We start from the raw sequence: 68,872 nt of genomic DNA, 5'->3' as shown, positions 1-68,872 counted from the left end.
CGTCAAGTCCTCCGCTCTCGCTCCGGACATGATAATTGTGATATTTTTATGTGTTTTTAATCGTTTAATCTTTTAGTTTTATTGTGAATAAAAGTGAAAAAAAAAATTTAGAGTGAGAGGCCTGATAGTTGTAAACGTAATTCTGGTCACCACTCTGATCATTCAACGTCTTTGAACTGTATGTTTCCTACTTTTGCAAATTTCCCGCACCTCTCACTGGGATAGGTCGTATTCGGTAAGGTGGCCTAGCGATGTCTCCAGTTGCCGGATACAAAGTAAAACACTTGATTGCATCAACAATTTGTCATAATCTTTTTATTAAAGAATTCTTTTTTCCTATTTTTGTTTTTTTCTTTTGTTTAATAGCGCGATTTGTTTTCTGTGTTTTTTCATCATCACTGTAATCAAACCTTAACTAATAAAATTCTGTTTTTCCTTTCCATTTAAATTATTTTTATTTAATTTTTTATTTGTTTAATCAATAACTTTTTAATCTCTATTTACATCGTCATCATGATCAACTGGTTGCTTTTTTTTAAATATTTTTTTTAGTAAAATGCCGCCTTTACAATTGATTTATACTAAATTTTTGCGTTTCATTTTTTTTTTGTTTTTGTTAAAATTTAAAATTTCGAAAAAGGAATCTGTTGTCGATTGCTACTATATAATGTGTGGATGAGATCAATTTAGATTATCCGTTTTTATGTTTTTGTTTTTGTTTTTTTTTTTTTTTTAATTATGTTGCAACAACGCAGCGCTTAATTTTATATAAATTTGTTTGTTTTTCGTTACTGCTTTTAGTAACCGGTTTACGTCTATGTCCACGAGATGATTTTTTTTAACGGATTTTCAGATTATCAAAATTGGTTGAACGGTGTAGCATTTTAAATAGTTTAGTTTTGATAAATTAAATGTTTTATTTTGTCTCTTTCCTATTCAAATGATGTCTGCTGAGATGAAACCAGCTTCGTCAGTGTTCCATCACTCTAACACTGAAAAAAAAGAAAAAAAATTAAATTCTCTTTCGATTGTAAACGCTTTTTTAATTAAAAGCAATGATTCTTTGAGCTATGGAAAATTTGGCATAAAAAGGTTGCCTGGCTGAATCGACCTAAACTAGGTGAAATGCAAAATCCACAAAACGCACACACGGAACCCAAGTGCATGTTCTACGCGTGTGCAAATAATGTTTTTTATCGATTTCCAAATCCGATTTCCCGGTATCCATATCCACTAAAATTCGACCAAATTTCACGGTAAAAATGCTGGGATTTCCCGGTAAAGAATTCTCAATCTTACTGAAGCAACATACCTATGCATGTTCACTTCAATATAGCAGTGTTGACATACTTTTCTAGCATTCATCATGTGCACCATATTCCATCAATTCTATGTAGCGCTGCACCCAATGAAATATTGGCTCAGAAATACGCTGCACCCGAAAGTAGGAAACACCTTCAGAGTGACTAGAAAGTAGAAATGAATATACCGGACGTATACATCACTTCATTGCACAAAGGTCAGCCCGAAGTACACATTTTTCTTGCCCATGATATTTGATGGCCACTGTTTTTCTAAATGTCTGACCAACCGAAAAAGTCCAATGCTAGAAAAGCGCGAAACTGTTGCGTGAAAACTTACTACATTCGTCTGTGAGTGAGTGTAAAAATTTCACATTTTAATCCAAACGAGACGTTTTCACTGATCGGAAAATATTTGGTGTTATCAGGGGGGAATGTTATAGATGTGAAGCAGTCGGGAAAAAAATCAGATGCTTTCATTATCTCTGAAAATGGCCAGACACAAAAATTTTTGTGAAAAGTTGCTGCTGGGACTGAAGAAAGTGCAACTTTACCTTTCCATACCGAGTCAAATGGAACAATTTGAACAACAAAGTGCATTTTTTGCTGATTTGAGCATTGAAGTGTAATAGAAAACAGGGTAGAACACTACAGTGCTCCCTTCGGAACACGGGCTTTTTTAAGCGTGTATTTTACACATTGTGTGTAAAAACTTTTTGAAAGTGTGTATTTTACACACTTTTTTGTTCGTAGTAAAAGTGTGTAAAATTACACACTATGCCTAATAAAAAATGTAAACAATCGACTTATTGCCAAAAAAACTGAGGCTTCATTCCAAACGAAGCTTTATGAGCTTAATCCATTTAACTGATAATTAATATTTTTTAATTTCAAATGAGACACTCGAACCTTACTTCGCTCTTTTAATATTTTCTGTACATTACTGCAAGTCTTTTCGAAAGAATGAAGAGAAAATTGAACAATTGGGTAGAGCTAAGAGTAAAAAAGTATCCAGACGCTCAATACATCGAAGAAATCATCATCGTCCGAAGACGAAAAAATGGAACAAGCCGTTCCAATTCGCAAACAGATTCTTAGCGCATTGTGTGAGTGCTCCTTTTGTGAAAAGCAACGAAAGATAAAAGCGAAGCCACGTTCGACGCTGAATTTGTGATTTCAAGTACATAGTAAGGAGTAAATTTGGAGCTGCGTTAAATGTGTAATAATTATACACTCTTCAGTCTACGAGTGTGTAATCATTACACATTTTGCTCTAAAAAATGAAAAAGTGTGTAATTGCAAAAAGGTATTATACACACTTTTTCGGAAAGTAAGAGTCTAGGAATTGATAGAAAAAAAGTGTGTAAAAACTCAAAAAGCTTAAAAACGCCCGTGCTTCGGAATCTGGCAGTGATGGACACTATTTTGCAACATCTACACATTTTGAAGTAATTTTCGCACAATGCAAATGAAAACTCCGCATAGCGGGGAGAATAGGCCACATAGAACCACTCTAAATTCAAAAAAGGTAATTAAACATATTTGATTTCAAACGTGTTCGTATGAAGGCTGTAGTAGACATTTAGTAATAGATAATGTTGTGTGTATGTATATCTCCGCAAAGTTTACAGCCCTGGTTCGTAATCCCTTGTGAACTTAGACCGAAAGCACACGTGCCGTTTTGCGTTGATAATTGACAATTATGCTGCGTTTGACTAAATGGAAAATTTAGCCCAATTGCTCCTGTATCTGCGACGAAAACAAAGCAGCATAATTGTTGACGCATGTATTGTCGGTCGCAACAGTGAAAGAAAGATGAAGTCGATGCAAAATAGACCTACGTCAACGGTATTAGATTTTTTATGGAAAACGTTACGGTTTTGACCTTAAAGAAACGGCTAGCCGTCTGGCTATCGATAACGGCACAGAAGTGTCTCTACAATAGTGAAATGAACTCGGTTCAAACAAGTGAAGTAACAGATTTTGTATCAAACACTACGAGATTCGTGCAACAAATGAAAACAGATTTCATGATTTGTTGTGATACACTTGCCGTTTCTGAAAGGTTAAACCAAAAAAAAAGGAGCGAAGAACATTCAAACCTCGAAGTCAGCAAAGGTATGTGTGTGTGTCTGACTAAGAGCAATGATTTTGTTGACATTTTTCCAATGAATCATATTCCAGAGATTGGTGGTCACGTGGATGATACATACAAAAATTCACCTCTTGCTATCATGCGATGAAGTGAGGAAATACATTTTCCGGTGGACTTTTTTTTGAAGCGAAGGTACCACTTTCACAAAATTCCTCGATGCTTGTGGCTTGTGTGAGGTGATCAAAAACCGATAACATCCATTTTTCTTATGAAAATTGCTCCAGGACCTGGAGTCCAGGTACACGAAGCACACGAGGTCGTGTGGGGTTTCATTGGAAATTGAATTGCATGTTACTTTCGGGACATGTAAGAACTACTTACGTTTAAGATTCATCCACACTGAAATAGGAGCAGTAACTGCTCAGCAGTTGAAAAAATTCTATTTTATTTTTGTAAATATTTTGGGGAACTTCTAGTGGTTCCTCTGCATCCGAAAACGCAAGAGAAACGAAAATATCAAGAAAATGTTTTTCCTGATCCTGATGTCTGTCCTACAGGTCTCAGTTTTCCAATGACATTAAAAATACATGGGTAGGGCCGCCACCATGAGTGTACCCTTGAAGTGTAAGTTTGTGGCTGACTTTTCTTTGATTACGGTTTCAAAAGAATCCCTCAGTCAAAGGGATAAACATTTTATGTTCTGGCCACTGACCCAATAAGAGGTAATGTTCATGCTACGCGCTTGACTTGAATTTCTTTGTCGACTCGACTTTGACCATTGACTCGACTGGTACCATCGACTCGACTGGTACCATCGACTCGACTTTGACCATCGACTCGACTTTGACCATCGACTCGACTGGCACCATCGACTCGACTGGCACCATCGACTCGACTGGCACCATCGACTCGACTGGCACCATCGACTCGACTGGCACCATCGGCTTGAATCAGTGTAACAAATCCGACGGATTCTTTCCGGACATAGAAATTGGGATTATTAGTCCGAGGCTCCAAATCGGCTTCTAATCATTGCTCTTGATCGAAAGAACTTTTAAGCAAAAACAAAAACAAATAAGTCAGCGGAACGGCAAAGCATTTTCGAAATGTCGATTCTGAGCGTATCGGGCGGACATTATTTTAAGCACAAAAAATCGTTGCGGTACAAAAATCATGGCCACTTACGTGATGGACTTCGTCTGCTGGTATCTTCTTTCGGCGCACTGTTCAGAAAGTCCCATATCAGAATTGTGTCGTCGTGTGAACTGCTCACAATTTGGAATTCGTCAAATTGAAGTCGAAATACACGTCCGGTATGTTCCTAAAAACATAAAAATTATTAAACTTTTTGAGCAACTAAGCGATGCAACGCACCACTAAAGTCTTTATGCACAGAGCACTAGCTTGTGCTCGTGGATCTAGGGCCGCCACTAAATCCCAAACTTTGATTTTGCCGTCATAAGCACCGCTCACAATACGTTTTGAATCAAAACGAATGCAACGTACAAGCTCCTCGTGTCCTTCCAGTATACGTAAACAGGCACCGCATTCAATGTCCCATAATCTGCGGAACGAAACCGGAAAAATTCCGTTTTAACATTTCCCAAACGCGTGTTTCCGACACATTACCTAATTGTATTATCCGAACTGCCACTAACCACTAATCTATCACGATATTGTAAGCATGCGATGCCTCGCTTGTGACCGTTCAATGTGCGCAAGAATTCACAGGACGAAGTGTTCCACACCTTTATCGTTCGATCGCCGGACGCTGACACAATATACTTTTCGTCAAAGTCTACCACATTCACAGCAGCCCTGTGGCCGACCAGTACACGCCGTAACGTAATTTCGGTTGGCGATGTCATATCCCACACAGCTATTGAACGATCCTGTGCGGATGAATAACGAAATTGGTGTTAGTTCAGGGACGGGCGAGATGAGTCAGTGCAGCAAATAATGAGAGGGACTCGAATGAAAGCGAACTCCTAACAGCGAGCTAAATCAGTGAATCGATAGTTAGGAGTGACCACCGAAAAGTCGTGGCACTGTGGCATTTATCGAAGATGGGAACCTTCAAACGATTTAAAGGGTACGGTCTGGCAACAAGCCTGACAGAAATAGCTGCACTGCACTGCGAATGCAATATTCACCTTTGAACACGTCACCATCATTCCGTTGTTGAATCGTAAATGTAACACAGCCTCGCTATGATGAATAATTGTGTGAACCATTTCGGCCGTCGAAACATCCCAAACACGTACCGTTGAATCGCTAGAGCCACTAATTATGACTTTGTCATCGTACTGTAAGCACAGCACCGAGCCGGTATGGCCCATTAACGTTTTCACACACTTTAGATCACTGCGTTCCCATATTTTAATTGTATTATCTCTCAGACCGGACACGATTTTGTGGTCGTCGTACTGCAGGCAGTAGACACCCTTTGAATTTTCAGACCTACAATTTATTCGCTTCAGCATGTGTGAACCGGAACGCCAGTTATTTTCGATGCGATCGATGTCCTGTAAAAATTGGAGAACGGTTTGGTCATACAGTGTCGCAAAATGTACAGTGAACTGTGTGTGGTGAAAAGGCTACATTTTTCCCCATACATCCAGTTCTTGTCGCGATCGCGGACTTACGTCAATAATTTTAGGAAACAATTTCCGATAGAACGAATGTGATGGATGATTGGAGCCCGGTCGCGGTTTAAATAAATACTGAATCCATTCTCGACGCTCGGCCAGGCCACGCCACAGTGTGTCCGTTCGCACTTTTCGTTCAATTAGTTTCTTCCACAGCATGCCCTCGAAAATGACACGCAACCATTCTTTACAAACTAATTCGGCCGATTTCAGTGATTCGGCATCTAAGTACGACAGAATATTTTCGGCAATGTGGTCCAGACCTTTTTCTGTGAAAAGAGAGAGTGTAATAATCGGATCAGTCAAATGCTAGCCAATGCTGACCGTCGATTCTATCTGTCGATTTGATTGGATCTGAATTGGTCCGACATTTATAAACAGGTCAGGTTGCAGATAACACTGTCAATTCTTTACCTGAACTGTATACGATTTCGATTCAGGTCGAATCAAATCAGGTGCATTCACTGCCAGATTAATTTAACTTTCGGATTCACATCAAGTGATCCTGTTCAGAACCTCGACAAATTGAGCATGTAAGCCCACTCCACTTCACGAAATTTAATACCGTCGTCCTTTGCACCTTCCCCACATTTTAATTGAACTCTCAACCGACTGTATACTTACTGGGTAGCAGAGATATGAAATCTCTTTGTAGCATTGGTCTCAGATAGGAATTGATGTGGCCGTGCTGATAGTGACACATTCGCGACAGCAGTTGCTCGACGAAATCCACTTGATCGGATTCGTTCCATGTGGAAAAGTATTCGAGACACGAATCACGTTCCTTTTGAAATGTCAATGACGGTTCCTTTTTGCGGGCTGGATCGTACAATATGGTGGTGAATGGTTCCTGGAACAAATTTGAAAACGATTTTTTTTGTTAAAAAGAAAATTCTTAAGTCGAACGAACACGAAGACGCCGACGGGACATCAAATAAAAATGGTCAATTCGGGTCGGCTGTTTTAGTTCTATAACGATCTCGACACACGGTACGGTTGCAAGGAATTTAATTGATATTGGAATGCACCTTTGAATATTATTAGTCAGAACCACAAAGTTTTTGGATTTTCAACCGCACCATTTGGTGCAGTGGAATCCACGACATTTACGGCTACGAAGTGTTGGTGACCTGATTTTTGGGTTGCAATCGGTATATGGTTGCAATTCTGATCGCAATGCCACACAAAACTGGTTTCATGGATGTAAGTGGAGCTGAGGTACAGAAATTGCGATTTTCGGAAGGTCGGCTGCTAATCACAAAGGTGACGGCAATTCAACACTAATTTGTATGAAAATATTCATTTGCAAACATCTTGTAACCGCTGCGAACTTCAATGAGTCTCCGCTTGGCTCCCTTGCACCCATAGGACCACTCCTATCAGAATTCGACAATTGCAACGTCATTTAAAGTTCCTACCATGCACTCTGCAGTCTTGGGTGCCATGGATTCCGCTGCACCAAATGGCCGAAAATCGAAAAGTTTGTGGAATCTTGTCAGGAGCTTCGAACTCTGATTAATAATATCTAAAAGTGGAATCCATTCAACTGTATCTTGAGACCACATCAAACATCAATCGAAAGGAAACAAAAAACGATTTTGTAAATACCACGCGGTGACGATTTGAGCAAAATGCTCCTCTGGTTTTTCTACTAAAAGTGTGTCCGTTTCAATATACCAACGATTTTCTACAAGAGTCGCATCGAGCATAGGCGAACCGAAGATACAATTTGCATGCTGGCTGATAGCGATGCACAATCGATTTTATTATAATGCAATCGTATGCACACGGAACATTTACCTATCGACCCAGTTAATTTTGCTCATGTCTACACCTTTCATATTTTCATCCACAATGGAGACAAAGCCTATCAACAATTTGTTGAACTTTTTGTTTTTTTTTTGTGTGCAAATAGAGACACTGACTGTATGAGAGAGACACATAGTGTTCTATTTTGCGTGGTGCCTGTGGCTATCAAGACACTAAAAGCGACACGAAAAAACTGTGTCAAAGTTAAACCAACAATTGCATCGTCGACTGTCACTTTATCGAAAAATGATAAAAAATAATCCAATGGCAGCTTCAAACGTAAATTAGCATTGTGAATCAACATCACTGGCGAGGGGTGAACCACTCTGTGATTATTTGGTGATTATTTGTTTGAAATAATCCAAATGATCACAGATTATTTGTACATCCAAAACACATTTGGCCACATTTGGTACATCCAAAACAATAGTGTCAACTTATGCAAAAAAAAGGGCCCGAAATGACGAGTCATTGAAAAATTTATGACTTTTCGTCATCTCTTTGTTTTCCCTCAAAGGTCATCTTGCTTTTCGCAGTCAAGACGATGGATGTAATTAATATTTTCTACACAACATTCATCTGACCGATGAATCGAAAGGTGGCGTATTCTGCGTCATTGTCTGTTTTTGTTTACTGTGACAAAATAAATGCCTAATCAAAATGCAAACACAGACAAATTTACATCAAATCTAATTCTTGAGAATTCGTCAGATAACATTTTCGGAAATGTTGGATGGTTTATTGGTTCGACAAACCAAATAAATTCAGAAGAACCCAAGATACACATTACACACCAACCAATACTCTCTCTAGCAAACAAACTAGAGAGGGTATTGCACCAACTCATTGAACAATATAAACGCGAATCATCGAAACAGAGAAAGTAATAATATTCAAAATTGCAACACCAACATCGCAGAAGCCCCCCAAACATAAGCAATGCACAACTTTGATGAACACATAAAAAACAAAGAGAAAAAAAAAATCATCGAAACAAAGTGAAAGCGCTATTACGCACACGTATACATCGGTAATATAATAGACCGAGCCATATAGTGATGATACGTTCAATTCCGATTCATCAAAACTCTGTTGATAACCGTAATGTACAATTCGAACTTCAGTATTTGGACTTATAATGATCGAAAAATGAATCAAATAGAAAATATAATCGAACATGAGAGAGTTACACAGGTTACGTACATCGTACAGGTTGTATACATAGAATATGTGTGATGGTGCATTACCTGAGTGCTTTTTTTCACATGGCACCATTACGAAGGTGTACACTTTACAGGTATTGGGTGCACACAATTTTACGATTCAATTTTATTGCCTAGCACTTGAATCAAACAATGAACAAAAAAAAAAAAATCAACAAACGACTTTGAATCAACAACTTGTTAATTATGCTTCCTGTTCAGTACAGCTCTAACCGTTTCGATTTTATTTTATTCGAACCGTTCTAATGACGAGGTATAACAATTGATTGGAACAATAAACTGATCTTCTTCTATTCATGATGCAACGTTTTTTATAAGAACGGTCCCGAAAACAGCGTACAGAGAAAAATTGGTTCGATCTTCGAATGTCAATTAGACCCGTGGACCGATTTTGGATTTATTATTGTGGATAATGTTTTATGTTTCAATTTTTACATTATTCGTTACATATATGAACACAAAAAATGCAGCCATTTGCAGAAACTTTACAACATAATTTCCAAGTTGCCAGTTTTTTGAACAGTTATTTTGTAACAAAAACATGTTTTTTCCCTTGTAATTGGTACAGAGCGTACAGATATACATTTTTTGGGATGTACAGATTGGTCTTTGTCCGGAATTTATTGAGATATCCAAAATATACATGGAATGCGAGAAAAAATTGGCTCACCTGTGTTAGCGAATTCGTATCATCCAATATTTTATCAGTCTCCATATCATTTATCATTTTGTGCACAAAATGTGTTTTTCTTTCTGCCTGCTAGACTTTGGGACACTCGACCTCGATAGATATTATTTCTTGGTTGTTTTTCTTTTTTTTATGCAGTATCACCGCAACACACAGCGACCACTAGTATAAATTTCACACCACACCTTCGACGATATTTTCTTTGAATACCTTTTTCTTGGATGAAATTTTTGTTATTGTTTTAGCTTCATCGTTTTGATTGGTTTCTTTTTTCGTTCAAGTTGATAATGATGCGATGCAAAACGTTCCGAATTTGTTAGTTTGAAAGCGATAATTTTTTTTATCGAATTTCTTCAAACTGTGTCTCCGCATACGTACTAATTCATCACTTTGCACTTCATCTTTTTTTGTCGCATCGCATCGCATCGCATAATTTCTTGGTATACCGACTAACAGATTTTTTCGTTTTTGTTAGGTTGAAATTCCATATACAAACTGTGCAATACCGGTAACACCTTTCACCTCATTACCGACATTACCAAAAATGTAGCGAAATGGGTTCGAACCGGTGGCGGTTGGTACGGTAAAGTGCTAAAATTAAAATATGCCACCAGTTTTCCAATTAATTGAATTAAAATCTGATTTTAATTTCAAAAAAAAAATCTTTGACACAAGCAAAACAGTCCGTATGATCTGGAATTTTGATCTCGTTCCGCAAACCCAGCCAAATAAATCGACAAACATTTTAAATGCAAATTTAACCGATTTCTGGAATACAACTGGAAATTTCAGATCATACGGACTGTTCTGCTCGTTTCAAAGAATTTTCTAAAAATAATTTCAGAAATTAATTTAATTAAAGCAGTTCAGGCGTTTAACGAGTATACCAGCTGGTAATCGGTCAAATGGGTTGGTAATTTACGTGGTTACATCCAGTGCGTACACGGAAATTTAATTTGACAGAACAAAAACAGAAAAACAAAATCTTCGTTTCATTGGTCTTTCTTATTGGTAGTTCGTACAAAGTGTCACACGACTGGTAATATGGAAAAACTAGCAGTGTGTCCCGGCCTTCGGCCGGGTCGTACTGGCCCCAGAAGTGTTTGACGTAGGCAATAGTCGACTATATAAAATTGTTCAATTAATCGGTACAATACAATGTTTTATCGATAAATAATCGATACATATCGACAGATAGTCGACATTATTAACATTCATTTTTTTACCGAATGTCAATCGATTTTTATCAATTCACGATAGATGTTCGATTGCTTGACTTTTTGAAAATATCGATAATCGATTCTAAGGCAATAATCGATATGTTATCAATCGAAAGAACTGATGAACTGAACACGCCTTGTTTAGCATTACAAAGAAAGTTTTAGCGGTGAAAAAAAAAACAAAATTCTTGAATTACACAAGTAGGAACGGTTCGGGAGAAAAACTTTTTCCGCCATTCTTTCTTATATGACCTATTGAATGCAGTTCCAAAGAGAAATCCCTGAAATACCAACATTTTTAGACCCGTGTGTAACACGTCGAATTGGACTCCCGGAGTAAGGGGAAACATATTGTGGTTGTATAGAGATGCCAAATCGGCGAAAAGAAAATGTCCGTCCGTCTGTCTGTCTGTGGGTTCTCTAACTTGAATAAAACACATCCGATTTTGAAAATTCTTTTTGTCCTCGTTTGGTAATGTCAAAAGACAGGCTAAGTTCGAAGATGGGTGATTTCGGATCGACCTCTCCGGAGCTGGGGCCCAATAAGTGTCTTAGTGTTTTTCGACGATATCTCCAGACATTTAAGCACTACACTTGTGATACGTCAAATAAAAGGTATTTACAATACCGATCGACAAAAAAAAAGTTTATGGAAATCGGAAGACCGACTCGTGAGTTAGAGTCCTTGGTGTGAAACAGGCACAGGGCGGCAAGCTTGTAGGTCGGCCAAATTTGAACATATTTCGTCTGTTTTCGCTTTATTAGATAGGTATTGACCGAAAATTATGAAATTATGTTCACCGGAGCGTGATCTGGGTCTCTTGGAGTGAGCTCTTATCTGGCTACTCGGCCGTACAGTGAACGTGGAGTATTTTGTCAATATCTCGAGTAAATTTTGACCGAATTTCATGATTTTTTTTGTTTGAAAGGTATTAACGAATGTAAAGCGTCGGTACTATTTCCGATCTCCTAACAAAATGGCTGCCGGCGACCATATTGGATTTAAGTAAAAGTGATATAAAGTGGGAAAAATGGTACTTAGAGAGGTTCTTTTAACAGAGAAGTGATTAGTTATGTGTGGTGGGTATTGAGCTATATACAGGCCTATATATACCTATATAGCCTATATAGCGGTATATAGCTGTTTAAATAGGAATTTATGAAAGTTGACTTCGTACGGGGCTGTCTATATTGCCTCCGGCAATTTATTTGTATATGATAACAAGGCAAAGAGTGGATAATGCAAGTGATTTTAAAGCGCGAATAGCTTTTCAGTAGAGAATGAAGTAAAAGAAATGAAGAGTTTCACAGTAAAGTCTTTTGATACAAATAGGTGTTTCGTACGGGTCGGCGTTAGCTATGTTTTGTTTCCAATCCTATTCCCAACTATAGTTGCGATTTTTAGTATGAAATTTGCAACGCGCATCTGCATCTACGTGATCTCTTCAAAGTTTGAAGCCTTGTTGTTGGTTTTTCGTCTGCTGACTCAAAATCGCTAGAAAAATGCTAAACAAATTTTTGGATTTTTTTTTCTTTTCTTTATTCCATAAATAGGTCGATAAATACAAAGCACACACAAAAAATATTTCGTTTTGTTTATATAAAAAAGAATTATAAATCTAAAATCGAAGAACGATGCGAAAGCTAAGACAATTTTTCGTCGTAAAAATGTATCGAAGACTAGTAACACGTTAAGTTTTATTGAGCATAAAGCTAAAAGCACAATTTCATCGAAAAAATGTTAACTTATTGGGTGTAATTCAGAGAAATGAAAAACGGCGCTTCTTGGCTGGGAGCCGAGTAAGAGACAACACGTCTCTCATTTCTCTGGTGTAATTACAAAAAAAAGAAATTCATTCTCATATTCAAAAAATATTATTCTAATTTTGAACAAGTTTTTATTATTATCATAAGGCTTCTTCGTTTCATATAACTCTAAGTTAATAAGGGCACTCTTTGAATAGTATGTCGATATTATATTAATAATGTAAATCGATAATTTGATAACACTTCCAATATAAAATGACGGAAATTTATCGCTTTTGTGATTAGATTTTGTTAATAAAATGAAAATAAGAAGAAAATGCAAATGTATGTGCGCAGATGAGATAAGGTTACGTTAGTGACATAATCTATAAAGTGGCTTGTTCATAAACAAGGCGGTAATATGAATACATAAATGCAAAAAGGTGACATGTACAATTGGCGAATTATAAGAAAAATGAAATTTCATTGATATAACATCGTTTCGAATAGTCTGACGATGTTAACAACAATCGCTAACATTATTTCACACGCCCCAACAGACAGTGGTCTCTAGCCTTGGCTTCGTGCATGTGAAGCGAATCATGAGAAAAATGTAATTCGCACGAAGCTAACACTAGCACCTGGTTCTGAAAGAACAGGTTAAGACACTTACGACGGCGGGTGAAACACTAATCTTGACAATTTAGCCACGTTTTGTTAAACTCATTAAAGATTGTGCGAAAAGAAAAGTTGAAGATTTTTTTTTTATCAAGTTGACATTTTACACAATCTGTAATATGTCTAAATTGTCAAACTTTGTGTTTCACCGCCTGCATGATCAACTCACCACACTTATAGATCAGGTCGAAGGTTATTCGGAATGTCAAAAATCATCGACAGAATACCTAACCAACCTGATAATATATGCGGCGAAAATGAGCAGGCATCGGAAATCTGAATTTTAACGTTTTTAGATCCGGACAAAACACAAAATTAAGTGAAAGCTCAAAAATTCCATTTTTTTTTTCAAAGAGTTGAGGTTAGGGTTTTCGATGGTGTCAGCGTTCGGGCTTACAGTTACTCACACTTGATCTATTTTGAGAGCTTTTTTGTCGGGGCCTCTTGATATGTGGCAAATGTTAGCTATATTTTTGTTGTCGGTAAACAGTGACTTATGTGGGGTGAGGTTCGTTGTTGTAGGATTTCGACGAAACTACCACACATAATTAGCCGATAAAACATAAAACACTTCGGTGTGAATATATGATAGCTGCACCTGTCACCACTTTAGAGTGCAGTCAGAGAAATGTTAAATTGGTATACATGTGGCGAGATAGCAGGAATGGAAGGAACATGTAAATGACAGCTATATCGTCGCATGTGTTGTACCAACCTAACATTTCTCTGAGTGCAGTAAATCTTTCTCGAACTTCTAAGTACTTTATTGGGTGCACGATATGTATTACGTTTTTAACAACCGTTGTTGTCACATTTACCGTGTCAAAAAATTGCAGTTAAAGTGAGATTTATCATCGCGTATACAATAAAGTACTTTACTTTGCAGCTCGATGTCAGAAGTAAGTATTAACTCCTGGTATAGAACATTTTATCGCACTGCTTCTGATATCAATTAGTTGAGCCTTTAGTGCACTTGTTTACAGTCAAATTAAGTATCCGTGTCCATAACGCATTCGTCTAATGAAGTCATAGAGATGATAATAGATGGCGTTGCTTCTGACCGCCATCTGTTCTCTGGATATGAAGTTAAAAATCCACTTATAACACTACAATAGGACTTTTTAGGGAAAAAAAACAATTTAAAGTGGACGTGTTAATTTGATCGATTAGGCACACACTGGATAGAAATTCAGTCATTAGTTTAGAAAATAGATCGTTTTGTCTGTTCAAAATTTAAATGCTCAAAAAAGCCGAAATTTTTTTTAGTTTGTCAATTAATTTGTATAAGTTTTTTTGTCTATTAATTTAAGGCAATAAATCTTTGGTCTACTTCGGTCGGTGTGTGAAATGATGTTTTTTTGCATAGTTCCAGTAGTAGTTCTTACATCAAGAAGAAATCGAATCGATTTCAAAATCAAGGTTCTCAAAGAACAGGTTAAGAAAACTCTGAACACGAAGGCGGTGACACATAATTTGTGTCAACGGCTGCGAAATTTTTATGAAAAGGGCAACTTAACAAAAACGAAAATTCGAATTTTCTTAAAAAACATTTTCTTCAAGTGCTCAAGTTTTCACACCCAATCTCTACTAAGTGCGTTTATTAATTTCGGTGTATACCGTCTTCGTGGCTGTCTTTACTTGTTCTTTCAGAACCTTGGTCAAAATGGTATCGGAAATCTGGCACACAGTGCCAAAAGAACGCACTTTTAAACTACGTAAACGGTGAACTCGCATACGCAAGTTGGTTGCTGCAAATGCTTTTTAGCCATGTCATCGACTTAATGACTCCTTTTACAAAATTTTAGTATTGAAAAATCGTGTGCGACTTCATCTTTTACATAGTTGAAAAATGCGTTGTTTTAGCACCGTGTGCCAAATTACCCCACGCCTTTAGTCGTTTGTCGCATTCGTTTCGCTACTGGAATCATGCAAGAAAAAACGTTGTATACGTGAACCACGGGCACTCAGCATCTACAATATTTTGCCTCGGAAAAATAGAACAAAAATGAAATTTTCCTCTTCATGCTCTGACACTCGTTACAATTGCGTAATTAGGTCATGATTCACGTACTTGAAAACCATTTCACTTAAGTATAAACGGTGGGACGGCAGGATTGAAACATAAAAATGATTCCGTATAACAGTTCGCTGATCTGTAGGGCTAACATTAAGCCACAGAGAATCGCTTCCAATTTCAGTGGCATAAACTGTATAAATAAAAGGTAATACGTTCCCATCCCGCAAGGTATTGTCAGTATAACGGACACTATAACGTGCCATCCTGTAAGAAAAAATTGAAAATAAAATTTAAAAAAAGGCGCCAATAACGCAACTAATACTAAGTCCTCCCAAAGTACTGGTACAACACGTCTGAGTACATTGTTTGAAATTACAACTGCCTCCATGTACGTAGGCAAAACGGATGACTGTAAGGCCGCCTTCAACAGACTGTCTCAAGAATGCAAACGTGACAGAATTAACGGAGATTCTTTTACAACAGTATTTACCCACTATACAATGCAGAGAGGGAAACTATGCGAACTTAGCGAAAATATTTGAGAGAAAGACAGTTACTAATATAACGACTGGGTCGTTTCGACGTATTAGAGGGAATATGTCGAATGATTTTGAAATTGGTTGAGAGAAAACGTATTGAATTCTCTCTCAAAAACCCACCTGTCATTCGAAATATTCCCTCTATCCGTCGAAACGACCCAGTCGTCATATTAGCATCTTTATAGTCCCCAACTGTCGAAGCGAGCACATGGATTTGTGAGTAACAGGTCTGTAGGAACCAATTTAATGGAATTATCTCATTTCGTCCACTCAGCATATGAAATCGGAGCTCAGGTGGACACGTTTTACTCAGACGTATCAAAGGCCTTTGATACTGTAGATTGTCAATACGCAAGTTAGCAAATTTTCCACTTGGTAACCGATCACTTCGATGGTTCAATTCATACTCCCCGAAGAGTAAGCACCGCGAGTAGGAACAGAAATTTCAGATGAATTTAGTGCACATTCAGCGATCGGCCAAGGAACGACTTTAGATCCGATCCTCTTTCTGACATTCTTCGATGACTCTGAAGCAATCCACGACACAGCAAGATCGTATAATTTTGCCGATGACAAGAAAAAAGCAAAAATAGTAACTTGTTCGGCAGATACAAGGAAATTGCAAGAAGAAATGGACGAATTCGGGCAGTGGTGTGATGACAATGGGCTGGAACTGAACATTGGAAAATGCAAGGTGATGACTTTTACACGCAAAAGGAATCCCATCGAAGCAAATTACACCATCAAAGGAACAGAGACAGAAAGAGTCAAGCAAATGCCGGACCTGGGCGTCATGATGGATTCAAAAATGACTTTTGCGCTGCACAGAGAGCTGGTTAAGAAGAAAGCCGACAACAACCTCGGATTCGTGAAACGGGAGTGCTACAAGGCACTGAACATGGACAATGCCAAACTGTTGTATGGAACGCTGGGTGAGGTCACACTTAGAATACGCAAATGTTATTTGGTCGCTGTATACAAAGGCTCACAGAGAACAAATAGAGAGTACACAAAAGCAGGCCGTCGTATTCTTCAACAAAGACAACCTCAACAGACAAGAAAATGGATTCGTGCTACGACCATACCAAGAACGATGCGAAGAATTAGAACTAGTCTCACTAAACAGAAGGAGGGTAATTTCGGCTGCATTGAGGATGCACCAAATTGTATCTGGACGTCTGGACTCTCCATACTTGCGTAATCAACTGAACTTAAATACTGGAGATAGCCAACTGAGAAATTCAGAGGAGTATATGAAGAATATGGTTGGAATTCTCCGCTCAACAATGCGTGCAAAGCATTCAATTGTGCAGCGGCAGTTGTCGATCCGGCGTTACCGTTTACACGCTTTAAACAAGAAGTTTTGAAACTGCCAGATTGTTAGATGGCAAAGGACTGTGATATAGTGGAAGTGAATTGCTTTTAAGGGAACAGGTAAATTGAATTTGAAAGGTTGATTGATTTGGACGTTAATATGAATTTAAATTGGAATTGAAGTAGACTTAGATGTGTCTGTGCGGATTGACTGACGAAGCTAAAAAGCTAGGTTGATTTAGTGTTTAATTTTTGATTGTATTGATTGTGATGATGACGATGATTGTAACTATGTCAGCTTACTTAAGTAGACACTAAAACCAAAGAATAAATAAATAAATAAATCTTAACAGTACTTTCCTCAACATCTGCCACTTGTGACGCAATTTTTTTTTGGTAAAATTTCTCTTCTAGATTTTTTTGGCCTAATTTTTGCTTTGACATTTTTTGCGTACAAGCGCAGCATACTTTTAGCACAGGGACTTGCGTCACTTCTACTCTTTGAGTGTTTTTGACTGATATCAGTTGTTTTGGAAGTTTGGTTTGATCTCTGTTATGGTATTTGGTTGCAATTTATTTCCTATATATCTTCCATCCGAAAATGAGAAAATCGAGAAATTTCGGGAACATACTTTTTCCAAAAAAGTGTTTTTTCGACGTTTCAGAAGATATTCTATCCGAATATGCAATTAAAAATTTAGGAACTAATCTTGGAACCACCTACCTTATACCGAAAATAACCAATATCCAAAAATAACCAAAAATTCGATGGAAGTTAGGAAGTGCCAGAAGAATCATCTGTCATCCCAAAATTGAAGAAACAACCTCGGAACACCTCACTTTTATCGAAAATAACCAAAATCCGTCGAAAAATTCTATGGAAGTTAGGAAGTGCCAGAGAAATCATCTGTCATCCCAAAATTGAAGAACCAACCTTGGAAAACCTCACTTTTATCGAAAAGAGCCAAAATCCATCGAAAAATTCGATGGAAGTTAGGAAGTGCCAGAAGAATCATCTGTCATCCCAAAAATTGAAGAACCAACCTCGGAACACCTCACTTTTATCGAAAATAACCAAAATCCGTCGAAAAATTCGATGGAAGTTAGGAAGTGCATGGGGAATCATCTGTCATCTCAAAATTTAGGAACCAACCTTGGAAAACCTCACTTTTATCGAAAAGAGCCAAAATCCATCGAAAAATTCTATGGAAGTTAGGAAGTGCCAGAGGAATCATCTGTCTTCCCAAAATTGAAGAACCAGCCTTGGAACACCTCACTTTTATCGAAAATAACCAAAATCCGTCGAAAAATTCTATGGAAGTTAGGAAGTGCCAGAAAAATCATCTGCCATCCCAAAATTGAAGAACCAACCTTGGAAAACCTCACTTTTATCGAAAATAACCAAAATCCGTCGAAAAATTCTATGGAAGTTAGGAAGTGCCAGAAGAATCATCTGTCATCCCAAAAATTGAAGAACCAACCTCGGAACACCTCACTTTTATCGAAAATAACCAAAATCCGTCGAAAAATTCGATGGAAGTTAGGAAGTGCATGGGGAATCATCTGTCATCTCAAAATTTAGGAACCAACCTTGGAAAACCTCACTTTTATCGAAAAGAGCCAAAATCCATCGAAAAATTCGATGGAAGTTAGGAAGTGCCAGAGGAATCATCTGTCATCCCAAAATTTAGGAACCAATATTGGAACCGAGGGGGAAACCACTCTTTTTTATTGATGTGATTAACATGATTAACCAGTGATTAACATGATGATGAATTGGTGATTTACCAGCATTTGACCAAGGGGATTGGCCCAAAACTACAAATAAACGTGAAATATAGCGGTTAATCAATTTTAATCACCGATTAACCGTTTGGATTCACAAAACTTATGTTTCTGATTAACAGATTAGCTGATTAACCATGTTAATCAAAAAATAGTGGTTTCCCCCTCGATTGGAACACCTCACTCATGTCGAAAATAACCCAAATCCACCAAAACACTTTTTCCGACATTTACCAATCACTATTCATAATTACTAGCTGGAACTAGCTATGCTAACGCGCGCCCATGATACTGGGACAGGCACTATTTTCTAGTAGTGGGTTGGACAAGATTTCTTAGTCTAGTTTTCCCCTCCTTACAATGCTCATATGGTTCACTTTTCAGAGTCGTCTGAAAACAATCAAAACAGCATAGAAAGCTAAAAGTTGTAATACCAGTACTTCGGACGGCCATAAAATAAATTATTTTTGTTTCGTTGTTGTGGGTTACACAACTATTATCGTGTTAATGAACGCATAACACGCTAAATAATAAATGCACCCCACATGCGTCAATAAAACTAAAAAAACATATGTCGCTCCCACAACATACATATGAAACGTCTATCTCTCTCTCTCTGTAAATCATAATCACCATAGCATCTGAATCAAGCAGTATAACAGATTTTCCAAGAGAGGCTAAATTTCCGTTAAAATAATCTGTTCTAGTGCTTGGTTCAGTGCTATGTAATCACCAACAACAACAACAACACAAAATACTTACCGTGTTCGCTCAGAGAACCTTTCCTCCCCAAATAGACTCGAATCGTTTCTAATATTAGTGTTGCAACCAGTATACAGACGTCCTGCTGCAGTTGCTGGGGTGTATATTTCAAGTAGGACGAGTTTATTGCCTTCAAAACTCCCATTGCGAATTCGCAACTGCCAAACATACCGAAATAGAATGAATTTAGGTACCTGCGGTGATAATAAAGATAGGAAGAAGCAACAGTTAGTAGCATGTTCAACGGCATACGAAAATTTCAATACTTACAGTAGGATCTCGTACGACAGGCTAACGTTCACCATAGTAAGTTTTCGTTTGGCTGGCTTAGTTCGTTATACCATACATAAAATGTAACAACTGAAAAAAGTCGTTAAAAAAATAGTTATTCAACGAACAAGGTTCATCTATGAAGGAATTTCCTCGCACTAGATTAACCCGAGCCAAGGAAATACCATTCAATGAAACGAAATCAGAATTGATTCCGAGTAATAGGTCTGTTCAAGGCAGTTCTCTAGCAATATCACACCGATTGTTTCCAACGTTTGCTGACCTAAAATCACTCAGTGGACTTGCGAATTTCCTATTACCTATTACCCCTATTCCTACTGTTCCAAGTGCAACATCGAAATGTCAATCGTCATATAAAGCCAAAATAATCAAACAAAATTGTTGACAAAATGTATAGAAAATCGTTGAGGTTATCGCTTTGTGGATGACGTTTGACAGTAAACTGCACTTTCCATCTGCACTTTGAAGAGACCTATTGAGTGACTATTGCCTGAAGAATATAAGTACAACGTGCAACATGCAGAAGTGTCAACTTCTGAAACAATTTTCTTTTTCATGAGTTTTTATGAAAAAACTCTTTGTTTTTGTCAAGTTAGATTTTTCTTCTGAATGTTCCCAAAAGTTGACAGCTAAGGTGATCAGCAGTCATTGCTTCATATTGGGAACATAGTTCTGTGGTTGGGGATGGATTGATTCAAATTCTGATCTGTAGCAAAATATGCCATTCTGTGGCGGAATTGGACGGATTCTTCCTTGTTTGTAATATCGTAATGAGAAAGATTTTACACGCAGGGTTAGAGTGCAAAAAAAACTTTTATGCAACTCAGCATCATAATGTGCAGAATCTGCAAACTTTACATGCCTCTGTTGCATAGATCGTTGTATGAATCTCTGTGCAAAGTATGTTAGGCTCACAATGTGGATTATGACGCACGTCCATCAAGAACCTAATAAAATACTTTTCACTCGATGCCATAAATAACCATTGTTTAAAAAAATTTACCACAGTGTTGCCGATTGGGTTAACCCTTTCAAATGATCATGGCCCTACGTTCGTGAAGGGCAAGTCCGTTCACACTGAAAAATGTGACAAAAAAAATTGCGCAGGACTGAGGATCATGGCCCTACGTTAGTGAAGGGCCGTGACGCAAGTCCATTCACACTAAAAAATTTGACAAAAAAATTTTCCGCAGGACTGAGGAACATCTATACACAACTTTTTTGACTTTTCCCCCTCCGCTCCTACTAACTACAAAGTATTTTATTCGCGAAAGTTTTATCAACAAAAATCTTACCCGAAAAATTTTAGGAAGAAAATTATAATAAAAAAGTTTGCGTCAACAAGTGGCAGATAATTCGGCTTTCTTCGTTTTTTCCATTCTTTAAAGGAATATATTTCACAATTTTAAAAATTTTCCTTTCTCAACATCTGTTACTTGTGACGAATACTTTTTTATTATAATTTTCTTCCTAAAATTTTTCGGGTAAGATTTTTGTTGATAAAACTTTCGCGTGCTTTCCTCATCAGCTGCCATTTGTGACGCATACCTTTTGGCGTGTCGAATCTGTAAGCGTCACCTACACCGATATCAGTTCTTTTGTAAGTGGATAACAGGACTTGCGTCATACCTCCACTGTAAGTGGTTTTGGGCGATTAGTCTATACTGTATTGGTGGGAAATTTTTAAGAAATCCGACTAGTGCACAATTTACAAGGTTTTTTTATTGCAATCAACATCATAATCATATATTCACGTCTGAAATGAAGTAATATCTGTTGCAACAATTGTTGTTATAAGTCATTCAGTGAATAACAGGCTTAGTTTCAGTGAAAATTTGGGTTTTTATGTTTTGTTTATATCCGCGCACCGCGCTGAATTCGCTCACTGAATTGCGCAAAACTTGGTATTAAACACGAGTTATGTGCTGATATTTTATCGCACACTATGTTTGTCAACCTCGGCATCGCCTCGAGTGTCACCTACTGCGATAAAATACATTCACACATTCATAAACAACTATTATGACATCGGGATTCGTGCAATAGAGGCATCTAAAAAGTTCGTAGCGTTTGCGAACATTATGATGCTGAGTTGCATAAATAACTACTAAAACGATATGTCGCACTCAATGAAAACGATTCATATGACAATAAAACAGACGCATGGAAAATTGAGGATTATGACACGGAATTGCAAAATGAAAAATTGTTTATTTTAAGAAGAAAATTAAATTATTTTTAGGCTCAGTAATAATAGTCAGCCACTATACACATTGTACTGTAATACGTATCACCGCGAGCGTAAATAGTAAAAAAATATAAAAATCGACCAGGCGATAGTAAACACAAGAACGGATTCGAAAGACAACTTCTTCTATTTTTGTATTTATAAATCACCTTTCAAATTTGCCCATATAAATAAATAAATAAAAAAACGCGCTACACCTGTCTACTCTCTCTCGGTATAAAATGACAATTCTACTGTGTAAAATTTTTCAGGTTGGTATAGGCACTGTCGGCACTGTCTGTTACCAGCGTTACCAGGGCTACCAGCAAATTTGTAGCGTCAATAGAGACAATTCGGTCCCAGCAGAAAATTGTCGAATCAAATATCGAGAGTGGGATCTACAGCACTGAGTTGCTGTTGTTGTTTTTTGCCGTCTCAAATTGACAGTTTGAAATTTTTTGTATCGTAATCCACACATACCCGTTTGTATACACTCAGTTCATTTCAACAAAATTTTATCAAATATTCAAAATTCGTAGATTTTAAACAAATTTCGATTCTTCTGAATTGATAAAGAAAGGACGACGATTATGTCCGCAAGTGGACGAAGTAATAAAATAAATTTTTGTGATTTTGATGGAATTAAAAAGAAGGAAATGGAACGCCGGAAAAAATTGCGGCTAGAACAGGTTGGTTTGTCTCCTCTTTTGTTTTTTTTTTAATTTTTCTTTTTTTCGTTGCGATTCGTTGCAATGACCTCTTCATTGTTGAATGGAAATCTATACTTCTGTTCATTCAACTTTTCTTTGTTTGTCCACTGTAAATTCACCATAGAAACATTCGTTTCACACCATGAAATTACCCCATAAATCACTCTGTGCGGGAATGAATTTCTAAAATTTGTTGCGAGATTTTCTTCTGAGTTTTTGAATTATTATGGTGAGGATCAGTTGCGCAAATCAAATGCGGTATTCTCAAGTTTCGGATCCTAAAGCTCTACTCATTTCTGCTACCTGTTGCATTTCAACTGATGCGTGCATTATGAATTCCGTAAAAAGACGGTTTTTTGCATTGCAACTAATATTTGCAATTTGCTGTTTTTGTGTGTGGGATGCGTCATCTTACGGAATTTTTAGTGTGCCTTTCATAAGAACGGATGATTTTCGAAGCACAGTGGCGAAACTGTTTATTGCTTGTCCCATGCGAAAGTTGAACATTACATATCAGTTTGTCCCACATGAACATGGTTCGTTACTTGGATAATATTTTTGGTTCATTTTACATTAGCCCATTGAAAAGTGCAATTTCCTTTTGTTTGTCTTTCTGATTGGATTACGTGAAATTTGTAGCCTACATTTTGGCGGAAAAATATTCGCTTTATGATGATTTCTTTGAACAAAAATCTTTTTTTGAGAGAGTGAACCCATTAAAGCATGCAAAAATATGTTACTTACAAAGGACAAATTGGTCTGTGAGACATAGCTTCACCCACTTGGAGAAACCTGTACAGATTGCATAAATTTACACAATTTGCGAAGGTTTCTCCAAGCGGGATAAAACCAATTTTTCCTTCAAAAGTAACACATTTTTGCGTACTTTAATGGTTTTACTTTTTCAAAAAAAGATTTTGGTTCAAAGAAATCATCAAAAAACGAATATCTTTGGGCCTAAATTTATGGTACAAATTTGCAAATGGTACATCATCGCTCTTAATGGTGAAGTCCACTTCCGATTGAATTTTTTCTTCTCGATTATTACATCAATCAGACCTCTAGATTTTACAAGATCTAAACGTCCACTTTGGCTGTTAATCAAATGAAATTTAACCATCGGTGGAATGTTACGATTTCTTCCGGGTAAATTCACTGTAGACGATCGTATCGCTCAAGAATCTGGTAGGTGGAGGTAGGGAGTGCCGTTTAGGATAGAGTGTACGACAAATCAGGCAGTGTTTTCAATAGCAAATTTAATTGTCGACAATTTTCACATCAAAAATCCCTTAATCCCCTTCAAACCGCCACTATCAATCGAACTTTCCATTTCACCAGGTGCGAACACAGTCCAAAGAATTGTCGTCGCAAATACGTGACCGAGTGGCACGCGAAAAGCATCGACAACTTCGAAATGTCGAAGAAATTAAACGAAAGGAATTGCTGTCGTGGAAGGAAAAACACGTGAACAATACAATGGCCGACTACTACTATTGCCTGTCCAATGTGGGCGATGCACATGTGGCCGCTGAACGCGAAAATCAATTGACCGAACAGCAGAACGAACAGCAGCGTAAAAATCGCAAAATTGCTGTTCAGCGTGGACGGGATGCGCTGCATAAGGAACGATTGGCGAATGTTAGGAAGAAGGAGCGTGGAGCGATTAAGCGAAAGCAGAATCTTTCTTCAGGTCATGAAATTGGGCCGAACACAGTGAATGCCACCGAAGAAGTCAGTCGATTAATGTCGAATGACGACGATCACCAGCAGAGTGAATCTGATGATGAAGTGATAGCCAAAAATGTTGACACCGTCCGAGACACCTCGATAAGAAGCCCAGGGAAACACCTGGCAGACGAATTGGTAGACAAACCGAAGGAACATTCGATGTTCCGATTTACAAAAGTTTCCGATTTGATAGAAGAGCGTCGACGCGCCAGACATGTGTGCGATCAAATATTGGAAAGTGAATTCGCTACAGTCCAGCCAGAAATCCACTCCACATCTTCACAAAAATCACCTCAGTCGAAACCGTCGCACGCACCAAAACCACCTCAACCAAAACTGTTCCATGCACCAAAATCACCTCAAGCGAAACCGTTGTACACTCCGAAATCGCCCAAACAACCAACGAAATCTACGGTACAACGATCACCCGTATCGGCCAAAGGTTTCGTGCCAAAATTACCCACAGCGGGAAGTAAAGGTTTCAATTCACAACGAAGTGTGGTTGGAAATGCCAGAAAGGTTATCTCACCGAACAAAGTAGTCAAACCACGGAATGTCGTCACATCATCGAAATTCGTCTCACCGCAACGACGGGAATTCGTTCCCAGATTCAACATACCGGGAATATTAAAAAATAAACCGGCACCAGAGACAACCAAGGAAGTGACAACCGAATCAATCGAAAAGGTTCAATTCTACGATCATTTCAGTCGGTATGGCAAAGAATACGAAGCTGTTCCGGGTATGGTCGTACGAGAATCCCAGGACCAGGCGATGGATGCTAACGAAGCCGCACGTGTCCAGAACGAAATGGATGAACTTCGGTTCAAGCAGTTGGAGGAATGGAAGTATGTGCTGTTGTAGGTACGCCTGCGGATCGACGCCAAACTTATTTTTGTTTTTCTCTGCTTACAGACGGAAGTCCGAGCAACGCTCCATTGAATCACTGCAACGGAACCAAGTTCGCAAAGACTATGACAATCTCACCAAGCAACTGGATGCGTTGTGCAAGGAAGAGAATAGATTGCGAGCGTTTGCAATGGTAAGAACGGTGACTCAACCAGATTCGAGATTTTTGCTTTCAGTTTTTCAATATTTGCAGCCACCGGACCAATTCTCCGAAGATCGAATCAGCCAATTGGCTCGGAATCGACAGCAAAGTATGAATCGTGCGTTTGAGAACATTCATCATCGACCGGTGGTTATCACTTGTCCTCCGATCGGAACCAATGAACACAGCAGTTCGTCTGACCTGAATGTGGCTGCATCGCCACCGACAGACAAACAACGACCGTACGTCGATCCATTGGATTCATCAGACAGTTGCACGTCGATTTTGCTGGGATACGTGGACAATCGCTCCAGGAAACTGGTTAAAGACATCAAGCAATGCAAAGACGGTCCGGATGGTGACAAACGGAAAAGGCTGGTGACATTGTTGACCCGACTCGATGGTCTGCGTAAGGTATTGATGGAGGAAATTGTGCGCAACAGCAGCCTCAATTTGGAACCATTTTATCGGTCGGTTTTGGAAGTCGAAACGGAGCAGAAGGAAATTCTGCACGATCCTCTAGCGAACAAAGAGAATGGCGACACAAGAGAGCGCACCGAACCGTTGAACCTGCGTGAACAGTCGCAGGAGATGAAATTGGAGAAGAAGATACGAGAATTGTTTCGTAAGGAACAGGCGAAAGCATCGCGAAATGATAATACATTCGAGTCGGTAACCAGCGAAACGATAGGGTCCCGCGACGATCCGGAGCCTGTGAAAATTTTGATCGAAGTGAAAAACGGTGCGAAAATACGAAAGTCAAGCAATCCGAAGAATGCGGACGCTCACATCGTTGTCGGTCAACGCGAACGTAAGACATCCGTGGTATCGTCGGCATCCACTGCTTACCGAAGTCCGCCAGCAACTTTTCACACCGACTTTACGAAAGTTTTATCGAATCAGGCAGATGCGCTGGCCAGAAAATCATCGACGCAACCGAATGAAAGAACCAAACCACTTGAGCAGACACCGCTGGCTCACTACATTACACGACTGTTGGGTATGTCTCAGAAGTCTGTTGATCAATTGGGCGTTAGCACGGGTTCAAGCATAACAACACCGTCTGACTCAGTGATTGAAGTGGCCGAAAACAGATCGGTTATCGATGCCAGCCACTTGAGCAGAGTTCAAGCGAAAATCGATGACAGTCTTCGGTTGGTAAAAGAAGTCGACGACTCGTTTAAACAACCTAAGAGGCAGACGGCGACGAAAGTCGTGACTACAACAAAGCATACGGGAACAAAGGAACGGGAGGTCACACCATCAGAGGAACGGCAAGCACAAACGAACAGACACGCAAACAGGCATCATCATTCCAATGTAGCAGCAAAAACGCCGGAAAAATCGAAGAAAGTGACACACAGAAGTAAGTCGCAATCGGATTCCATCGGTCATGGTGGCAATGCTGTAGAAGTTGCCAACATTCCTGAGAATTCGAAACGGATAATCGCCAATCTGACGAAGCAGATTGAACAAGTGCGACAGGACAAACAGAGATTGCTCGAAAAGACTTTGTCATCTGCCCAGAGCAGCCATTCGTCGAGTGGCAAGGACTTTGATTTAACCGAATACAAAGACTTCGTCACAGCATCCAAGCCAACATCTAAACAGCCAGATGAAAATGATCGGTCGAGTCAAGCGTCCGACGTTCAAAGTTCTCCGGGTCAATTTGTCAACGAAGAGGCGAAGAACTTGATGAGCACCAAGCAAATTGGCATAAGCTTCAGCCGAGACAGTGGAATCGGTTCAAGTCGGCCAGTTACATCCACCGATTTTCGCATCAGTCCGGACATTAAGCTGGCGGAAAAGTCAACGCCGTCTCAGTTTACGCAAGTCTTGGGTGCTGATCCACCATTTGTGGGAGGCGATCCATTGGCGGCACCTGAAGAGGCTGTCCGAAAATCAGTGGAAACCGGAGTGAGAAAGCCAGCGAAGCCACCGATTTCTCTGAAAAGGTAACGGACGAATTCACAATTTCACGATCGGCCTCGGTAACTAATAGACCAATTTATTCTCCCCAGATACAGTCCGCAGCTTGACACCGAACAACTTCAACCGCACGATCTTTCCACGATCAATGAAGTTGAAACGTCGGCCGCATCCCGACTCAATCAGTCGACACGAAATGAAACCAGTGGCTCGCCGGTGCCGACTCCATACACCAGATTTCCAACATTTGCGGAATACGCGAAAATGCAAGAGATTGAGTCCGTTGATGCGTCCAGCGATGTCAGTTACAGTGAAACGATTTTGAAGAAAATGCTGGAAGTGACATGTCTGAGCGAAACCGATTTGAATTATCGAAAGTTCGACAGAACGCATCCCAAGGACAGGACGAACAACGAACAGTCGACAAACACCGGGACATTTACCGAATTCATCGATGTGGAGAAGGAAATGAAGCAACGACGATTAATGGAACGAGCAGACGCTTCGTCGACTAGCGACTCGAAACTGATATCATCGTCAACGTCCAGCGACATATTAGCCAAGGACTTCAATCGCATCGGTTTGAATTGGGCAAGCGCAATGCTGAAGAAAACATCGACCGCTCAGAATCTGGAATCCAGTTCGTCATCTATCAAATCCACACCAATCGCTGCACCGACACTTAGCGGTGGCAGTTCGCCCGGCGATCGAATTAACGGAAACCCGCTGAACATTCGCGATTTCTTAGCGCGAGAACTGCTGAAACGGAGCCAGATGAGTTCATCGAGCTCAATGTCCGACAGTTCAACGTTGACCGATCAGTTCCTGAAATCGTTGTTGACCATGTCCAGCGATTCGTCGTTGCATCAGCAGGCAACGCTTCGAACCTCAACACCGAATCGTCTAAATCAGTCCAGCGAATCGGAGAAATTCGTTGCGGCCCATGACATCGGTCACACGGCAAAGGATGAGCATTTGTTTTCGGGCGAAAGTGTTCTGTCGTCGGTGCGTGGCCTATCACAATCGGAGACATCGGGCGGCAGAGAGACATCGGAATGATTCGACACACACGCGAGCACCTTTTTTGTGATTTCATTTTATTTATTCGAAAAAAGGAAAATTTTTTGATTAAAAATTGGCCGTCCGGCCATTTTGCCATTTAATTTTTCTCTTTCGGTTTCTCCGCTGCCGTTTTTTCGTCCTCCTCATTCGACTCATTGGAATCACTGTCCTCCTCCTCCTCATCATCATCATCGTCGTCGTCATCGTAATCTTCGTCGGATTCATCATCATCCTTGGATGCCCCATACGCCCCATAATTTCCGTAACCAGACGACGTAGCGGCATAATATGATGATCCACCGTAATTGTACTCTCCGCCTTCATCATCATCATCGTCGAATTGAGCTTGACGGCCATACTTGTGACTTCGGGCTGTTGGGAAAAAAAAGGAGCAGATGAGAGCGCGTTTCGGACGAGCCTAGTTCTGTGCCGATGTCGAAGATACTCACTGGACATGCTAAGATCCTTGGTTTGCGACGTTTCATAGTTGCACTTGGGACACGGTATCGGCTTGTTCTTCTCGTATTTGAAACCTTTCCTCTTGACATGATCGTCACAGTAGCAAGTCTTACACCGCAAACACGAATACTGTCCGATACGGTTGCATGATTGGCCTGTAAAGCAACGATTAATTCATTCGATTGATTGACGAATCGATAGCAATGTTGTTGCGCTTAACTGACACTTATAGTTCTCGGACTCCAATACTTGGCACGATGCCTGATGCTCGAATTGATCGTCTTCGCAAAGGAATCCCTAGAAAATAGACGCTTGAAATCATGCGCAACATTGTGACCGTGATATCCTTATCGCAACATACCAAACAAAACGAACATTTGAATATTCGACCACCGTGTTCCCAGACACCTCGCTCGCATTCTACGCACGTTGCGTCCTTTGAACGTATGGATTAGAGAAGGAACCGTAGTTAAACGAAACATTCACTTACTTGTAGCGGACAAGAACAGGGGTGCGACTGCAGACACTTTCTGCCGTGACAAATCCACGCCTCACAGAAATCGCAAATTGCACCGACCATTCCTAAGCCTGTGGTAAAAACACCCGGATGACGTATGACACAATCGCCAGTTTTCAGCATGCACTTGATTTTTCCGCACTGTGCGCAGATTGGAAGGCGTTGAAGAGATTGACAGAAGTAACAGAATGCGCGACTCTTCTGCTTCCTAGGTATGACGACAGAGCATTACACAATCTGGGTAAGTGCGTGGACACACTTACTTTTGACATTTCTCACACTCCATCACGGCATTTGATGGAAATTCAGCAAAATCGATCTCTTTACTTCGGATTTCCTAATTACGAAAAGTGGTCAACATGGTCATCACCATCACCTGCTACTTAAGAGCGGAATCGCGCATTTTCCGAACAATCGTTTAGTCATTGCATCCGCAATTTTGAAAACCAGTGAACTCAAACAACCCTTCGAAGAGATGTAATGTGACTTGTACCTTGTTGAGCACCTCAAAACTGCTGGTGCAATGACTTTTGCTACCATAAAAATTGTTCGAAGAATTCGCGATTTCCTTTTTTTCTCAATTTTTATACTTTCTGTCGAAGTTTCTGCTTCTCGGCTTTCTTACGTTGACCCGTTTTCTTTTTAGGCATTTCGACGATTTCAGCGGATTGGTGATCAAAGAATTAGAGAAATTTTGTTTTTGCCACACTGTCAAGAACGTCAAGAACGTCAATTGGAACGTGACATGTCAAAATATTTTTAGCAAAAGTGGTGGGAGAAAGTTAGTGTTAGGGAGGCTGGGACACAGCTATTCGATATATAATTTTTAGACCCGTACGAAGTACTGGGGTCTTATAGGTTCAAGCATACGTTTGTAACACGTCGAATTGGACTCCCTGAGTAAGGGGAAACCTATTGTGGTTGTCCATAGATGCCGAATCCGCGAAAAAAACATAGCTAACGCCGACCCGTACGAAACACCTATTCGTATCAAAAGCCTTTACTGTGAAACTCTTCATTTCTTTTACTTCATTCTCTACCGAAAAGCTATTCGCCCTTTAAAATCACTTGCATTATCCACTCTTTGCCTTCACATTTCACATTTCTATATGCCTGTATATAGCTCAATATAGGTGAATATAGATGTCCATATATGGAATGCCTGAAACACCCCACACACATAACAATAGGCATGGGCGATAATGATAATGATTATCGATAATTATCGATTATCGATAATCGATAATTATCGACTTTTTTTATCGAAAATTATCAAAAAAATATCGATAATCGATAATTATTGATATTTTGATAATTATCAAGATATCGATAATTCGATATATGGATATTTCGGTCCGAAAATCCGATATTTATCGATATATTCCGATATATCGGTATATTATCATGAATTTTCAGATAAATATCAAAATATCGATATTTTGATAATTATCGAATTTCGATATTTTGATAATTATCGATATTTTGATAATTATCGATAATTATTAAATTATCGATAACGATATGATTAATCTCTTAATAATTTCTTTCGATTGATATTATCGATAATTTTGAACGTCTCCCATGCCTACATAACAAATTATTTCCATGTTAACAGAAACTCTCTAAGTCCTATTTTTCCCAAGATATATCACTTTTATTAAAATCCAATATGGCCACCAACAGCCATTTTGTTAGGAAACCGGAAATTTTACCGACGCTTCACATTCGTTAATACCTTTCAAACAAAAAAAATTCATGAAATTCGGTCAAAATTTACTCGAGATATTGACAAAATACTCCTCGTTCACTGTACGGCCGAGTAGCCAGATAAGAGCTCACTCCAAGAGACCCAGCTCACGCGCCTGTCAACCAAATTTCATAAACTTTTTTTTCCCTGATTGGTACGGTCAGTACCTAAAGCAAAAACAGACGAAATATGTTCAAATTTGGCCGACCTACAAGCAAAAACTGCATCGCCCCCTGTGCCTGGTTCACACCAAGTGGTCTAACTCACGAGTCGGTCACCCGATTTCCAAAAACTTTCTTTTGTCGATTGGTATTGTAAATACCTTTTATTTGACGTATCACTTATAAGTGTAGCTTTTAAATGTCCGGAGATATCTTCGAAAACCCCTAAAGAACTTATTGGGCCCCAGCTCAGGAGGGGTCGACCCAAAATCGCCCATCTTCGAACTTAGCCTTTCTTTTGACATTACCAAGCGAAAAAAAAGAATTTTAGAAATCGGGTGTGTGAAACAATGTGTTTATATACATTGACGTAACCATTTGCGGGAAAAAAATTCTACTCCACTGCTCCCACGTGTAGAATTCTAGAATTCCTATAGTCTTACCGTTTTTTTCGGATTCCCGTCTAGACTTTAGAGATTATTGAGGTTGGTTCCTATAATTGTGATTTGTATGAGGGACTGAGTGAAAACTTTAAACAAGTGTGGGAGATGGTGAGACAATCAAAATCTTAATAAAATTAAAAAACTAATAACGTTTACCATCCCTTCCATAATCACTGATATCATTATAGGTGACTCATTCTGCGCCTGAAAGTAAACAAGAAAATATTTTGTAAGAAAATTTTACCAATAAGAAATCGCGTCCGAAGTGACAGATGATTCTCAGTGCCGGACTGGCTCAAAAAAGCCCTTCGGTCGTTGTATGGAGAAATTTTTCAAAAGCCCTTCGTCGTCATTTATACATACAAAAATCAAAAGGCCCTTCGGGAATCGCCCGAATGCCCATAGGACCAGTTCGGCACTGATGATTCTTGTGTTTCTTTCTGGATTTCACCTCCATTTTTGTATTTGTAAGACGTGAAAACGCAGCAAAATATTGTAAACTCAACATTGTAATTATACTCTTATCTTGTTCAATGTGTTCAATAAACAGATATTACCGAGAACTCATGTGAGATAGATCGTTTCATTACAGTGGTGTTTAGCGTGTCCAGTTCTCATGTAAACATCACGTAAATATAGAGCTAAACGGAGATAAAAGGAACGACTATGAATTCAGATTGTGGCCTTGCAGCCATCCTTTTTCATTCCGTTTTGTAAGTGACAGTTGTCATTTCAAACAGTGTAAAACGGAAAGAAAACGAATGACTGTGAATTCAGTTATAAGTTGTATTCACAGTCATCCGTTTTGTCTCCGTTTCTCCTCCGTGTACGTGACAGGTGACACTTCAAACAATAGATGTACCAATGTGCTAAATTGTGTCAAGTTGTGTGAACTGTCAAGCAAAGCCTAGACAAAACGGATAACTGTGAAATCAACTTTAATTTCAATCAAAAAATCAATTGAACTGTCAATTTCGCATCGGCAACGTATCTTTCCGGTGAATTTCTAAAACAGCAATTCACCACTTCAAGTCTTCGTAGTTTAAGCTTTGTGTTGTAGTGCAATCCACGCCATATTAGTCGTATACATTTATGCGTCAGAGAGAGCTTTTTTCTCCTTTGTTGCGATCTGACAGTTTTTCTATTTTGCGATTTAGTATGGAAATGAAAACTAAAATTGAGATATCTTCGCTGTTTTAAGTGGTTTTTCATATTTTTTTGGACCAAAATGTTTTAAAGTGTGTTTGGAATCGATTGACATTAACCAAATTTTAAAACATTTTGGTCCAAAAAATATGAAAAACCACTTAAAACAGCAAAGATATCTCAATTTTAGTTTTCATTTCCATACTAAAAAGCTCTCTCTGACGTATAAATTTATACGACTAATGGCGTGGATTTCAGTAAGATATATGAATGAAAAATTGTAAAGTCTCGCATCGCAATTTAGACGTCGTTATATATATATATATATATATATATATATATATATATATATATATATATATATATATATATATATATATATATATATATATATATATATATATATATATATATATATATATATATATAGTTATGATAACCGAACCAAAGCAAGAAGAAAACAAAGAACCAAATGCAACGCATCCATTTGGCGAACCCACGCATAAAATATTCTCATGATTGAGAATATCAAAAATAAAGCAGATAAGATTAAAGTAAATAAAGATCAAATTCACCATAATGCAATTTGGCATTTAATTAAAAGAATACCAAAATGCAATTCAGCATTAAAACTATTTTCAAAGATAAATACTTAAATCATAACATCTGATAAAACTCTGATCATAAGTTGTTTTGATCAGACTATAAGTAAGACTTTAACATTTAAGACACCAGTGTAAAATTAACATTTGAACTGTTAACTTCGTTTGAAACAATAAAGAATTAAAACGCATTTCTTTATTTAATTGGATAGTGAAAACCAAGAAGGGTCATAATCGTAATTCCCCTTGATTCATATTGTCATACTTAATATTGAATACTTACATTCGCAAGAGATACTGAAGAGATCTTTAATTAAATTAAACGGACATTCTTTAATCTCAAATAAAGTGAAATTTATTAATTCCGCTTTATCAAAACTGGCGCAGCAGGAAGGATTTACCAAGTGAAAATTAAATTAATTTTACCATAAAGTAAATCCAGTATTACGGACTTACCACTCGTAACAAATTGCAAAAGTGACTCACTGCACCTGGCAGAAAACCGTGAATCCCGATTCACAAATTAAGTGAAGAAACATCACCTAAGTTGAATAAAACTCCAGAGAATTATTCAAACGCCGATTGTTCTTCATAACTTCAGTACGACACAATTTGGGGCTTAGCACTAGCAGAATACCATTTGGGCCGTTTGAAGACCAGTTAAACTTAAGAAAAATCAACCTGGAAACAGCAATCATGCCGACTCAAGGAAGCATCATCCAACCAGGAATCCTGGGTAACTATAATGTTATTACTCACCCATTCGCTGTAAAAGCAATTAAAGAAATAGAAAGTTTTAATGGTGATACAAAAGATTTAAGCACGTTCATTCAAGAAATCGAAGATATTTTACCTTTTATTTTGAAATATGACGATGATAGTCAAAAAATCATCATGAATAAAATTAAGTCAAAATTAATTAAGAAAGCTCGCGAAGTGATTAAGATTTATATTGGTGAAACTGATACGTGGAATCAAATCAAAGAAATTTTATACAAACATTTTGGTGGTTTAGATTCAGAATCTAGACTTTACACAAAAATGATCGAGTTGAAATTTAAAGGCAACGCATACAATTTTTATAACGAAGTTAGAGCAATTCTTAGCTCTTTAATTCAAAAATGTGAACAAACAAATTCATTGAATTTACTGAAAGTGTATCGTGAAAAAGCATTAGAAACATTCGCTATGGGTTTACCTAATGATATGCGAACTGTTATTTCAAATAACACTGTTCAGACATTGGACCAAGCGTTAGAAATTTTGACGAAATACCGCTATGTGGAAGACAAACATACATTCAATCCCATGAATGAATACCGTTCTAATCCTGAAAGAACTGTTAATCCAAGATCAAATTATCCACAAAACCAAACGTCTCCACCCAAACAAGTTCAACAAAATTTTAGTCCTAAACCATTTGTTCAAAGACAAAACTTTCAACCACGTCCACCCTTTCAAAACAATAATTTTCAACGAAATAGCAACTTTCAATCAAGACCTTTTAATCCCAATCCTCCAAATAACAATTATCCTCCTAAACCTTTGGAATTTTCTAAACAAAACAAACCAGAACCTATGGATATAGATCCACGTTCTTCACAAGTACGAAGACTTTACCATAACGAACACACTAATGATGAACATGATGATTACGACAATTATGAAAATGATTATTATGAAGACCAAAATCAAGAATGTGTTGAAACCCAAACCGAACAAATTGAGAGCTCACTTCCCGAAGAAATCCAAAATTTTCATTTGGAAGCCTCGGAAAAACAAACAAATTACCATATGTAAAAATCAAATCCCGCATAGGATACATGCGATTTCTTATAGATACAGGTGCAACAGCTTCTGTAATTAACCCTGGCATTTGCCAAACTAAATTTTTACAACAATTAGACAAACCTCTCCATATTAAAACAATGACTGGAAATCGTGAAATCAATCATAAAGCCATTATCCCAAAAGAATTGTTTAATTTCCCCATATCTCAAAAAGAAGTTACCTTCTACGTCACACCATTTCATGAAAAATTAGATGGCTTAATCGCAAATGATATTTTGATATCCAATGATGCAGACATCTGCTTCTCGGAAAAATGCATCCGTATCAATGGACAAATTGCCCCATTATATTTCCACCCTGATGAAGAACCATCAGAAGAAATTAATTCATGTATAATTGAACCGCAACCTGAACTATACAGTTCTACTAATTTCGAAGAAGATCTACGTTTTGATCACCTCAAACCATTTGAAATCCAAGAAATCAAAACATTAACTCAAAATTTTAAAGACATATTTTATAAAGACGGCGACGACCTTACATTTACAAATGACGTAAAACATTCTCTTCAAACAAACAATTCTCAACCTATCTATACTAAAATTTATCGATACCCCTATGCATTGAAAGAAGAAGTCGATAGGCAAATAAAAGAAATGTTGGAAAACGGAATAATTAGACATTCTAACTCACCCTATAATGCACCCATTTGGGTAGTACCTAAGAAACTGGATGCCTCTGCCAAAAAGAAATGGCGTATGGTAATTGACTATCGTAAATTAAACGATGCCACAAAGGAAGATAAACGAGGGGATACTCACTTTAGTAGCTTGCAAAAATCATAAAAATCTCTATGGGAATTTTGAGATTTTGAGGACAAAGATTTTTATGAAGTTTTTTTAAAAATCTTCAAAAGTCTTCTAATTTGAAAATTTTTATTTTTCGAATTTTAGAACCGAACTGTGGTGTTTAAAAATCTACAAGGTGTAGAAACAATCTTTCCATAAAAATTCAGAAGAAAGATTCTCATGATATTTTAAAATCTTGCATAAGATCTGGAGTGCGTACCTGCAAGAATCCGACAAATCTCTACGGGAATTTTGAGATTTTTAGGACAAAGATTTTTATTTCTCGAATTTTAGATCTACAAGGTGTAGAAAAAATTTGAATAGCAAGGATTTAAAGAAATCTAAGAATTTCCTTAGAACTCCTTTTTTTACTTTCAACAAATTGTTATGTTAGATTTGTAGATTTGTATTTTAAAACCTTCTTCCGGAGAAACAAGATTCTTCTGATGTGTAAAAATCTTCAGTGATGTTGGAACGATCTTTCCAAATTTCTAAAGAAAGAAGATTCTTCAGATGTTTTAAAATCTTTCCTTCAGTAAGATTTCTTGGACTCCGAATCCGAATCGCAAGAATCCGAAAAATCTCTATGGTAATTTTGAAATTTTGAGGAAAAAGATTTTTAAGAAATTATTTAAAAATTTTCAAAAGTCTCTTAATTTAAAGATTTTAGAACCCGAGCTGTGATCTTTAAAAATCTACAAGATGTAGAAAAAATCTTTCAATAAAAATTCAGAGGAAAGATTCTCATGATGTTTTGAAATCTTTCAAAAGATTTCCTGGAGTGCGTACCCCCTCGAAGATAAATATCCCATTCCAAACATTGATGACATTCTTTCTAAACTGGGAAAATGCAATTACTTCAGTGTCCTAGACTTAGCGAAGGGATTTCATCAAATAGAAATCGACCCCTCAGACATAGAGAAAACTGCTTTCTCAACTTCCGACGGACATTACGAATTTGTTCGAATGCCATTTGGCCTGAAAAATGCACCGGCAACGTTTCAACGAATGATGAATAACGTTCTACGAAATGAAATAGGAAAATTTTGTTACGTCTACATGGATGACATAATCATATTCAGCGTATCCCTACAAGAACATATAAATGCCCTCAAAACAGTTTTCCAAAGACTCAGAGAAGTTAACCTTAAAGTTCAGTTAGACAAAACCGAATTCCTGAAAAAAGAAACTATGCTCTTAGGACATGTAATTACACCAGAAGGTATCAAGCCGAATCCGGATAAAATTAAAACCATTCTAAATCTTCCTCTACCCAAAACTCTAAAGGATATTCGTTCATTTTTAGGAATGACCGGCTATTATCACAAATTTATCAAAGACTATGCAAAAATAGCTAAACCGTTGACTAACCTTACGCGAAAAACGGAGAAGATAGTTCATAATGAAAAAAGTATGAAATCCTTCGAAACTTTAAAACTTTTATTAACTTCTGACCCTATACTCGTCTACCCCGATTTTAATGAAATATTTACATTAACTACAGACGCAAGCTTATTCGCTCTTGGAGCAGTCCTATCCCAAAAAGGCAAACCCATTGCTTATGCAAGTAAAGCCTTGGATAAAGCCCAACAAAATTACGATACTACTGAAAGAGAACTCTTATCAATAATATGGGCTTGTAAACAATTCAGACATTATCTCTATGGAGTCAAATTTAAATTACAAACTGATCATAAAGCATTAATTTGGCTATCTAATTTGAAAGAACCAAATGCTAAACTCCAACGATGGAAAATTCGTTTGAACGAATACAATTTTGATATCTCACACATAAAAGGAAAAGACAACGTTATAGCTGACGCTCTATCTCGACTTCCTACTGAAGAAATAAATGCTCTAGAAAGAAAAAACGCGACAGACGTACAGTGTCCCCATTGCTTACGCTTCTACCAAACTAAAAAAAGTCTCTATTCCCATTCATACATTTGTAAACAAAATGTACGAACGCTGACTTTCCCACCGTCTCAATTAAAAATTAATGATAACGAATCATCTCTAGATACTCAGCACAGCGCTGAATCAGACGATCTATATTACCTTCCTATTTCTGAAAAACCCTTAAATTATTTCACTCGTCAAATAAAAATGACTATTGGACCGTCAGAACAAACGAATTTATTCGTACATAACCACACAGTCATTACGATCTCAGAAATAAATTACACTAACGAAATCTTTGACAGAATATTATCTGAATGCATCTCCACTCACCCTGATATAAAAACTGGAATAATATTTGACACCCTGGAATTACATAATCAATTCCAAACGTATACTGCATCCATCCAAATAAAAACAAATTTAGAAGTATGTACTAAAAATCTGATAAATCTCGATGAAACAGATCTGCTGGACAAAATAAATTTATTTCATTTTAAAACAAGCAATCACGCAGGTATCGAAAAAACGTATCAAACTTTAAAGAAAGATTTCTATTATCCAAATTTAAAAATTTATATTACAAAATTGATAAACAATTGCAACACTTGTGCAATATCCAAAATCGATCGACAACCCGTGAAACTTCCTTTTGAATTAACGCAAACACCTAATAAGCCAAGGCAAAGCTTCTACATGGATATATGGTTCTCAGGAAACGAAAGAAAATTCCTCAGCTGCATTGACAAATTTTCAAAATTTGCAGCAATCGAACCTATAGAAACAAGAGAATGGAAATCACTTCTAAATGCTACTATTCGTATCTTCCATTACTTGGGTACTCCAAAAAATGTCACTTTCGACAACGAAGGAGGACTCAATAGCCTGGAATTCTTTACATTCCTGACAGAAAAAAACATTGCTTATCATTCCACTACTAGCAATAGGCACACCGGAAATTCGGATATAGAACGCCTACACGGAACTCTGAACGAGCAAATAATCGTTCTTCGAAACTCTGAAAGAGCTAACGATCGCACATATTATACCGACTTTGAATACGAAGCCCTCTTCTATTATAACAATACTCTTCATTTGACCACGCAATCGAAACCCTCCGATTTACACTTCTCTTCAAACCCACAAACCTTCCAAGACACATACGAATTGACATTGAACAGAAAGAGAAAAATTATTGACAAATTAAATAAAAATAGAGCAGACAAGGACGTTAATCCAACTTTATTGAAAATTATTCCTGGACCTAAAAATAAGAAAAACAAATACAAGAAAATTAAAGGACAAATCATTTCGAAGACAAAAATTAAAAACACTGCAACAAAAATAATTTCACATAAGGATCAATTTAAACGAAAAAAGAAATTTGAACAAGAATTTAATGAAGAACTTCCTCCTAGGGATCCTCCTGACACTATCACAAATACAATCCCAAACATTGGAAATCCATGACTTGACACACGGCAACGGTTTCACATTGATCCAAACAAATTACACTCAACTAGTGTCTTCATATCGATACATTATCCACACGGTTAATCTAACCGAATACGAAATAAATATTGAACTGATAAAATCAAGCCTCGATCGTACTAATAACCATTCCCCCGAGTTACTTCAAGAATTTGACCGATTACAAAAAGAGTACTTAACCCTAATCCCTCACTCTCGTGTCAAAAGAGGACTAGTAAACGCGTTTGGTACAGGATTTAAATATCTCTATGGAACGATGGACGATAACGACAGACAGAACATTGAAAATCATTTCGTAAATTTACAATTGACCAACACTAAATTAATAAAAAATAATGACAAACAAATTACTATCAACGACAAAATGACAAAACAATTACAAAACATATCCTCATCCATCAATCAGTCTAATAAAAAAATAATGAGCAAAATTGATGAATTCTTTCACGCTATGTCACAATTCGAGCAAGAAATGTATCAACTTCATTTTGAAATACTTATACGAAAAAATATGAATGATTTGATCAGTGAAATTGAAAAACTGAAAGAAATAATTTTAATGTCTAGATTAAATATTCTCAGTAGAGACATACTCACCTATGATGAGATAATCAATAATAATATCACCCTAGACGAATTCTCTGAAATTCAATTAAGAATAGCCATGTATAACAGCACTCTGCTACTAATTTTAAGTGTACCAAATTATGGAACAACACTCTATGCTAATATCATCATTGAACCCGTCCCTAATAAAAATGGTCATCTACAATTGAAACCAGAAATTACAGGAGTACTTTCTCTAAATAACATTTTATACTACCCCACTAAATACAAAAATCAATTAAACAAAATAGATGACAAATGTATCCAGACTATCTTTGAGAATCCAATGATTGAATGTAACTTCGAGATTAATCGCGAAACATTTATAAAGACAATAACAGAAAATACGGCCTTGATAGTCAATAGTAAAGATGTCTTAATACAAAACTGCAACACCCAAAATATTCAACTAAACGGAACTTATCTGTTAAAATTCGAAAATTGTCAGATTCAGATAAATCAAACAATAATTTCAAATAAAAAATATGTAAATCATGTAATTTTACCAAATGTAGGGTACGGACCCCAGTATTCGGCATAGTTTAGAATATCGGCCATCTATTGTTTAGAACAATGAAACCCAATGAAACCCATTGTTGTGGCCGATATTCTAAACTATGCCGAATACTGGGGTCCGTACCCTACTTAAAGAAATGAAAAAGTTAGTGGATGTCTCTAACATGACTCTTGAACAAATACATTTTCAAAACATAAATAACCTGGACAAAATAACTGATGTACAGTATGTACAAACTCAATACAGGAATAGTTCATTTATCATTATATCACTTTTGCTATGTGTGATTATTGGTTCTAGCATCATTTATTGTAAACAACGTAAAGTTCCCCTACAAATTTATCAACCTGTAGTTGAATTAAAGAAAGGGAGAGTTATGATAACCGAACCAAAGCAAGAAGAAAACAAAGAACCAAATGCAACGCATCCATTTGGCGAACCCACGCATAAAATATTCTCATGATTGAGAATATCAAAAATAAAGCAGATAAGATTAAATAAAGATCAAATTCACCATAATGCAATTTGGCATTTAATTAAAAGAATACCAAAATGCAATTCAGCATTAAAACTATTTTCAAAGATAAATACTTAAATCATAACATCTGATAAAACTCTGATCATAAGTTGTTTTGATCAGACTATAAGTAAGACTTTAACATTTAAGACACCAGTGTAAAATTAACATTTGAACTGTTAACTTCGTTTGAAACAATAAAGAATTAAAACGCATTTCTTTATTTAATTGGATAGTGAAAACCAAGAAGGGTCATAATCGTAATTCCCCTTGATTCATATTGTCATACTTAATATTGAATACTTACATTCGCAAGAGATACTGAAGAGATCTTTAATTAAATTAAACGGACATTCTTTAATCTCAAATAAAGTGAAATTTATTAATTCCGCTTTATCAAAACTATATATATATATATATATATATAGGTAAGTGTAAAGGTGAAGTTTCCAATGATGTACTGCGACGTGAGACTAACATTTTTCATCCATAAAAACTTTCCACCACACTGAATCGACGCTACAACACAAAATTTACGCTACATCGATAGTGTAGTACACTATTAGTGTATACATCAAATTCTTGTTGTGCTGAATTTTTGGTTGGAAAGTCGCTGGAAAAATTTTAATTTTGCCGATGCGAAAGTCACGGTTCATCTGATTTTTGCATTGCATTACCTTTCACTTCGAATGAAGTTCTTGCAGACAATACTATCTGTTGGGAACTTTTATTTTTGTTTTCGGTGCTTTTGTCCCGTGTTTTGACAGATGTCAGTATATGTGACACATGCGGTCGCCGCATTTCTTTTTTTTTTTGACAACTCTGGCTCGTTGATGTAGTTTACAGAAAGTTAAAGCGTTTTGAAAGTGATTAACATTAACATCAAACATTTACCCGTTCAGATCGCATATGCTTACCTTGTTCCGTCGCCGATTCCACTTCTGTCAACCATTAGGTATTAACCAATCAGGCATGATGATATTGCCAACTGGGCAACATTTTGTTTACATTGTGAAATTTACAGGCAACACAAAGTCCTTCTACGATCAAATGAGCGAGGCGTTGAAAGCTGACAAGAACAAGGGAAAAAATAAGCCGGAAGATGGCTACAAAAGCCGTTACAATGGCAGAGTAAAGAAGCGACAATGGGAAGACTACGGTAGCGAAGGCAATCCGGAAAAGCGAGCCAACTTCAATCCAGAAGACCGGGTCAAACGGCGAAAATGGTGTCTGCTGTTGGGCTACTCGGGTGCCAATTACTACGGAATGCAACGCAATCCCGACGTGAAGACAATCGAAGAAGAGCTGCTGGTGGCAATGCTGAAACGTAAGTGGATTACGGAAGAAGGTTTCAAACTACCGCAACAGATTCAGTTTCAGAGGGCAGCTAGAACGGACAAGGGTGTGTCAGCGGCAAGACAATGTGTTTCGATGAAGCTACGTAAGTGACACAACTGCGGCCGTTTTCACCATCAGCTCAAACATTCCTTTCTTAACTTACAGCTGAGAATTTGAATGCAGAGGACATCAATCAGGAGCTGCCATCAGAAATTCAAATTTTCGGCCTGAAGCGTGTGACGAAAGGATTCAATTCGAAGGATAAATGTGATGCACGAACGTACACCTATACGTTGCCAACAATTTCATTTGCTGATCATGGACAAGACGTCACAATGGAAGACTATCGGCTGACAACGGAAAAACTGGATCAAGTCAATGCATTGCTGACCATGTTTGTCGGTACGAAGAACTACCACAATTTCACCTCTCGTAAGCACTACGCGGATCCCTCATCCAACAGGCACATAATTTCGTTTTGCTGCGCACAACCGTTCGTCGACAGTGCGACGAAAATCGAATTTGCCGTGCTGAAAGTGAAGGGCCAGAGTTTTATGTTGCATCAGATTCGGAAGATGATCGGTCTGACGCTGGCTATTGTCAGGGGACTGGCGGACACGGATCTGTTACGGAAACGAGCCTTTACGGCCGAAAAAGTGGACGTTCCAATGGCGCCCGGACTGGGTCTGGTTTTGGATGAAGTGCATTACGATCGGTACAACACAAAGTATGGAACGGACGGTATGCACGACAAATTGGAGTGGATGGCTGAGGAGGAGAAAATTCAGAAGTTCTTCCACGAGCACATTTTCCCGACAATTGTCAATACGGAAATGACGGACAAACCGATGGTGTGTATGAAGCATGGACTTTTGCGCGGAGGAACAAATGTTTTTTGTGGAATTTTTCTAACTTTTTTTTCTTTTTCTTTTTTTTTGGGTAAAGGTTAATTGGCTGGAGACGTTGCCTCTACATTCGTACGAGGACAGAACGGAGTCGCACGTTGCGGATGATGAATGTCTGACCGGAGGAGCAACAGATGACGTTGGCGATGAATCGTTGATCGGAGTGGGAGACTCCATTGGTCATAATGACCCGTCGACAAACAAGAATTTAAGCAGTGCCGTTGAAGTGGCGTAAATTTTATTCAATTTCTCGTTCGTGTAAGTAGCAAAACCTTTCGTTCAATAAAACTCACAAAAAACCAAATCATTCGTCGGCTTCTAAGCTTTTGATGGCCATCTCAAGCGCTCCCTGCATTGTTTTATTGCCGCCAATGAAACCAGTTGCATGGACGAACACTGCTCCTTCAATGCCACATATTTTCTGCAGATCAGCATCACGAACACCCTGCCAATCTTTGTGCAGTGCTTTGCGTAGAATGAAACTTCCCGGTTCCTTTGGTACGGCAATGGCCCGGTAGTCATCACGACCGCTACAGAACAAAACATACTTTGCCACGCCGACCAGTTCCTTCTCCTTTTCCACATCGAACAAATGGTCTTTCCACGGACAAATGCGGTCGAGACTCAAAATCTGTCCGGACGAATGGATTGTGAAGCGATTCTCGAGTGCTTCCTCCACAATCGCTCTGGCTGGATGCCAAACGCTGCCGTAATACAGCACTCGGTCGAGGAACTCTTCGCCCGCAATTACCATGGCCTTTTCGAACTGCTGTTGCACGTCAACGCCTTCTGTCGCATTCCAATCGGGATTGAATCGGCCCACTCTGGAACTAATGTCCGACGTTATGCGATATTTCGGTTCGCCGTCGAACATTGGCACACCATTGTCGATGCCGTCGATTTCTTGGATCAGTCCTTGGTAGACCTTTTCGAAGATCTTTCCCAACAAATGGTTGTCGATCGTTAGGTCGCACTGCTTTTTCAAAATTTCCCGAATCACTTCCTCACCGAAATGGGTGTAAATGAGTCCAGCCGACGATAGGCGCACCTTATCGTAATTGGGATATTCTGGACGGAGGCTGTTGCAAGTTTATTCAGTTTAATGTAAGTATTCGCCTGTAGTGAGAATTTGTGGCTTCCTACCTGCTGAATGTGTGCACGAAGGACTTTTGGTGGTGGTCGAATAAATTTTTGCTTTTGTCATACTGACCGCCAACATCAACCACAATATCACAGTCTTTCAGTACTTTTTCGTCGCGACTTCGCAAAATCTTCGCATCTGAATGGTAAAACAGTTTGTTAAATTGTTAAATCAAACGACAAGCAATAATAATTTTCACACTAACTGGCGTATTGGGGTAGTTGACGGAGCATAAAGCATGCCAAAATTTCGTCGCAATGGAAAATGCCGCTGTGAGTTCCAATCGTTACCTACAACAGAAGATCATTTTTGACAACCTATTATAATGAAAAATGGACATCCACCGTGTCTGGTGGCAAAATGGAATGTCCTCGAAATCTGATGTGTCTAGCACTCTCCCGTTTCTGAGTTTTTTTTTTGCTTCACTTAATTAGCTACAGCAATGAGACAAGGTCACGGTTTAATAATGAGACTAGCTTTTTGGTCACTGCATGTACTCGCACTTCCAACAGGGTTCCTAACAAAATTAGGCGAGTGCAAATAAATAGAAATATATCTTCCGAAAGGGGGAAATGCTATCATCTGATTGGCTCAACTGATCGGGCATGGAAATAATGTTTTCTTCCCGGTAACCCAGTCAAAGCTTCTCGGTATCCGAAAATTATGACCAAAATTTGACGATAATAACCAACTTCCCGGTGGCGTCAGTACTATCTGGGCTTCTTGTTACTTTTCGTGAAAACATTAGTGTAGATCAAGGTCTTCAATTTGTAGAAGAGAAATTTTGTTAAGAAGTTAAATCCTTTGCGAGACAAGTGGGCATAAAATATAATTTAAAAAATCTAAAAGTTCTGTCTGAAATCACCTAAATGTTAATTGAGGTGAAAGAAAATTCGCGAGCGACGCTAGTAAGATTTTTGAAGATTGGTTTTTGATGATGCAAAAGAAGAACCCTGACTTAAACCTGCACACACTCCAAAGTGAAACTTTAGTTCGAGCCGAAGGCCAAATTTTTCAATTCTTAAGTTTGTGCAGTCTACAGGGAAGTGTCTCACCAGAAGGAGTAACTCATCAGAAGTATAGTTCGTCGTAAAGTATAATTGATCGGGAAGTGTAACTGATAAAAACTCTTCCCGCTGACAAAGATTTCTCGACAAGTTCTTCCCTCTGACAAAGACTTCCCTACAAGCTCTTCCCCCTCATAAAGACTTACGATGTAAGTCCCACTTAAATAGACTTCCCGTCGATAGAGAGGAAAAAATGAAATTCTCAATTTCGTACATTAGCAAAACAAACGGTCATTAGCAAACGTAAATTGTCGCAATGGAATTCGAAAATGACTCGAAAATGTTTCATAAAATTCATTCAAAATCGGACCAGATCTGAGTAAATTGGTTCGAACTTACCGGCTTTTCTGATGACATTTTACGTTTCGTTGTAATATTTCTGGAAATGGCGCGTATCAAGTGACCTGACTGAGGCAAAACATTCGAATGAAATAACTTCATCGCACGAAACATATTTATACACAACCGAAACTCACCTAATTGCTTTGTTTGATGTTGCACAAAAATAAAAATCAAAAAAGTTTCGATCGCAAACAGCTGAGCGTTGAATTTTACACGAGAGTCTTTTTGAGGTTACGTCAAATGTTTACATTATAGCCAAGGTTGCATGTGAGGAGGTTACGGTGATCGACATTTTTTTACTGGGACCGTATCGCAAATAAGAATATGGCGACTATCGGCAACTCTATTTGCATTTCAGTGCAAAATTTCAACTGAACTGGAATTATGCCTCAATTAGCTCAATTATGTATGCAAATTACAGCAAAGCATATCAACACTGAAGGTAACGCAAACGCTAAGCGGATCAATAACTTCACGGAGCCCAAGTTTCGGGTGAATATAGAATTTGTTATGTTGCATACGAGCCATTTGGCATAATAATGTTGTTGGAAAATCTTTAAGCAACACAACAACTGGAGGCCCTAACACCATTCCCACAGCGAAACAATCTTTAGAAGTGGTGTGTTCCCGCGTATCTAATAAAATCGCGATATGCGTGACCTCCCCAAACTTAACAGCCTTGGTTGGAACTGCATTGGTTCAATGAACGTCAACATAAGGTATGGTTGAATGTCAAACTTTGTATGTAGCGGAGGACATAGCTCGTAAACTCGTAAACAAACTCACTTCTCATGAGAGTTTTGTATGAACAGACCATGCCTGGTTTATACTTTCATTGCGTTGGCTAGTATTGAGTTTTGGCATGTGTGAAAAATGCATGCAAAATCGACAGCTGCAAAATATGACAAACAAGAATAGACCGGCTATAAGCCTAGTGAGGTCTTTTTTCTTTCTCTCAATTTTCTCACTTCTCGAGATACCAACTACCAAATACGTGAGTTACAAATAGGCAAGCAGGAAGAATAGTTTCTTCAGTCGATATCCAGCTGTTGAACAGTAAACATCGCCACCATCGTTCTATCAGTTTCGTAGTCAACTACCAATTTTGTATTCAACTACCAAACTCAACTATTCAACAACCATTTTGCTATTCAACTACCAAATTATCGAATTATAAATAGGCAAGCAGCCTAAATAATCTCATCAGTTGGTGTGCAGCTCTCAAACAGTTAACATCTCTACCACCTCTCTATCAGTATGGTAGTCAACTACCAGTTTGGTAGTCAACTACCAAAAATTCAAGCTTTAAATAGGCAAGCAGGCAGAATAATTTTGTCAGTCGGTGCGCAGCTCTCGAATAGTAAACATCTTTTCCCCAAAAATTACGTTTGGTAGTCAATTATAGCCTTGGTGGTCCAACTACCAACTACCAAATTTTCGAATTGCAATGTTAACTGTGAGCTATCAGTGATCAGATAACAAATAATTATTATTTGCCTGGTGTTGATATGCTCATGGTGGCTTTGCAATTTTGAATGTCAATCCAGCTCATAACTACCAACTACCAAAGCTACCAACTACCAAATTTTCGATTTATAAATAGGCGAGCATGTAGAATAATTTCGTCAGTCGGTGCGTAGTTCTCGAATAGTAAACATCTCTTCCCCAAAAATTACGTTTGGTAGTCAATTATAGCCTTGGTAGTCCAACTACCAACTACCAAATTTTAGAATTGCAATGTTAACTGTGAGCTATCGGTTATCAGATAACAAATAATTATTATTTGCATGGTGTTGATTTTCTCATAGTGACTTTGCAATTTTGAATTTCAGCTGGCAACTACCAAAAATCTACCAAAACTACCACCTACCAAATTTTCGTTTCATAAATCGGCAAGCAGGTAGAATAATTTCGTCAGTCGGTGCGTAGTCGAATAGTAAACATCTCTGCCGAAAATTACGTTCGGTTGTCAGATACCAACTACCAAATTTTCTAATTGCAATGCTAACTATGAGCGATTGGTTATCAGATAACAAATAATTATTATTTGCCTGGTGTTGATTTGCTCATAGTAGCATTGCAATTTTGAATCAAGGCTGTTATCGTCTCATTTTTTATTTGTGACACAGACACATGGACGGACAGACAGACGGACAGATGAAGTGTCCACAATAGGGTTTTTTTCTAAAAGAAAAAAGACCTAAAAATATATTAGCCTAAAGTCAAATATTTTGCAACAGCAGTGTAAACATTAGATTTACATCGAGATTTTGGAACTGTTCCAAAGGTAACAAAGCAGGCTCGATCTTGTACAACGAAATGATTTCTCGCGATTTTGTTTTGCTGAATCCACCGACCCCGACTTATTTTCCCCACAAGCTAATAGAACTCTACCATCTACCATAGATTTCGCTATCTCTATTGTTCGAATTGACATGTGCGCTGTTTTGCTTAGGCTGACTGGAAATTGTTCAAAGCGATAATCAATGAAGGTATGAACTTAGCTAACTGTAACTTTAATACGAAGAGCTGCATTGACACTGCCATCCGTGAATTTGTCACCTTACTGCATGAAGCTGAAGAAGCGGCAATTCCAATGACGTGGTTTAGGGCGGGATCCTGTGCTCTCGAATCTGATACCCAGTCATTAATTTCTTTCCGCAATTGTTTAAGAAGACGAGCACAAAGGGATAACCTTCCTTCGGTCAAGAATATGGTAAATATATTGAATCGTAAAATTAGGCGTCTTATTCTGAAGAAAAAAAATGAGGTATGGAACCAAAAACTGTTAAACATACCAAAAAATTCAAAGCACTTATGGAAAGTGGTCAAAATTGTATCAACCAATTGTCGAAGATTCCTCCGCTTAAAGGCATCAACAACAAAGTTATTCTCACGAACACCGGTAAAGCTGACCTTATTAGTAATACTTTCAATTTAGCTCAATTTGTCACTTATAATGATCTCAGCGATCCAATAACAGAATCAGCTGTTAATGGATCAACCACGATAATCAATTACTTGAATCCGGAGGTCAGAGAATCTGATTTGCCAACTCCAAGCGAAGTTAAACGAATAATTCAGAAGTTGAAAAACAGGAAAAGTCCTGGAATTGACAAGATCAATAATGTGTTTCTTACACATGTCTACCATGCATGCTTTAAACTCAGCTATTTTCCTGATAACTGGAAGCATGCAAAAGTCATTCCGAATCCCAAGCCAGGAACAGATCTAGCTAGAAGAATTAACAATCACTTAACGGCGTGTGATGTACTTTCTGAAGATCAGTTTGGTTTTCGTGAAGGTCACTCTGCCAACCATCAACTTATGAGAATCTCTAAATCAATCAAGAGCTCTCTTAAAAAAAGAGAAAAAGAAATGGAAGATTCGACTGAATGGTAATAAAACCCAAGCCTCGTTCTTTACCAGAAGGAGAGCTACAAAGTGGTATCCAGCAGAAGAAGTGTCTGTTCTCAATAATAAGATCCAATGGAAGTACAGTATTAAGATACTGGGACTAACACTCGACAAAACAATGACTTTCAAAGAGCACATTGACCTTACTGTCGAAAAGTCTTTACGACTTTTTGGTCCTTTTACTCGCTGCTAAATAAAAGGTCGAGGTTAAATGTCCAGAATAAAGTTCTGATATTCAAAGCCATCATTCGAAGTACTCTGTTGTAACGCTTGTCCGGTTTGGGGCGAGTGTGCATCGTCACATATGGTCAAACTTCAGACTATCCAAAACAAGTGCCTAAAACTTAGATATGGGCTTCCTATTACTTTTCCTACGTATGATCTACATAGAATTGCAAACATACCGAAAATCCAAGACCAAATTGAGAAAATTTCTCAGAGATTCAAAAGCAAATTGCTTATGTCGGAAAATCGTTTGATTGTCTAAGTAAACAATTGTTTTTTTTTAAATCAAATGAAGTTTTAAAAAAAAATTCTGCCAAAGGATAGTGACAAAAAATAATTTAAAAAAAACAAATGTCCAACCTATCATTATAAAACCTTTGTACTACTCGACGGCATCCTTTTTTTCATAGTTTGAAAAGCAACATTATATTGCTGACCACTAGATTGTTACATAATCCAACTTGGTATAACATTGTAAAAACCAGTCTTCAATAAACGAAATTATATATACATATATATATATATATATCGAGATTGCAAAATATTTGACAGATAACTCATACATTTTATGTCATGCATGGGTCCATTTTTCCCGTATTTTTCACCATTAGCTGCAACTTGACGCAAACAAATTCAATATGTGTGCAACATAACGAAACTAAATTCACCAATGTTTACAAACATTGCATGGCAACAATACAAAAAACATAGCTAACGCCGACCCGTACGAAACAGCTATTCGTATCAAAAGCCTTTACTGTGAAACTCTTCATTTCTTTTACTTCATTCTCTACTGAAAAGCTATTCGCCCTTTCGCTCTTTCTTTGCCTTGTTAGCATATAGAAATAAATTGCCGGAGGCAATATAGACAGCCCCGTACAAAGTCAACTTTCATAAATTCCTATTTAAACAGCTATATATACCGCTATATTTACCTATATTTTCCTATAAATAAACATTTCACAGATGAATATGCTATTATATAGCTCTATATGCCTGTATGTAGCTCAATATAGGTGAATATAGATACATATAGATGTCCATATATGGAATGCCTGAAACACCCCACACACAAAACAAATTATTTCCATGTTAACAGAAACACTCTAAGTACCATTTTTCTCAAGATATTTCAATTTTATTAAAATCCAATATGGCCACCGGCAGCCATTTTGTTAGGAGACCGGAAATTTTACCGACGCTTTACATTCGTTAATACCTTTCAAACAAAAAAAAATTCATGAAATTCGGTCAAAATTTACTCGAGATATTGACAAAATACTCCACGTTCACTGTACGGCCGAGGAGCCAGATAATAGCTCACTCCAAGAGACCTAGCTCACGCTCCGGAGAACATAATTTCAAAAACTTTTTTTTCCTGATTGGTACGGTCAACCCCTATCTAATAAAGCTAAAACAGACGACATAAGTTCAAATGTGGCCGACCTACAAGCTAAAACTGCTTGCCGCCCAGTGCCCGTTTCTCACGAGTCGGTCATCCGATTTCCATTCGATCGGTATAGTAAAAACCTTTCATTTAACGTATCACTTACTTAGCCTGTCTTTTGACATTACCAAACGGAAAAAAAAAGAATTTTCAAAATCGGATGCGTTTTACTCAAGTTATCGTGCAGACGGACATTTTTTTTCACTGATTTGGCATCTCCAGACAACCAGAATAGGTTTCCCCTTACTCAGGGAGTCCAATTCGACGTGTTACAAACGTATGCGTAAACCTATAAGACCCCAGTACTTCGTTCGGGTCTAATGAATTCAGCTGAACGGCGGGATTCGTATGTTCTCTGATCCGTTGCAGTGTTTATTAGTTATTTACGTATCTGTGGTGGACGGTATATTTTAGGCAATTTCTCGAGTTGTAGCCGAAACGAAGTGAGGGCGACAGGGGCAACAAGCTAAAGTGCCTAAAAAAAAACCGTCCACCAGAGATGCGTATACAACTTTTCATGCTGAGGGCCTAATGAGAGAAATTCCGAAATGTGTGCCCAAGGTGTAACCTCACATCATTTAAAACCTTGACAATAATTTAGCACAACAATGTCTCTACTGGGACAATATATCAACTGGGAATTATGAAAGACATGCAGCAAAACCAGCAAAACGAGCAAAACTGTCAAGTTGCTGTCATCCCTGAGTGACATATACTACGCATACTACGTTTATCGGCGACAGGCTTCTGTTGTTTTTGTTTGAGTAATTAGGACGACTTTAAGAACCAATTTAGCCAAAGTGCGAATCGAATAAAATGGAGAAACCACAGAAAATGCCTAAAGTGGCTAAGGTACGAACAGTGAACTCCAACGGTCGTTAAACGTTAAATTTTATTTGCTTCTATTTACAGGTGAAGAATAAAGCTCCAGCTGAGATCCAAATCACTGCGGAGCAGTTGTTGCGCGAGGCCAAAGAACGTGACTTGGAAATCCTTCCACCGCCACCAAAGCAAAAAATTTCCGATCCAGCCGAATTGGCTGACTATCAGCAACGGAAGCGTAAAGCATTTGAAGACAATTTGCGCAAAAATCGCATGGTCGTGAGCAATTGGATCAAATACGCTCAATGGGAAGAATCACAAAAGGAAATCCAGCGAGCCCGCTCGATCTGGGAACGTGCACTGGACAACGATCACAAAAACATTACCATTTGGCTGAAGTACGCCGAAATGGAAATGAAGAATCGACAGGTGAATCATGCTCGGAATCTGTGGGATCGGGCCGTGACCATACTGCCGAGAGTCAATCAATTCTGGTACAAATACACGTACATGGAGGAGATGCTGGAAAATGTTGCCGGCGCTCGACAAGTATTCGAACGCTGGATGGAATGGCAACCGGAAGAACAAGCCTGGCAAACGTACATCAATTTCGAACTGAGATACAAGGAAATCGATCGGGCGAGAAATGTCTACGAGAGATTTGTGATGGTACATCCGGAGGTGAAGAACTGGATCAAATATGCGCGCTTCGAAGAGAATCACGGTTACATCAGCGGTTCGCGAACGGTGTTTGAACGGGCAGTCGAATTTTTCGGCGACGATAACATTGAGGAGCGTCTGTTCATTGCATTCGCCAGATTCGAAGAAGATCAGAAGGAGCACGACCGAGCCAGAGTGATTTACAAATATGCTTTGGACCATCTGCCCAAGGACCGGACAGCCGAACTATACAAAGCCTACACCGTTCACGAAAAGAAATTCGGTGACCGGTCCGGCATCGAAGATGTTATTGTGTCCAAGCGAAAATTCCAGTACGAACAAGAGGTGGCCGACAATCCCAGCAATTACGACAGTTGGTTCGACTATTTGCGATTGGTGGAGAACGAAGGTAATAGTAAAACCATTCGCGAAACATACGAACGCGCTATCGCCAATGTGCCACCGAGCAAGGACAAGAATTTCTGGCGTCGATACATTTATCTGTGGATCAACTATGCCCTGTACGAAGAAATCGAAGAAGAGCACGAGGAACGGACAAGACAAATTTACAAAACTTGCCTCGATCTCATTCCGCACAAACTGTTCACGTTCAGCAAAGTTTGGCTGCTGTACGCTCAGTTCGAAATTCGCTGTAAGAATCTGCCAGTCGCTCGGAAGGCACTGGGCGCAGCTATTGGTATGTGTCCACGAGATAAACTCTTTCGCGGTTACATCGAACTGGAGATTCAGTTGCGTGAGTTCGATCGTTGTCGCATTTTGTACGAGAAATTCCTCGAATTCGGACCGGAAAACTGCATAACTTGGATGAAATTTGCCGAATTGGAGAGTTTGCTCGGTGATGTGGAACGTGCGAGAGCCATTTTCGAGTTAGCAGTGAACCAGCCACGTCTGGACATGCCCGAACTGCTGTGGAAGGCGTACATTGACTTTGAGGTAACAATAATGAAAATTTTCGACGGTTCCACTGTTCGACCGTTTAATTTTCCGAAAATCGTTCCAGGTGTCCCAAGGCGAGACCGAACTCGCCCGTCAGCTGTACGAACGGCTGTTGGACCGAACCGTTCACGTCAAAGTGTGGATTTCATTCGCCAAATTCGAATTGATGTCCGACTCCGAAGACAACATGAACATCGATCTGGCACGTCGTGTGTACGAACGTGCAAACGACTATCTGCGGAACGGTGCTGAAAAGGAATCGCGTGTAGTGTTGCTGGAAGCGTGGCGAGACTTCGAAATGCAACACGGCAACGAAAACACTTACAACAAGGTGATCGAGAAAATGCCCAGACGTGTGAAGAAGCGACAGAAAATCGTTTCGGACAGTGGCATCGACGAAGGCTGGGAGGAGGTGTTCGATTACATTTTCCCGGAGGATGAAATGGCACGACCGAATCTGAAACTATTGGCGGCAGCAAAGAATTGGAAAAAGGCTAAAGAGACGACGACGACGACGACTACGAATGATGAGACGGAAGCGACTACATCTGAGGAATAATAAAGAAGAAAATTTTCGGTTCGTAGTTTTTTTCGCTTTGTTTATTCGATATCTTCGCAACGTACGGGATGCTGTAGTGGTATCATTGATGTTTTGAATTCGTCTCTGGACATTGATTTTCGCATATCTGGAAGGAAGAAATTTTACCGTTAGTTATCTGTCGATAATGGCAAGGATGCGTTTAGGATGAGATAGGCTTACAGTGGGACACATTTTACACACAAACAAGTCGCCAGAACTGTCAGAGCGTTTGCTCTGTGACTGAGCCTTGTACGACCTGTCAATCTATTGCGTACGTGATCCTAGTATGTCCGAAACAATTTTGCGTCCGTAATCTCCTAGTGCGCGCTCAATCCTATTAAGTCAGTAACTCTATTGCCTTCATAGCCCTACAATACCAAAGGTCCAGAAGGGAACCCAAAAAAAATCCTTCAAAATCCTGAAGATCTGGAACTAGGAAGATGGTGGACCATGTGGGGTGGTGGATTTTTAGGAACCAGCATACTAGCACCTTGATGATGTCAAACGTCGAGAAGGGAATCCAAAAAAAAAGTTTTAGAACTGGGAGATGGTGGACCACGTAATACATCAATTAAATTGTCAATAATATCAAATGTCTGGAAGGGAACCCAAAAACCTCAGAAAATTCGTCAAAATCCTGAAGTTCTGAAATTGGGAAGAAAGTCTCTAGCTCATGATCAAGTGAACCGATTTTTGTAACCTTTTTTCCCCGATTAGTGTTGTCGATGCCCCTCATTTGTGCCATTAGAGAACCAGTCTATCTGCGTTCGTCTGTAATGGTCATTCAACTTGACGGTTTGCGATTAAGAAGTAAGAAGTTCTGAGACACGGTCGACAGAAAGCCGAAATGTCATACTCAACTCAAGGAATTTAAATTTCCAACACAAGTCATCAGGGATGATGTCAAACAGCTCTCAGAAATATTCTGCCCACTCATTAGCCCCCCCCCCCCCCCCCCCCGAAAAATTACGATAAACAGAAAAACAAACTCACCGAAAGCATCCTCGTCCGGATCACCCGAATAATATTCCAGAACTGTGCGGTAGACAATGTATCCGAGATTCGTGTACATATTGATAGCAACTTTGTTACTCACGCGCACAAACAGATCAACAAAAAAGGTTTTCTTCCTGCAACAGAAATCGAATTTTTCCACTTCAGAGCGTTCAATTGATGATCGAGAACACACACTCACTTTTCGGACACATCTTCCAGAAAGTTCATTAACGTAGCAGCTAAACCGAGTCGTCGAAAGTCCGGTGATACGGTTAGAGCCGTTACATGACCATGCCATTTTTCGCCATGCCCTTCGGACTTTCCCATGACTGAAGCATCACAATTTCACGGTTTTTAGTTTCAGCGGATTTACCGGAATGTTCGACATTTTACTTACTGTAACCCATTATTTCTCCGCTAGGCGATTCGGCTACTTGAAAATACTCGGGCCAGTGTGCCAAATATTGCATGTAGAACGGTAGACCGTACGTTTCCGTTAGGGGGTCCAAATTACTGCGGTAGGTAAATGTAAAGTATATTCGCAGAGTTTCTTGAGTTATCCGGGTGGTTACTTACACGTTGTTGAATTTAAACATGTCGCTGCATGTGAACGGTCTTAGGGTGGTCATTTTTGATTAAAAATAGCAATTCGTGTGTCTTGCCGGGAATTTAATAGATAGCCAGAGAGTGTGTCCGCAATGACAGGATACTGAGTGACATATTATGACGGGTAAACACACACACTTCTTGGAGTCTTATTTTCAGTCAAACGAATCTCTTGGCCATATGAACGCTGTGTGAGGTGTTGGTTAAAGAGTGAGAAAAACAATGAAACAATGAGATTACTATGTCATCAGAAGGCTGTAAACTATTTCCCCTACAGTATAAGCATTGAAGTCTCATACAAATGAATGAATGAACGAAACGTTTAACGAAACTAAAGTGAGGTTACGTTGGAAACTATTTTTACTTGTCTAAACAGTCTCGACTGTAACGTAGATTGGCAATAGGTTTCTTCCATCGTACGGTAAAAACGAATTTTGACAGACCGAAAACAACCAACCGTCATCCACAGAAGCAAACATAACCGCGACTTAAACAAATTTGTTCGTGAAAACTTCAAAGTGAGGTTTTGTTGGCTTCTCTGTGGATGACGATTGACATTTTCAACGGCCTTGGAAGAAACATAACCTATGGCAACTACAACGCATTATCATGCCCAGAGCGGTAGCGGAGGACTTGACGCAGTCTACCTTCCAAAAAAAAGAACGACGAAATTTTTTTGAAACGCGGCAACTATGTATAGCCGAACATTTCAGTTTATGCCCTTTAGACTTTATCACCACAAATCCTATTCTATCTTATTCTCGCTTCAAATACGAGTAAAACGAGCTATCACTCGACTATGCAGGTTTAAAATTGCCGGAGATACATCGTTTTGAAGTTGGTCATTTTTCATACTAAATACACCAAATTGACTTTTCCCAAACAATCAAAATCCTTCAACTTACTCTGTATGTTTCTGTCTATCTACCTATCTATCTATCGACGGTCGATCTCGGAAACTAGTCAGCCAATCTCCATGAAATTTTGCAGTAACCTCAGGGTGGGCATAAAAATGAATATGTGATACGCCATTCTTCTTCTTCTTCTTTTTCAGCCTGTTTCTATCCACTGCTGGATGTAGGCCTCTCCAACTTCTTTCCATTTCGTACGATCCATTGCCATTTGCTGCCAGTTTTTACCTGCAATATTCTTAATTCCGTTTGTCCATCTCTCTGGTGGTCTCTCTACCTATAGCTCGTCTTTTATATGGTCGCCAGTTCATGATCTTTTTGGTCCAACGTTCGTCTGTCCTTCTTGCAATATGTCCCGCCCAGCTCCATTTCAGAGATGCTATTCTTTCCATGACATCAACGACCCTGGTTTGTTGTCGAATCCATTGATTCGTCATTCTGTCTCTGAGTGTTATTCCAAGCATACTCCGTTCCATGGCTCTTTGTGTCACTCTCAATTTATCTTCGGATGCTTTCGTTAAAGTTAACGTTTCCGCTCCATAAGTGAGCACTGGAAGGACACAAGTGTCGAAAACTTTGCGTTTCAGACTATTATTCATTTAGTCTGTGTCTTCCGAACGCTGCCCATGCAAGACCAATCCTACGTCTTATTTCTGCAGTTTGGTTGTCCAGACCTAACTTCAGTTTATGTCCTAGACCTGTCGACTCGTTCAATGACAGTGTCACCAATTTTGATTTCTCTATCGTCCCTGATGTTGGTCATGACTTTTGTTTTCGATAAGTTCATCTTGAGGCCAACTTTGATTTCCTCTTCACTTAACTGTTGTAGCATAAGCTGAGCCTGACCTAGATTCGCTGCTATCGGTACAATGTCATCAGCGAAGCGGAGATTGCTCAGGTACTCTCCATTTATCTTTATTCCCATTTTACTCCAGTTTAACTTCCTAAAAATACTCTGCAGAATCGCCGTGAATAATTTCGGTGAAATGGTGTCACCCTGCCTTACACCTCGGCCGATTCTGAATTTCTCCGTGCTATTTTATGAAGTTTTATACATGAAGTAGCATTTTTGTACACATATCGAATTGTGTTGGAGTACCTTGAGTCTACTCTACATTCGTCTAATGCGTCCAATATCGACCATGTTTCCACTGAATCGAAACCTTTTTCGAAGTCTATGAATAGCAAGACTATGTCGATGTTGTATTCACGACACTTCTCAATAAGCGTTCTCATCACCTGCAAATGGTCGTTTGTGCTGAAACCAGATCTGAAAGCAGCTTGTTCAACAGGTAGGTAGAAGTCGAACTTGTTAGTGTTCCTCTTCGTAATGATTTTCATAAACAACTTGTAGAGTGTTGACAATAGGCTTATGGGTCGGTAATTTTCCAGCTTTGTTATGTCTCCTTTTTTATGCAGCAATGTAATTACCGCATTTTCCCAGGCTTCTGGTACTTCTTCCCATTGGAGATATTGATTAAACAAAGCCGTGATTGCCTTTAATAAGGAGTCTCCACCCAGTTTAATCGCTTCCACTGCCATTACGCCATTACCCCAGGAAAAACCCTAATTTAGTTTTATTGGCCTCGAAGTGGCTTCTGAGTGTGGTTTTCGAGGGTTGGGAACGTGTTTTCGGCTGTAGCTCAGCTGTATTGAAACCTACTGAGGCGTGAGACCCATCAAATGAAAGGTATTCACCACACGAATCAAACAAAACAAAAATATTTAGAAAAATTGGTGCAGATCCGGTTGAGCTAGAGTGGTCAGAGTGACCAAATTTTGAGCTACTCGAGCATAGGATGAAAGGACTAATATTTTTTGCGATTATAAGAGATAGAGAGTTACTTTCTTCGGAACATAGGGGCATATGTGAAAAATGTCGAAAGTTAGAAATGGGTGGGTCTATTAGGGTTTTAGAGTTATTTTGTGAATGGTGGCAGATAGAGAGTTACTTTCTTCGACAAAGTCTCAAAGTTTTACGAGTAGAACAGAGGGGCATATGCAAAAAATGTCAAAAATTGGAAATGGGTGGGTCAATTAGGGTTTTAGAGCTATTTCTTGAATGGTTGCAGATAGAGTTACTTTCGTCAAATTTTCAATTTTCTTCAAATTTTTGGTTTTCGTCACATTTTCGATTTTCGTTAAATTTTCGAATTTCGTCAAATATTCATTATTTCGTCAAATTTTCGAAATTCGTTCTAAAAAGCACTTCCAAAACGACTGATACCCAAACAAAAATCTCTTCGAGAAAAGTGTGACGCAGTCTATGAAGTACAATTTCTAAAATGAATGATATCGCTAGAGTTGACGCTTTCAGCTTCGTTACGCAAAATTTTGTTGTTGCTTTAAGTCACATTTTTTTTTGGTAAAAATTATTTGGCAGATGATGAGAAAAACTAAGCCAGCTTGTTTGAACTAAAATTGGGAGTAAAATTTAATTTTTGCGTAACGAAGCTGAAAGCGTCAACTCTAGCGATATCATTCATTTTAGAAATTGTACTTCAAAGACTGCGTGACACTTTTCTCGAAGAGATTTTTGTTGGGATCATATATTCACTATAGATCATCTTCGCTATTATACGGTACTTTCAGACGTAACCTCACTCAAGTTTCGTTAAATGTTTCGTTCATTTATTCATTTGTATGACATTTTTTTAAACTTGGATGGCATTTTTTAACGTGGCTGGCATTTCAAACGACCTTGAAGGTGATCTATAATAATTCAACATTTTAATAATCTAGATTCCTCTTCGTCCATTCAAACATTTCATTTTTCTCTGTGATTCCTCTTCCAAAAATCAATCGAGTAAGATACAAAAATTCAATCGAATTCCAATTTTTTGAAATTTCCTTCCATTCCAAACAAATCACCAGCTCCTTTCGGTTTGCCAGGTCGCAACTTTTCGTTTACACGCCTCTCAGACTCTTCACGCAGGAAAAAGTCCCGGTTCTCTTTGATCTGATTGTAGGTTTTCTCTGGAACGGAACATTTTACTTCCAGAACAAAACACCAGCAAGAGTTCAAGAGCTTCGGAATTACCTCGAAGTTCGTCGAATGTCCCAGCTTTACCACCGTACTCATTCGGTAGCTGTTCGGGAAATACATGTTTCCTCAACGACTCCACTGTCGAATGCAATTCCAATACATCGAGTAATTCTCTTTTCATAAACGGTCGCATTAGCGCCAATACTTTATCCATAAATGAGACCGTGTTAACGAAATGTAATCCCTTCAATCGTACTGGCAAACCTTCCTGATAATTGAAATAGAATCGCGGCTTTTAGAATTTTTGATAGACGATTTTGCTATAATGAATGCTTGCATAGCACTGCTCCTACCAAACATAGAAAGTATTTGGAGGCAGATTTTTTCTTTAAGACAGCAGTCATTCTTCTCTTGGTGTACACACACAACACATGCAAGTGTATGTGATGCCTTGGCATCACACTCAATACACGCTATAAATTATTAGCGTTTGAGTCGCTCGTGAAGAACAATTTCGTCACAAATTGTATCGATATTAGCAACGATACATTCCAATAAAATATTGAAATTATAAACATAGCTTGGTCAGGAACTTAAGTGTGTCGCACAAGCGACTGAAAATGCTTAAAATGCAATTCTGCATTACAAGCATATTCAGCCGCTCGATAAGTGGGACATTTGGGTTCGTCGCCAAGTTGATGTCTTAGCGTTATGAGCAAAAATTCAGTCAGTCTTTTTGGAACCGCGATTGAGATTAGTTCTTCTTTTGGAAACGACAGTAAGTCTAGTTTTGGTATTTAATAACAGCGACGGTAGTGAAGTAGTGAAACTAAATTTGGTGAATTACCGCGAGATTAGTAAAAGAGAGAAATTATTGTGAAGAGTTAAGAAATCAAATCAAAATAAAGTTTTGCGTTTATGTTAAGAGTATTACCGTGAAAGTAGTACAAGAGAGAAATTATTGTGAGAAGTTAAGAAATTAAGTCAATGTAAAGTTGTGTCTTTATGTTAAAATAGCCAAAGTTGCAGAATCAAGTTCAGTATCGTATAATATCTGTAGTAAATCTTATAAATCATAAAATCGTATCAAATAAATGTTCAACCGATAAACCAGTGACTTTGAATTAGAAATCTTAATAACATCTTGGCACACCTTTGGATTAGAGGACATAGAAATTTGTCTCCCGCCGGACACGGGGTACGACATGTACACGCATTTTATCCTACGCGCAAAAGTCCATGTTCAAATGAACAAGGACTCTTGCGCGTAGCATAAAATTCTAACGCATCCAAAAGCATTGCTGAGGCCTTTCGACGTCTGACATAAGTACAAGGGTTTATGCTAGAGCAGTGTGCTATCTACCTTTCACCTATACTTATTCGGCTTAAAAGTCTACTTTCTAGCTAGAATCACAAATTCCATGACAAAATGCAAAATTTACTTGCACGAAGAGCATGTACTTCTTCAACGTCGAAATTCCCAACTTTGCCAAATGTCCAAAGGTAACACCACTCATGTCCATTACGATCATGTAACCGTTTACTGTTCCTTCATCCATTATGCACATGTCGCTTACCATCGTAAACCTTAAAAACGAGACAATTTTTCGGAACGTGTCAACCTCTCTAACCATTAAAAGACAATCTCACAATTTCAATGCATCACCGAACACAAACTTTGATGGATCCGAATCCATCCACCTTGCGAAAATCGATTTGTAACCGTCGGGTGTCAATCCTGGTAATGGTGTGTATAGCCTGAACAGACAATTTATGGTTAGAATGTCTGAAAGTGCATGAAGAGATATTGGCAAGCATACAGCAGGCTCATCTGTGCTACGACATCCTTCCCTAGGACATCACGATTGGCGAAAAATTCCGGACAATGGGTACGAATGGTGAATGCTGCGTCTATTCGTAATTGAGTCATGACAACACTGTTGTAGCATGAGTGGAAGAAGATAACGATTTCGAGCTCTTAAATTAAAGAAGAAAAAACGCATCTGATGTTAAGCGTCTAACATATTATGTGCAGAGAATCCCATTTTCGGGATTCTCTCACGCTTAATCGGTCGATTTTCGTATTTCTATACCTCGAAGATCAACGACCTCGCAAAATTTAGGTATAATTAGAAACAAATTTCGAATTTCCATCAAAATTTTAATATTTTCAAAATAGTAAATACTGAAGGTGGTGGAAACCCTCAGCGGATCAGAGAGATTATGGATCCCGATTTTCCTGTGAATTCATGTTTGTAATGTTGCCATCATCACATTTTCTCATGATTAATGTTGTTGCACCTGCTAAGTTTGTATGCAGAGAAATGTTCAGCAAAGTTCTGAAAGAACAGGTTAAGACAACCACGAAGACACCAAATTTTATAAACAGATTGTGTGAGAAATCAACTTAAAGAAAATATTTTTCTCGAAAATTCAGAATTTTGTTTTTGTTAAGTTCCATTTTACACATAAACTTCGCAGTCATTGACGCAATTGTGTGTCACCGCCTTCGTGATCAACTCAGAGTTGTCTTAACCTGTCCTTTCAGAACCTTGATGTTAAGTTGGTACGTCTGTGGCGAGATAGTAGGAATATGTGAATGACAGTTGGTTACTGTGGGAGAGAATGTTGAGAGAATTGCATTTCCATTCTCTCCCACAGGAGTCAACTGTCCTTCACATGATCTTTTCATCTCGCCACAGCACGGGCACTTTTAAGCTTTTCGAGTTCTTACGAGTGATTTTTTTGAAAGTGGACCAGGCTCCGTCGGAGCTATTTTTTAGCGACTCTTTGTTTTCATGCCCAGATAGCCCTTGGCCCCAATAGTCTAAAACTGCAGTCGTTTAAAGTCGAAAAGTCAAAAAAGGGTGTTTTTTATACGTGATTTACTGCCGCTGCAGGCTATAGACATACATGTGTGTGGGTTCATTGGATAGGTATTGTCAAGAAGAAACGGGGCAAGCACAGATATCTTACATGTCCTGTACCGTTGTTCGAAAATAACAAAAATATTGTGTCAGTCAAAGGCTGAAAATTTTGATGAAGTTCAAAAGGTGATATCTCGCACCTGGCGAATGTTTACGGTTAGATCAGTTGATTTTTGTTGATAAAACTTTCGCCTACTTTCCTCATCAGCTGCCATTTGTGACGCATACCTTTTGGCGTGTCGAATCTGTAAGCGTCACCTACACCGATATCAGTTCTTTTGTAAGTGGATAACAGGACTTGCGTCACACATCCACTGTAAGTGGTTTTGGGCGATGGCGATGGGAGGAAAAAAATGGAAAGATGTGAACGAATTCCCAGAAAATGTTAAAAAACATAGCTAACGCCGACCCGTACGAAACACCTATTCGCATCAAAAGCCTTTAATGTGAAACTCTTCATTTCTCTTACTTCATTTTCTTCTCTGCTGAAAAACTATTCTCCCTTTAAAATCACTTACATTATCCACTCTTTGCCTTGTTATCATATACAACTAAATTGCCGGAGGCAATATAGACAGCCCCGTACGAAGACAAATTTCATAAATTCCTATTTAAACAGCTATATACCGCTATATTCCGCTATATTTACCTATATTTTGCTATAAATAAACATTTCCCAGATGAATATGCTATTATATAGCTCTATATGCCTGTATATAGCTCAATATAGCTGTATATAGGTATATATAGATGTCCGTATATGGAATCCCTGAAACCCCACACACAAAACAAATTATTTCCATGTTAACAGAAACTCTCTAAGTACCATTTTTCCCACTTTATATCACTTTTAATAAAATCCAATATGGCCGCCGGCAGCCATTTTGTTAGGAGACCGGAAATAGTACCGACGCTTTACATTCGTTAAGACCTTTCAAACAAAAAAAAATTCATGAAATTCGGTCAAAATTTACTCGAGATATTGTCAAAATACACCACGTTCACTGTACTTCCGAGTAGCCAGATAAGAGCTCACTCCAAGAGACCTAGCTCACGCTCCGGAGAACATAATTTCATAAAAAAAATTTCCCTGATTGGTACGGTCAATACCTATCTAATAAAACTAAAACAGACGAAATATGTTCAAATGTGGCCGACCTACAAGCAAAAACTGCTTGCCGCCCTGTGCCTGTTCCACACCAAGGGGTCTAACTCACGAGTCGGTCATCCGATTTCCATAAACTTTTTTTTGTCGATCGGTATTGTAAATACCTTTTATTTGACGTATCACTTACAAGTTTAACGTTTAAATGTCCGAAGATATCTTCGAAAAACCGTAAAGCACTTATTGGGCCACAGCTCGGGAAGGGTCGATCCAAAATCACTCATCTTCGAACTTAGCCTGTCTTTTGACATAACCAAACGGGAAAAAAAAGAATTTTCAAAATCGGATGCGTTTTACTCAAGTTATCGTGCAGACAGACAGACGGACAGACGGACAGACAGATTTTTTTTTCGCGGATTTGGCATCTCTAGACAACCACAATAGGTTTCCCCTTACTCAGGGAGTCCAATTCGACGTGTTACAAACGTATGCGTAAACCTGTAAGACCCCAGTACTTCGTACGGGTCTAAAAATGGGAAAATGGGATTGGCCGTATAACAAATTCCCAGAAAATGTGCAAAAAAAGGAAAAATTGAAACAAATTTCCAGAAAATTTGCAAAAAATGGGAAAATGGGAATAGCCGTAGAACAAATTCACAGAAAGTGTGCAAAAAATCTGAGAAAAAAAATCCCAGAAAATGTGCAAAAAATTTGAAAATGGGAATCGCCGTAGAACAGATTCCCAGAAAATGTGCAAAAAATGGGAAAATGGGAATTTTTTCCTCCAATTTTTTGCACATTTTCTTTGAATTTACTCTACGGCCATTTCCATATTCCCATTTTTTACACATTTTTGACATTGTATAATGTTATTGGCCACTTAAAAAAAGTGAACTTTAAAACCCACCAAATGACGGTGCTTCCGAACTGAAGAAAAAAGATTAAGTCGAATCGACACAACGCTAAATTGTAGCCTAAATTTGTTACTAAACTTGTTCAACGTTTTGTAAATGAAATATTCCTTCTACAAAATGTGAAGAAATGACAAATTCCTGAAGAAACGGTAGTTTCCTAACTGCTCGTCATTTCTTCAAGGAACTCGACATTTCTTCTTGTTGCAAGTGTGTATTTCACACAATTTCGTGTGTGCACAAAAAGTGTGTAAAATATAAAATACACTCTTTTAAAAAGTTTTTACGCACAATGTGTAAAATACACGCTTAAAAGAGCCCGTGCGCCACAGGCGTGCCAACTTATCATTTCTCTGTTTGTATGGAATCAACTTATCCTTATCACTAGCTGCAACTCGACATAAACGAATTAAACATGTGTGCGCCATAACGAAACTAAATTCACTTGAAAGTAGGGATCCGTGCGTCACTTTTGAAATTTTATTGGTAGAGCAACTGAGTTTCTAACCTGTTAAATTCGGTAAATGGGGTTGTCGCAGGCACCAGTCCATCAATTTCAAAATTTCGTCTCTTTTCAATTCAGAAAACTTTCTGTACTCGTCTTCGATGTGGCCCACCATATTCGTCAAATTCAGAATGTATTGTTTCTGTGAGTAGAGTGTGCGATTCTAGGCACGGTCACTCAATCGTTCTAAGTTCGTTCAAGCGAAACACTAAAACTACTCCGTCATAAAACGTATTTGTAATGATCATATCTATAATTAAACAGCAGCGGTGCTATTTTACGTTGACACTGTGCGGGAAGTATGGAAGCTCAGATATCAATTTTTGTTTAACGGGGCTTCAACGTTTTACGATAATTAACGGAATCCTGGTACTCGTACAGTACGTACAGTACGAGTCGTACATTCAAAGAAAAACTTAGTAAATGTTGAGATCATCAGTAAATCCCATTTGTATGTTGAATGGATGCCTTGCAAATAAACTTTCTTTATGATATAATCATTAATGGCAACTGCAAATGTGCCATCTCATTTGACTAAAAGTCAGAATCTTGCGACAGCAATAACACGCAGTTAGTCACTAAGGTTCATTATGATGATAAACGTTAAATAAAATGGAAATGTTTGTCACGTCCTTGATAGCTTGTTTAAATCTAAATCGATTGATTGTGGATGTTGATTTACTGGGTGAAAATGAATAAACCCAAACGCGCTACAATCGAGGCTACAATGACCTTTAAGCGAAAAGTAATAACACAATCAAAGACCTAGATTAAGAGATTAAATCAGAAATTTTTTGAAGCTCAGGACCTTCAAATTGCCGGTAATAAATAAAAGCTCTGGCGAGTAACGAGAATAAGAGACAAAAAAAAACTCATCAGGAACGACTGACTATTCAGTAAAATACACATCCAGTGTTTACGCCAGTGATTTAATACTTCAAGATCTTCAGGTACAAAAATTCAATCGAATTCCAATTTTTTGAAATTTCCTTCCGTTCCAAACAAATCACCAGCTCCTTTCGGTTTGCCAGGTCGCAACTTTTCGTTTACACGCCTCTCAGACTCTTCCCGCAGGAAAAAGTCCCGGTTCTCTTTGATGTGATTGTAGGTTTTCTCTGGAACGGAACATTTTACTTCCAGAACAAAACACCAGCAAGAGTTCAAGAGCTTCAGAATTACCTCGAAGTTCGTCGAATGTCCCAGCTCTACCACCGTACTCATTCGGTAGCTGTTCGGGAAATACATGTTTCCTCAACGACTCCACTGTCGAATGCAATTCCAACACATCGAGTAATTCCCTTTTCATAAACGGTCGCATTAGCGCCAATACTTTATCCATAAATGAGACCGTGTTAACGAAATGTAGTCCATTCAATCGTACCGGCATACCCTCCTAGATTATTTAACCGATTAATGAGAATTTACACGACTTGTAACGCCGCCAATTTTGCTTAACGCTTACTTGCAGATAGAACATGAACTTCTTCATCGTCAAAATCCCTAACTTTGCCAAATGGCCAAAGACAACGCCATTCATGTCCATTACAATTATGTGACCATTTGCTGTTCCTTCATCCATTATGCACAAATCGCATACCATCGTGTACCTATGAAACGTATGGGGATCATCAATTGCTCAATTCCCGTTTCAAGAGTAATGATATGCTGTGCCATATTGGAGCAGCTGTTATAACTATCATTACTCAATGCAAAAATAATCTCACAATTTCAATGCATCAGCGAACACAAAATTCGATGGATCTGAATCCATCAACTTCGAATAAATCACTTTGTAACCATCTGGCGTCAATCCTGGCAATGGTGTAAATAGCCTTCAAGCAGACAATTTGAAGATTCTTTTTGAGTAATAATAGAATGTCTTTTAAAGTGTACACCTACAGTCGGTTCATCTGTGCTTCGACATCCTTAGCTAAAACATCACGGTTGGCAAAAAAATCCGGGCAATGAGTACGTATGGTGAGTGCGGTATCTATGCAAGATTTAGTCGTTGCAAAGCTGTTGTAGCAGGAATGGTAGTAGATGATGATTTCGAGCTCTTAAATTTAGTAAATGGGATTATAAGGATCAGTTAAATTCTGATTGTCTATGGTAAAAAGAGACTTTTAGATCAGGGTGTTGATGAAGTGTTGACTATATAAATGCAACGTTCAAATGGCATAGCATTTAGTTTCTGTTTTAATCTCTCTTGAACAGCACTTATATACACAACATAAGTGCACAAAGTGCACAAGCCACTAACCAGTCAGATTCGGTAGATGCGGTTGTCGTTTGCACCAATCCATCAATTTTAATACTTCATCCTTTTTCAATTCTGGAAATTTTTTGTACTCGTTTTCAATGTCAGCCACCATATTACCAAATAGCAAGTACGACACTTCTTAGAAAAACAGTAGCTACCCGATCAACTTTTTTATTCAAACTGAGCCACTAGCAAATTGTTTTGCACTTGCAATGCACAGGTTCATTCAACAGTGTGGTGGGAATAAAATTAAAAAGCTCGACTCTTTGTACTCTTGGTGGCTGAATTTTTAGTTATAATTGAAGTGACCAAAAAACCACTTACAGTGGAAGTGTGACGCAAGTCCTTTTATCCACTTACAAAAGAGCTGATATCGGTGGGGGTGACGCTTACAGCTCCGACACGAAAAAACAAATGCGTCACGGCGCGGCAGGTGATGAGGATTGTGCAGACAACTGATTCAAAAAACTGGTTATTAAAAAGGCGTTCGGACAAAATAACCCCGGACATTTATTTAGCGTATGGTGTTTACATCTATTACAATTCTTATATTAACATATACATAGAACTTATATCTAATACTGCTGAGTTAATCTTTTCCACAGTTAATTGTTGTGGTGATGCCTGCCGGGAGGATGGCCTAGCCAAATGATTCGGCAACCGAAGGTAGATGATATTTTTCGTCTTTCGACATCGTGAAGACCCATTTTGTAATGTGTATACTGGGTTGCCATCATTCACATTCACATCACACTCGCAGGTTGTAGGCGCCATCTTATGTGCAGATTTTTAATGACAGGTTCCATTGCTGGGGTGGTCGAATCGAACACACCGATGCACCATCTCGTATTGAATCGTTCTGACCCGCACTGATGATTCTCCTATACAGTACACCTTCCTTTTCCATATGAGACTCTCATATTCTCTCATATGAGAGTGACGTCACATATTTTTGTGTACCTTATTTTCCGAGACTACCCAATTTATGAAGCTTGGGTGAACTTAGGGACGTACAAGTTACTCAGAGAAAAATTCCTCGTAATGTCAGCACCGGGGATCGAATCCGGGCCTTCTCCGTGGAAGTCTAGTGCGTTCACCACTAGACCACCCGTCCCATAGCCCCGGACAAAATAACTGCGAAACACATATTTTAAAAACAAATTGTGAATAACACCCGCTAGCAGAATATATGGCGTA

The 68,872-nt window shown here is 38.4% G+C and overlaps 10 protein-coding genes across 14 annotated transcripts; 3 read left to right on the top strand and 7 right to left on the bottom strand.

The window, feature by feature from the left end:
- Positions 1-556: 556 nt before the first annotated feature.
- Positions 557-10,195, bottom strand: LOC119075239 (F-box/WD repeat-containing protein 11). 2 transcript variants are annotated; one of them, XM_037181632.1, is made up of 8 exons: positions 9,747-10,195; positions 6,669-6,894; positions 6,042-6,313; positions 5,550-5,921; positions 5,026-5,288; positions 4,771-4,960; positions 4,582-4,717; positions 557-992 (listed from the first exon to the last, which is right to left on the bottom strand). In XM_037181632.1, exons 1-8 carry the CDS (start codon positions 9,801-9,803, stop codon positions 982-984), a joined length of 1,527 nt encoding a protein of 508 aa, XP_037037527.1. In that variant the 5' UTR covers positions 9,804-10,195; the 3' UTR covers positions 557-981. The 2 variants fall into 2 exon arrangements, with proteins under 2 accessions (XP_037037527.1, XP_037037528.1); XM_037181633.1 differs by having other exon boundaries at positions 4,774-4,960; positions 9,747-10,177.
- A 2,500-nt stretch (positions 10,196-12,695) lies between these two features.
- On the bottom strand, positions 12,696-22,646 carry LOC119075237 (transmembrane protein 80-like). Of its 2 annotated transcripts, none has more exons than XM_037181631.1 (4): positions 22,562-22,646; positions 20,096-20,185; positions 19,826-20,019; positions 12,696-15,689 (listed from the first exon to the last, which is right to left on the bottom strand). In XM_037181631.1, the coding sequence occupies exons 2-4, from the start codon at positions 20,128-20,130 to the stop codon at positions 15,496-15,498; spliced, it is 423 nt and encodes a 140-aa protein (XP_037037526.1). In that variant the 5' UTR covers positions 20,131-20,185; positions 22,562-22,646; the 3' UTR covers positions 12,696-15,495. The 2 variants fall into 2 exon arrangements, with proteins under 2 accessions (XP_037037526.1, XP_037037525.1); XM_037181630.1 differs by having other exon boundaries at positions 22,514-22,627.
- A 147-nt stretch (positions 22,647-22,793) lies between these two features.
- Positions 22,794-28,924, top strand: LOC119075235. Its single transcript, XM_037181628.1, has 5 exons — positions 22,794-23,032; positions 24,392-25,629; positions 25,697-25,823; positions 25,884-27,787; positions 27,854-28,924. The coding sequence occupies exons 1-5, from the start codon at positions 22,934-22,936 to the stop codon at positions 28,818-28,820; spliced, it is 4,335 nt and encodes a 1,444-aa protein (XP_037037523.1). The 5' UTR covers positions 22,794-22,933; the 3' UTR covers positions 28,821-28,924.
- LOC119075236 (zinc finger protein 330 homolog) lies at positions 28,838-30,542 on the bottom strand. Its single transcript, XM_037181629.1, has 7 exons — positions 30,390-30,542; positions 30,063-30,136; positions 29,773-30,007; positions 29,644-29,718; positions 29,507-29,579; positions 29,273-29,437; positions 28,838-29,195 (listed from the first exon to the last, which is right to left on the bottom strand). Exons 1-7 carry the CDS (start codon positions 30,447-30,449, stop codon positions 28,921-28,923), a joined length of 957 nt encoding a protein of 318 aa, XP_037037524.1. The 5' UTR covers positions 30,450-30,542; the 3' UTR covers positions 28,838-28,920.
- Positions 30,543-42,372: 11,830 nt separating this feature from the next.
- Positions 42,373-44,108, top strand: LOC119075230 (tRNA pseudouridine synthase A). The gene is made up of 4 exons (XM_037181620.1): positions 42,373-42,522; positions 42,592-43,008; positions 43,071-43,756; positions 43,851-44,108. Exons 1-4 carry the CDS (start codon positions 42,477-42,479, stop codon positions 44,043-44,045), a joined length of 1,344 nt encoding a protein of 447 aa, XP_037037515.1. The 5' UTR covers positions 42,373-42,476; the 3' UTR covers positions 44,046-44,108.
- Positions 44,021-46,591, bottom strand: LOC119075231 (MYG1 protein). Of its 2 annotated transcripts, XM_037181623.1 has the most exons (5): positions 46,495-46,591; positions 46,358-46,426; positions 45,157-45,241; positions 44,954-45,089; positions 44,021-44,889 (listed from the first exon to the last, which is right to left on the bottom strand). In XM_037181623.1, the coding sequence occupies exons 2-5, from the start codon at positions 46,373-46,375 to the stop codon at positions 44,115-44,117; spliced, it is 1,014 nt and encodes a 337-aa protein (XP_037037518.1). In that variant the 5' UTR covers positions 46,376-46,426; positions 46,495-46,591; the 3' UTR covers positions 44,021-44,114. The 2 variants fall into 2 exon arrangements, with proteins under 2 accessions (XP_037037518.1, XP_037037516.1); XM_037181621.1 differs by having other exon boundaries at positions 46,358-46,544.
- A 5,542-nt stretch (positions 46,592-52,133) lies between these two features.
- On the top strand, positions 52,134-54,472 carry LOC119075228 (protein crooked neck). The gene is made up of 3 exons (XM_037181618.1): positions 52,134-52,301; positions 52,362-53,885; positions 53,953-54,472. Exons 1-3 carry the CDS (start codon positions 52,266-52,268, stop codon positions 54,445-54,447), a joined length of 2,055 nt encoding a protein of 684 aa, XP_037037513.1. The 5' UTR covers positions 52,134-52,265; the 3' UTR covers positions 54,448-54,472.
- On the bottom strand, positions 54,291-56,204 carry LOC119075234 (N-alpha-acetyltransferase 20). Of its 2 annotated transcripts, XM_037181627.1 has the most exons (6): positions 56,041-56,204; positions 55,862-55,977; positions 55,664-55,793; positions 55,462-55,598; positions 54,513-54,574; positions 54,291-54,436 (listed from the first exon to the last, which is right to left on the bottom strand). In XM_037181627.1, exons 1-6 carry the CDS (start codon positions 56,091-56,093, stop codon positions 54,431-54,433), a joined length of 504 nt encoding a protein of 167 aa, XP_037037522.1. In that variant the 5' UTR covers positions 56,094-56,204; the 3' UTR covers positions 54,291-54,430. The 2 variants fall into 2 exon arrangements, with proteins under 2 accessions (XP_037037522.1, XP_037037521.1); XM_037181626.1 differs by lacking the exon at positions 54,291-54,436 and having other exon boundaries at positions 54,467-54,574.
- A 3,589-nt stretch (positions 56,205-59,793) lies between these two features.
- On the bottom strand, positions 59,794-65,607 carry LOC119075233 (alpha-tocopherol transfer protein-like). Its single transcript, XM_037181625.1, has 6 exons — positions 65,419-65,607; positions 61,788-61,944; positions 61,618-61,725; positions 61,410-61,554; positions 60,022-60,235; positions 59,794-59,957 (listed from the first exon to the last, which is right to left on the bottom strand). The coding sequence occupies exons 1-6, from the start codon at positions 65,528-65,530 to the stop codon at positions 59,803-59,805; spliced, it is 891 nt and encodes a 296-aa protein (XP_037037520.1). The 5' UTR covers positions 65,531-65,607; the 3' UTR covers positions 59,794-59,802.
- Positions 65,608-66,327: 720 nt separating this feature from the next.
- LOC119075232 (alpha-tocopherol transfer protein-like) lies at positions 66,328-67,853 on the bottom strand. Its single transcript, XM_037181624.1, has 6 exons — positions 67,676-67,853; positions 67,315-67,471; positions 67,140-67,247; positions 66,878-67,022; positions 66,595-66,808; positions 66,328-66,530 (listed from the first exon to the last, which is right to left on the bottom strand). The coding sequence occupies exons 1-6, from the start codon at positions 67,785-67,787 to the stop codon at positions 66,376-66,378; spliced, it is 891 nt and encodes a 296-aa protein (XP_037037519.1). The 5' UTR covers positions 67,788-67,853; the 3' UTR covers positions 66,328-66,375.
- Between the last annotated feature and the right edge of the window lie 1,019 nt (positions 67,854-68,872).

This window comes from Bradysia coprophila, unplaced genomic scaffold, assembly GCF_014529535.1.
Source record: "Bradysia coprophila strain Holo2 unplaced genomic scaffold, BU_Bcop_v1 contig_193, whole genome shotgun sequence".
Classification (NCBI taxonomy): Eukaryota; Metazoa; Arthropoda; class Insecta; order Diptera; family Sciaridae; genus Bradysia; species Bradysia coprophila.
The sequence above is the reverse complement of the archived record's forward strand: the minus strand, read 5'-3'. Positions and strand labels throughout refer to the sequence as shown.

Bases quoted from the DNA above. Each gene is read 5' to 3' on its own strand.
- LOC119075239 (XM_037181632.1), bottom strand. From the start codon at position 9,803: ATGATAAATGATATGGAGACTGATAAAATATTGGATGATACGAATTCG. The intron at 6,314-6,668 runs GTAAGTATACAG...CTCTTTTCACAG, and splicing joins TTTCATATCTCTGCTACCCA to AAAAAGGTCTGGACCACATT. The intron at 4,961-5,025 runs GTAATGTGTCGG...TTCGTTCCGCAG, and splicing joins AGTTCGGATAATACAATTAG to ATTATGGGACATTGAATGCG.
- LOC119075237 (XM_037181631.1), bottom strand. From the start codon at position 20,130: ATGGTGAACGTTAGCCTGTCGTACGAGATCCTACT. The intron at 20,020-20,095 runs GTAAGTATTGAA...TTATCACCGCAG, and splicing joins CTGTCGTACGAGATCCTACT to GTACCTAAATTCATTCTATT. The intron at 15,690-19,825 runs GTAAGTATTTTG...TTTTTCTTACAG, and splicing joins AGGTTCTCTGAGCGAACACG to GATGGCACGTTATAGTGTCC.
- LOC119075235 (XM_037181628.1), top strand. From the start codon at position 22,934: ATGTCCGCAAGTGGACGAAGTAATAAAATAAATTTTTGTGATTTTGAT. The intron at 25,630-25,696 runs GTATGTGCTGTT...CTCTGCTTACAG, and splicing joins AAGCAGTTGGAGGAATGGAA to ACGGAAGTCCGAGCAACGCT. The intron at 25,824-25,883 runs GTAAGAACGGTG...CAATATTTGCAG, and splicing joins GATTGCGAGCGTTTGCAATG to CCACCGGACCAATTCTCCGA.
- LOC119075236 (XM_037181629.1), bottom strand. From the start codon at position 30,449: ATGCCTAAAAAGAAAACGGGTCAACGTAAGAAAGCCGAGAAGCAGAAA. The intron at 30,137-30,389 runs GTATAAAAATTG...TTTCGTAATTAG, and splicing joins AGCAGAAACTTCGACAGAAA to GAAATCCGAAGTAAAGAGAT. The intron at 30,008-30,062 runs GTAAGTGTGTCC...CGTCATACCTAG, and splicing joins GAGTGTGAGAAATGTCAAAA to GAAGCAGAAGAGTCGCGCAT.
- LOC119075230 (XM_037181620.1), top strand. From the start codon at position 42,477: ATGCTTACCTTGTTCCGTCGCCGATTCCACTTCTGTCAACCATTAG. The intron at 42,523-42,591 runs GTATTAACCAAT...TGAAATTTACAG, and splicing joins CCACTTCTGTCAACCATTAG to GCAACACAAAGTCCTTCTAC. The intron at 43,757-43,850 runs GTGTGTATGAAG...TTTTGGGTAAAG, and splicing joins AAATGACGGACAAACCGATG to GTTAATTGGCTGGAGACGTT.
- LOC119075231 (XM_037181621.1), bottom strand. From the start codon at position 46,471: ATGTTTCGTGCGATGAAGTTATTTCATTCGAATGTTTTGCCTCAGTCA. The intron at 45,242-46,357 runs GTAAGTTCGAAC...CTTCTGTTGTAG, and splicing joins AAATGTCATCAGAAAAGCCG to GTAACGATTGGAACTCACAG. The intron at 45,090-45,156 runs GTTAGTGTGAAA...TTTACCATTCAG, and splicing joins TCAACTACCCCAATACGCCA to ATGCGAAGATTTTGCGAAGT.
- LOC119075228 (XM_037181618.1), top strand. From the start codon at position 52,266: ATGGAGAAACCACAGAAAATGCCTAAAGTGGCTAAG. The intron at 52,302-52,361 runs GTACGAACAGTG...TTCTATTTACAG, and splicing joins AAATGCCTAAAGTGGCTAAG to GTGAAGAATAAAGCTCCAGC. The intron at 53,886-53,952 runs GTAACAATAATG...AAATCGTTCCAG, and splicing joins AGGCGTACATTGACTTTGAG to GTGTCCCAAGGCGAGACCGA.
- LOC119075234 (XM_037181626.1), bottom strand. From the start codon at position 56,093: ATGACCACCCTAAGACCGTTCACATGCAGCGACATGTTTAAATTCAAC. The intron at 55,794-55,861 runs GTAAGTAAAATG...GTGATGCTTCAG, and splicing joins CGGAGAAATAATGGGTTACA to TCATGGGAAAGTCCGAAGGG. The intron at 55,599-55,663 runs GTGAGTGTGTGT...TTTCTGTTGCAG, and splicing joins CTGGAAGATGTGTCCGAAAA to GAAGAAAACCTTTTTTGTTG.
- LOC119075233 (XM_037181625.1), bottom strand. From the start codon at position 65,530: ATGGTGGGCCACATCGAAGACGAGTACAGAAAGTTTTCTGAATTGAAA. The intron at 61,726-61,787 runs GTATGCTTGCCA...TTGTCTGTTCAG, and splicing joins GTAGCACAGATGAGCCTGCT to GCTATACACACCATTACCAG. The intron at 61,555-61,617 runs GTGAGATTGTCT...CTCGTTTTTAAG, and splicing joins TTCGGTGATGCATTGAAATT to GTTTACGATGGTAAGCGACA.
- LOC119075232 (XM_037181624.1), bottom strand. From the start codon at position 67,787: ATGGTGGCTGACATTGAAAACGAGTACAAAAAATTTCCAGAATTGAAA. The intron at 67,472-67,675 runs GTTAGTGGCTTG...ACTAAATTTAAG, and splicing joins GCATCTACCGAATCTGACTG to AGCTCGAAATCATCATCTAC. The intron at 66,531-66,594 runs GTAATTCTGAAG...GTTCCGTTCCAG, and splicing joins GACATTCGACGAACTTCGAG to AGAAAACCTACAATCACATC.